The 72089-nt window shown below is 36.0% G+C and overlaps 5 protein-coding genes across 5 annotated transcripts; 2 read left to right on the top strand and 3 right to left on the bottom strand.

Moving 5' to 3' along the window:
- The first annotated feature begins 2981 nt into the window (after positions 1-2981).
- Positions 2982-8076, top strand: LOC137819637 (BAG family molecular chaperone regulator 6). Its single transcript, XM_068623539.2, has 3 exons — positions 2982-3246; positions 4095-6073; positions 6454-8076. The coding sequence occupies exons 2-3, from the start codon at positions 4172-4174 to the stop codon at positions 7918-7920; spliced, it is 3369 nt and encodes a 1122-aa protein (XP_068479640.1). The 5' UTR covers positions 2982-3246; positions 4095-4171; the 3' UTR covers positions 7921-8076.
- Positions 8077-13834: 5758 nt separating this feature from the next.
- Positions 13835-14338, bottom strand: LOC150024791 (uncharacterized). Its single transcript, XM_090296308.1, has one exon. The coding sequence runs from the start codon at positions 14336-14338 to the stop codon at positions 13835-13837; it is 504 nt and encodes a 167-aa protein (XP_090152434.1).
- A 29696-nt stretch (positions 14339-44034) lies between these two features.
- On the bottom strand, positions 44035-46124 carry LOC137818023 (uncharacterized). Its single transcript, XM_090296165.1, has 4 exons — positions 45960-46124; positions 45788-45880; positions 44207-44566; positions 44035-44109 (listed from the first exon to the last, which is right to left on the bottom strand). The coding sequence occupies exons 1-4, from the start codon at positions 46122-46124 to the stop codon at positions 44035-44037; spliced, it is 693 nt and encodes a 230-aa protein (XP_090152291.1).
- A 1100-nt stretch (positions 46125-47224) lies between these two features.
- On the bottom strand, positions 47225-51111 carry LOC137818021 (uncharacterized). The gene is made up of 4 exons (XM_090296164.1): positions 49014-51111; positions 48194-48502; positions 47996-48101; positions 47225-47917 (listed from the first exon to the last, which is right to left on the bottom strand). The coding sequence occupies exons 1-4, from the start codon at positions 51059-51061 to the stop codon at positions 47225-47227; spliced, it is 3156 nt and encodes a 1051-aa protein (XP_090152290.1). The 5' UTR covers positions 51062-51111.
- Positions 51112-51167: 56 nt separating this feature from the next.
- Positions 51168-58320, top strand: LOC150024790 (uncharacterized). The gene is made up of 5 exons (XM_090296163.1): positions 51168-51236; positions 51764-51931; positions 53728-53838; positions 54064-54130; positions 58049-58320. Exons 1-5 carry the CDS (start codon positions 51168-51170, stop codon positions 58318-58320), a joined length of 687 nt encoding a protein of 228 aa, XP_090152289.1.
- Positions 58321-72089: the final 13769 nt, after the last annotated feature.

Raw genomic sequence — 72089 nt, 5'->3', positions numbered from 1 at the left:
AAATAATACTGATCTTGGTAAGAATATAATCAATTACCTTTAAAACAAAAAATAAATAATTTAAGGTAAGTTTTTACTTTCGTAATTAATTATAAGTTGGCGCGTGTAGTTTATTATACATGATGTATAGTATAGTATGTAATTATAAGAATGTGTAACTTCTTATATGTGGTATATAATAGTTAATGTAATTATTACAAAAAATATTAAATATGTTATTTTTGTTTTGATAAATTAATTTTTATCTAAATTTTAGATATTAACAATATAAAAATGATTAAAATGTTTTTTTTATTTTTATTTTAATTTAAGATTTTATTTCATCTCCATTAGTCTTTAAACAAAATAACAACAATTTTTTAAAAAAATTAAAATTTTTAAAAAAATTAACCACCATTTTACATATAAAATATATAAATATCAATCAATACTATAAATATCTAAAACTAAAAAAAATTATATTATAATATAAGACTAAAAACATATTTAACCTTTATAAATTATCTTCATCATGATTAATTTTTTATTCAACAATTTTTTTTTCTTAAAAAAGTGAAACTAACCTAATTTATAATTAATAAAGCAGCTCTATGTTCGGAATTAATCAACTTTTTTATTGAGCAGTGTATTTTCCTATAATTTGAAACTGTAAATTCATCTCTTTATATCTCAATTGTAGATTTAACAAACATTAATTTATTCATACAATAATTTGACATCTCCAATTACCCACCTTCTTCCTTATACAGTAATCCATGAAAGCAAACAGGGTTAACAGGTTGTTTTCCATGCATTTTTTTAATAACTTTGGTTAATATTAACATAATGTGATGTTACCGTTTATTTACTATATATAAATATTTTCTCTCTTCTATTCTTCATTTGGGTTGAAGTGTCCAAAAATATTTATTTTTAAAATGGTTATTATTTTGGAGCAAGGTTTGAGGCAGAGGAACCTCGAATTCTTGCCTAGTCTAAGATTATGGCTATGGGCTATGAAATATTTAATTGGGCCTTCAGTTTGTGACAGCTACAATTGGTGTTATAAATCTTGCTATGAACACCCTGCTACAAACACTCACAGTTTGATAGAAATAAGTTCTGAGAAAATGACTCCAAATCAAGACCTTTCCATAATTCAGTGGCTCAACAATAGGTCAAGTACATTTTTTTTTTCAAACTTCACCTATGCCATTGTTAACTGTTTATGTTAGGCACAATAACCTTTACTATATAATAATAATAGTAATATAAAACTTAAATACAATATGTAGAGTGCAATTTTCCAATCAAATTTAAAGTTTCACTCCAGTGATATGTTTAAAGAGAAATTCACTAAATGTCTAAATATATATTATCTAAGTCAAACTTTATTTTTAATTGGAAATTAACATAAATAGTTTGCATGTACTGCAATTAAGTTTCTTTTTGTTGTTTATATTTTACTAAATTCTTTCTACACCCAACTCTTTTGAACCTGCACCCTACACACTTCTAAATTCTTGAAAATGTCATTTATTTCAGAAATGAAAAGCAGATTTTGAAGAGATTATTATGTTTCAAAAATAAAAATTCAGAACAGCATTCAAAAATCAGAATCACATTCTGGAAAAAATTCCACAATAAAAAAGAATTTGTTATATAAAAAATCCAAAACCATATTTAAAAAAGGAGATTTTGTCGTTTCACACTGAGATTGAGAGTGGGTGCAATAATATGGTGCAGGAAGTAATTGTCTTATATTTCACATGAGATCAGCATGTAGACTGTTTCTTCCTGCACCTCCATATCTTCTTCTGGCACCTCCATACCCAACATGAAAATACAATTTTATCCTTCTTGTGCCACCCCCATAGAATAGCTTCCGGATTATGTAATCCGGAAACGCATTTGAAAAAAGACTTCTGGATTACATAATCCGGAAGTTAAAAAAGACTTCCAGATTATGTAATCCGGAAAGTAATCATGCATATGAAAAAAGACTTCCGGATTATATAATCCGGAAGCTAATTACAAATTTGAAAAATGACTTCCGGATTATGTAATCCGGAATATTAAAGAGGGGCATTTTTGGAATTACGAAAATATATGGAGGTGAGAGAAGAAGGTATGGAGGTGCAGGAAGAAGCAGCCCAGCATGTATTAGAGTCCAAATGGTGTAACACTTAAGTCCAACTCTCCTATTGGGCTTGCATCTAGGCCCTTTTCAAGAATAGAAAAAAACAAATGGAGGAGGAAAATCAAAATGAATTGTGAAAATAGATGATAAATTAAAAAAAAAAGTTAAAGATGTTTAATTAAAGATAAATATAGATATGAGTGTAGATGTGTGAGAAATAAAAATGAGAAATATAGATGATAAACGGAAGAGGAAAATAAGAAATTTTGTAAAAATAGACGATAAATTAAAGAAAAGTTAAAGATGTTTAATTGATGAGAAAGTGTAAATAAGTAAGACATAATATAATGTAACCAAATATTTTAAAATTATTTCCACTTTATTTCCTTTTCCAAACACTTCAACTTATTTTCATCACATTCCACCAAATTTCTTACCTACCAAACAAACTTAATATTTCATGATATCGCAAATAAAAGAATATATATATTTATATATTATTTGGGCCGTTGGGCAATACAACTTCTCAATATGTAAATATTTATTTTTTATAAAAAAATAGATAATATATTATTGGAAAGAGATTGATAGTTTGACACTGAGTATAGAAAAAACATCTATTTAATAACTTAATAAAATTTTAATTATATTATATTTATTTGTTAATTTAAAATATTATTATACCAGTTTGACGCAAAAAGTCCCCGAAGGTTCTGATATAGAGGCGTGGCAGCTAATAATTGCATTTCCACGTGGCTAGAATATGTGGGCCATACTTTAACCGTTACGAAAAATCTAGAGAAGAGTGTAGTTAGCAGTAGACAACGCGCGAAACATCTGGAAGACAAAGATTTTTGAGTCTAAACATTTCTATTCTCCGACACAAGTGTCCTATATAAGAGCAACACGTTCTCTTGCACATTCCCATCAATTAACATTCTCACGGTAACAATACAACAACAGTAATCTGCTACATCTCAACACACGCACTCAGAACACCAAAATCAGTTTCCGCTTCAGGGTTGGTGGCTAGAATTTGTACCGATATCTCTCACTTGGATCGCGAGGAACCGTTTGGCTGCAACTTTATTGTCTCTTTTCTTGTTTTGTTTTCCCTGAAATTTAGTGTAAGTCATTCCTCTCCTCTTCTCTAAGTTATCATGACTTTCAACATGTTCTTACTATTTTTCATGTGGGTGTAGGAACTTTGTGGGTAAATTTTAGTTGATGATCCAATCAAAAGTTGTTTTTTCTGTTAACTTCTAGCAAATTCTATAATTATACAACTTAATTTCTACTATTGCCTTTAATTCAGAATTGGAAAATGATACATTGAGACACTTCTAATACTAAATGAGACTTAGAGAACGTATAACTGTTTTTCAGAATTATATATAGGGGTCACATTAAAGAAAAATGAAAAAAATTGCAGAAATATGGCAGTTTCCTCTGTTGATATGAGGAATATTTTTTGAATATTAGGAAAGCATAGTATGACATGACTGTGAAGCAACTGAGTTTTGTAATGCTGGTTTTTGATCGTAATACTGAGAAACATGAAGGAGAAAATTGAAGGCAATTTATGTCTGGAAGTTCGATCGAGCTCCCATATTTTGTTTGTATTTAGAAGTTTCTTAATTTGTTCCTGTTTGGCATGGTTTGATTCAGAGAAAAAGGTTTTGTGCTCTTGGTGTTATGCCATGTAGTTATAGTACTGAGAAGGTTTATATAGGTTTTCTAGATAGATAAATGACTACTCTTATTTGCAACTTCTTCTGTTCAGGTGTTTTTCTCATCTAATTTGCTAAAAATTTGTGTTCTTTCATTCATTATTGGTCCTTTATTTCTTTGTTACTATGAACGTTATTCATTTGTGATTTTTCTGGTTCTTTGTTGACATTTATTCTCCTTACTTTTCCCTCTAGTACTTGTACTGAAACATGATACTAATCCTGCACTTGATTGTGAAATGCAGAGGTTGCGCTATAGAGTTACCAAGGTCAGACACTTACCCCATAAAAATCTCTCTTCTGCCTGGTAGCTTCACGAAACATGATGCCAATCAGAAGTATGGACTCATACCCATACCAGAGAAACCAAATGCCATTCCCTCAGTATTATCATCCTGGCATTGAGGCTTTTCCTCCTCAAATGAAGGTTGATCCATCCAAACCACACCTTTCTTATGACCAACGTTGGCCCTGTGCAGGCAATTATGGGCACCCTATTCCCCCACATTTCTGCTGTGGCCACAACAACTTCCCTTGTAATTATAGCTACATGCCTTCATATCCTCACGCTCCTTCTCCAATGTACTATTCTGGAGGTTGTCCTGCATATAGTGAACCGTATTTTGTTCCTTTTTCTCCACAACCACATCATACTATGGAGCTTCCCAGATATGAGTATGACAAATATATGCCCCGTGATCATCATTGTTGTGGTTGTCCTAATCATTCATGCAACTCAAAGGAAGGTAGAAGTGTGAAGATTGAAGAGCATGAACCTGATGTTGGAAGGAAAGTCAATGATTCTTTGGTTCCTATTCAGCTCAATAACTATCCATATCCCTTTGTTTTGATTCCACAGGAGTACACAAGTAACAAACAGCTGAAAAATCCTAATACGATGGAGGTCTGTGAACAAAACAAGCCTCCTAGTGTTGAGAGTTCTAATGCTGTTGCACAGCCAGCACAAGAGCCTAGAGTATGGAATGGATGGTTACCCTTTGATATAAAGGGTGCCCCAAGCATGATTCATGATGGACATGATGGAATAAGAAACCAGAAACAGGAGTCTGGCAACAATGGAGGGGAATCTGAAGATGGAGAAATGGACCAGAAACGTCAAAGCGAACAGAAGAGGTCAGAATTCCCGTTTCCTGTCTTCTGGTTGCCTTATTACAATAAGCTGGAGAGTGGAGATACCAACAACCAGGAGAAGAACACTTCTTCAACAAAAATCATTGAGGAGGTGCCTCGTGCAACCAAATCTGTTCCAGTAAAGTCTAATGTTGATGAAGGTGGTAGGAACGGAACCAGATCAAATGAAGTTGCACACTCTGATACAAATGCTTCTGATGTTGCAGAGAAAGTGACTAAAGCCAGAAGCATACCTGTGAAGCAGATAGGAAAAAATGTTTCTCTAGATCAAAAGGAAGAGAGTGTGACAAAAAAGGACTCCCGTACTGATGATAAGAAGAGACAATCTGCATCTTCACCAAAAGCATCCAAGTTACCTCCTGTTTGTCTGAGAGTTGATCCAATACCAAGGAAGAGAAATGGCAGTGGGAGTTCGAGGTCGATGTCCCCAAGTTCACCTTCCTCAAAAGCAGAGCCCCAAGTTACATCTGGCGAAGCATTAAAGACTCCTGTTTGTGGCACAGATGATAAGAATCAGCCAAATTTGAGTCATCAGAAAGCTCCTAAGACCACTGAGAAAGTTGAACCAAAGGAGAAAACCATTCAGGCATCTGAATATCAAACGAATGAAAACAAGGGTGTTGACTGGAGATATGGATGTCAGAACCAGATAAATGTAAACATGCCCGGTGAAGGTCCAAAAGAGACAAGCGATGCCAGCACAGATGGTGATGAATGCAAGAGTGAAAATAGAAAGGCAGAGAAAGGAGCAGAAAATACGGTGGATACTACTCAATTAAGGGAAGTGAAAGACTCAAGCACACCAACTGATGTTGGTAGTAAAGAGGGAAGAATCTTGTCAGATGAAGATGCTGCTGTTTTGATACAAGCTGCATACCGCGGTTATCAAGTTAGAAAATGGGAACCATTGACGAAACTGAAGCAAATAGATGAAGTCAGAAAGGAGGTGACCAATGTTCAAGATCGTGTTCAAGCTTTTGAGAGATCTTCTGGTCTTCAAAATGATGACAAGCAAAAAATTGCAATTGGAGAGAACATAATGAGACTCCTGCTGAAGTTGGATACTATACAGGTACATCTCGGATAACCCCATTTTGCTTAAGAAGAATCACTAAAGAATATTTGATATTCTTTGATTTTTGACAGTAAGCATTACATGGTACTTGAAATTTCATGGCACCAGTAATATAGTTTTGGTTTAGCTAATCTTGGTTGGGATATCAAGCCCTTAATTCTATATAGTTTCGAGATTTCTTCATTTAAGAATATGGTAATAAATTTCGCATGCCTAATTACCTATTTTAAGCACTGTGCATGTGAACAAAGATATTTTGTTTTGCACATATGAGTGTTGGTTGTGGTTTGTCAGAGCTATTAATCAATTTTCATATTAACGCAGTTTTATTTCCTTGTTCAATGTTATGCTTACATATTGTTCAACATATATATCAGGGTTTGCATCCAAGTTTTAGGGAGATCAGAAAATCCTTGGCTAGAGAGCTCACAATCTTGCAAGAAAGGCTTGATTCTTTAATGGCTAACAAACTTCAGCAGCAGATGCAGGATATTCAGAAAGATGTTGAAGTGACTCCAACGAACATGCAGAATGAAGAACATTTGCATAAGGAGGAAGAAGAAAAAGTTGTCATACCAGGAGATTCATCTGAAGGCAATTGTGATGATGGAAATGTATCTCAGTCACCAGTTGATCCTGTACCAAATGAGGGAGCAGAATCTCTTTTTCAAGTCGTTACAGCTGATACATTGAACTCTACAAGTGATATATCCGAGACTGACAAAATGGCTGTGGAACCCGAAGACAAATCAGAAGCGAAAGACATTCCCATTGAGGTTGATAAATTGGATACGACTGTTTGGGAAGAATTGCCAGTGGGAGTTATTGATGAAGATAGCAATGATGCTAGTATTGAGAAGGAAGAACACGATAATATTGGTTCTGGAAGTCTACCAGCCATGGTGAATGATTCTGCACAAGATGGACTAGATTCGGAGAACCATGCAATGATGGAACTTCCGGTGGGACTACTTGATGAAGATGAAAGGGACAATGAAATGAATATTTCTAAAGAAGAAACACAAACTAAAACTGAGATATTTATGGAGGAGCTTCCAGTGGGACTACTTGATGAGAAAACAGAAGAATCTGAAGTTGAGAAGCATGATGAAGCTAAGCCTAAAGAGGTTCTACTAGCTCAAGCAGGGGAATGTAATGAAGATGGGGAAACAAGTTCTTCCACAGATAATACTTCAAAAGCAACTCAACTAGAGCAACAGCAGCAACCACTGAAAGATCAAGAGGTGCAGTCTTCTGGGGAATCAGATGGATGGGTAAAAATTGAGTTCAACAAAGATGAGCTTCAGTCAGGTGAGGGAGTTGGAACTGATATTGAGTCGCCACCTTTGACAACAAATGTCAATGATCGTGAACCAGGAAATGAAGATGTGTGCTTGGAAGCAAATGATGTAAACAACAGCTCACCCGAGCCAATGGAGTTCGTGGCTATAAATGACACACAAAAGGAAGAGGAACCAGAAGGAAAGATTGCAGTCAAGGAGACACAAGAGGATGGTGAAGAGATAGTTGGTGAAACTTGGGGTGAAGAGAAAACTGAACCCTTTGCAACATCAGCTGCATTAGAAGTGGTACCTGTGGCTGATGATGATGAAGGGTTAAAGGGTGAGTCGAAGTTAGTGGAGGAAAATGAGAAGCTAAGGAAGAGGATGAAGAAGTTGGTTGAGGCTGGGAATGAACAGTTAAGTGTAATATCAGATTTAACTGGCAGAGTGAAGGAGTTGGAGAAGAGATTAGCCCGGAGCAGAAGCAAGAGAGTGAAGACAAAACGGTGTAAACCAGCAACTTCCAAAATGTCTAGCATGAAACCACTGAACACGATGTAATGTCCCCTTTGTAATTTGCAGGAGTATATGCATAGGTTGCCGTTGAGGGTGTTCATTTGTCATGTTTTATTGTAAAAACTCCAACAACTCTACTTGTGTGCTATAAAGATGAAGGGAATAATATAAAGATGTTGAGAATAATCACTTATAGTGGAAGTATATGTACAAGTAAGAACATGTTCGGCATATTAAGTAAAAAGTATTATTATTTAATATATAATTATTTTAGTAAAGATGGTAAGCCCTCTTAGATGTAGATTATTTTTGCAAAGATCAACCTGTAAATCCTTTTATCACGCATAATTATCAATTTCTTTATTATTATTATTATTATTATTATAGATTTATCGAGTTATAGAAAAAAATATTCAAATTAATTCTTGATACACTTAAAGCAACTCTTCATTTTGTAATAGTTTTGTATTTTTTTCTTCATATTACCCAATTTGAAATTATGAAATTGTGGCATGATGCATCGTAGTTGGTTCGTTGAATTTCGGAATGATAGTATCTAAATATACTGATTCTATATGCGATGTGGAAAGACGTTAAAGTAGTTACAATTCTATGTAATGTATTGATTTTCTTCTCTTTTATGCCGTTATCATACAATTTTTTTTATCAGACGCATTTTAATTTTCGCTTTTCAATTAACTGTCACCAGTTTTTTTAATATTTTCATTGCAATCTGATTGTTTCACATGACTTTTTTTTTTTTCAGATGACTCGCTTTATTATTCATATTTAGTTATTCGTACAATTTTATATTTAATTTCTTTTATATCTCTTTACAAAGAGAATTCAGTTATTATAAAATCTCACCTTTTGTTTTTTATTTACCTTTTGTTTTTTATTTTTGTATGGGTCGGTATTGATGAACAATCACTCAATATTGGTGATCGATTGACCAAATTAATATACATTAAAGACGTCCAATAAATAACAACAATGATAAATATGAAAACTTCCTGTAATCATGTCTCACTAAATTTGGGGTTGAAAAATCAGTAAATACTGTTTTAGAGTAAGATATTGTTTATTAAAAATATTTTTCAGTACCAATATACCTTTCTATAAATCAGGGATCACGATAGAAATCAATTAATAGTGATATTTAATAGATTTGGTCCATTACAAGAAAGTTCCATGACTAAACACTATAAATAAGTCCTTTGCAAAGATATAAGGTACGTTTTTACCAGTTTTCACTGTAAACTTTTACCACAAAGTACTTACTTGACACAAAGTACTTACTTGATTGTTAGATTGATTGTTAGAGTATCTTTCTCAGGTCAACCCCGATCGAGAGGAGTAAGGAAGCGACCGACACATAACCAATTGTACAACCAGTTCCAGATATTATCTAGGTTCACTTGGTCTATACAAGTACATTGGTGCCCATCATGGGGTCGAGATAAATTTCAGCAAACAAAGGTTTCAACAAGGAATACAACAAACAAAGATCGAATCACTAAGGAGCAGATTGCCATGTTTCAAACACTCCAAAAGCAAATGGAGGAGATGCGTCAAAAAGACATCGAGAATCAGCGAAGAATGAAGAAGAAGTGCGCATTCTCAAGAAAATAAGGAGTTGAAACAAAAACTTGAGAAACCAATGAGGAGAGAAATCTCGTTTAGACAATCACACCCACAACCAGGAGTAGTCTGCAACTGTTCGGAGACACACTCAACAAGCTTTCTAACAAACCGAACAAACTACACAACCATTAGGATCATCAAGCAACTGTAGAGGAAAATATTTTATTCTATTACATTAATCAAATCTACTATAAATTTTTATATAACTTTTCTTACTCTTTCTTTTCATCCAAACAATTTTTTTATCTATTTTTTTAATTCAAACAATTTGACGATAATAAAATTATATATATATATATATACATATATATATACATATATATATACATATATATATATATATGATTTTATAAAAATGATATTAAAATAAAACATGTAATACTTATTTTAATAGGAAATTATTTAGTTATTTTAGATAATAGAGAAGCTGTTGAATACTTATTTTATTAAATCAAAAGTTATATTTTGTTGATTAAAGAATAAAAGTATATACTTAAAAAAACATCAAAAGAAATTAAAAAAAATATGGCGTGTATATGCGTATATAATGTGAATATTTTCTTACTTATAAACTTTATACAATTATATATAAAAATATTGGAGAAACTTTCATGATCATAAAAATCTTTGAAAAGTATGATTTTCTATTACCGAATTCGATAAATAAGTTATTGCTTTTGATGAAGTAAATTGATTATTTTTTCCTCTTTAACACGAGTAAATGGAAAATATTATAAAATTTTGTATAAAACAAATATTCTAATTTTTATCCCCATTTCCACTCTCCTCATGAATTACGTTACAAACACTCCTCAGATAACTTACCAATAATTTTAAATTTTTATTAATGATATTAAAAGACAAATATGCTCTTTTGCCACATTACTAATCCCTGCTACGTCAGGGTTGTATGGGGCGCATTCCTTTTACCGGTTATCCGCAAAAGATTCTTCGCAGAGAATTATTAGGGAAGAAGTCATGTATGTGAGTTTATCTGACCATGAAACTTAGTAATAATTATTATTATCTTGAAACTTAGGAATAATTTGAGAGCATGATTAATACTCTAAATATATATTTGCTCAAGAAAATTATGTTTTATAATTTTAGCTTTTACATGATAATTTCTCTTGACAATAACAATGTGATATTTATGAAGTTCGAACACTTCTCTTAAATGATGTGTATGTGCCAAACACATTTATCAGACACTGACACTCTAGAATATTTGTTAAATTTATGACAATTCTAGCACAAGTCTAACCTAATTAAAAAAAAAGGAACAAATTATTTTGAAACAGCATAAAATCATCTTTCTACTAAAAAAAACTGAAACATAATTGGTGTATATAAATCTTAATTATTAATTTATATAATTAATAATTATATAATATATAGATTTTTGTCTCCGTGCTCTATTATTTTAAAAATTATACATATCTCGTATAAATATTCATATTAATGTTTTTGCTACATAGAATATTCGTATCAGTCTGTGCTACAGTGGTGATATATACTCGTTCACCACATGTTAAAATCATTGGAACAATAACATATTAACAGTTTTTGGTTTAATTCCTGAACAAAATTTAGAGAGAGCTAAAGTAAAAGAATATACAAACTACAAGGCAATTAAGTCAAATTATTACATCATTTATTATTTTAGGTAAGGGTGGTTTGAATTTTGAGAAATCCAAATTCAAATATTTGAAATGGATTTTTTTATAAAACTAATTTGGATTTTTACATAATCCAAATTTAAATATTTGGATTGGATTTTAAATTCAAATCCATATTTTTCTATAAATCAATTTGGATTTTTATAAATCTAAATCCAATTCAAATCAAATCTAAATCCATATTTTTATAAAAACAATTAACTGAATTTTAAATTTATATTTAAAAAAAAAATACAATATTAATATAAAATTATGCAAAAAAATTAATATTATATAAATATAAAAAAATATCATAAAATTATAATTTAATAATATAAAAAATTATAACTATTGTTTTAGTAATTCTTCCTTCTCCTCAAAACATGAATAAATGTTTGAATATAAAATTGTCAAACTTTAATAATATCTTTCCTTCTCCTCACTTCTCCTCAGAACATGAATAGATGTTTGAATATAAAATTCTCAAACTTTAAAAAGCTTACAAATACAAAAACTGCACTCATGGATTGGATTTTGTAAAATCTAATTCATATCCAATCCAAATCCAAATATTTGATTTTAAATCTAAATCCATATTTTTATAAAAAAATAAATTAAATTGGATTTTTAAATTAAATCTATATTTTGTAAAAACTTACTATAATATTAATATAATAATATGTAAATAAATTAATATCATATAAATATTAAGAAAATATAATAAAATTATAATTTAATAATACTAAAAATTAACATTACAGTTGCAGTAATACAGAAAAAGTAATTGTATACAATTACAAACTAGACATAAAATTGGTGATTTTTTTTTAATTTTATTGTTAAAGTAATGAGTATAAAAATCAACCATTGAATTTCTATTTTACTGTATAGAATATCCTTTAAATGTAAATATATTTTTTGATAAATTTTTTTGGTATATTACTGTTTGTATATAATCCCTCTCAAGTGTATATGCATGGAGACAACTGAAAATCAATGCAATATTTAAGTGAAGAAAATAAAATAAAATAAATTTCTGTGAAAAAAAAAGAGTAAAAAATCCAAACAATTTTTTTTTAAAATTTTAATATATGATTTTGTGATCTTTAAGTTTTTTTTATAGAAAGAACTTTAGTTTTAACAAAAGAAAATAACAATAATAGAAATAAATTATTCTAAAAATTAAAAAAAGAAGATAATAAAGTATAAATAAAAAAGGAAGAAGAATGAAGAAGTATATGCACATGAAAGAGTTACTGAAGGTCATACGGTGCAGAGGAATAAAATACAGATTGAAAATCTGGATTTTCTAAATTCTAAAATCCATTTAACTAAAATGGATATCTAATCCAGAAAATTGATAAAATGTGGATCAATATAAAAATTAAGTTTAAACAAATGGATATTAAATAGATTAAATCAATGTAAAAATAGAACAGTTTTATTATATTTAGATTTTTTGTCCATCCTAATTTTAGGACAATAATTAAAAAGTACTTTTTAAAGTTAAAAAATGTAGCTTTAAATTTAGGTCATAGTTGGTCTTGACTTGCAACAGTGGAGTATGCCTTCGTAACCATTACTTAAATGCAACAGTTTTTTTTTATTTTTTTATTATTACTATAAAAAAATATTAAATTTTAACTAAATTTAAAAATAAAAATAATTAATTATTATATTAATTAAATTATATATTATTTTAAAAGTAAAAAACTTTTCAATATCTAAAATAATTTTTATTATTAATAAAAATTTATAAAATAGTTTCTAAATTGGTATTTAGATTATCTATCAGACTTTATTATTAATATTTTTTAATTTATATTAGTTCAATTAGTCTTTTAGAAATTAATTAAAAAATTTAAAATATCAGTAACTATTGGTAATTAATGTTTAAATACTAATTTAAAAATTATTTTATAATTTTTTATAAATAAAAAAATATTTTAAATACCAATAATTTTTTTAGTTTATTTCTAATTTAATTCAATATAGTGTATATTCTTTTTCAATAAAAAATAATGTGTCACATTTTTCTTTTAATGTTTGGGTTATATTTTTTTAATAACTTTAAGCAACGTATTTTAGTTAATACTTCTTAATTTTAAAGTTATTAAAATTCTCGATAGACGGTCTAGAAGGACAATTTGCTTAATTTGTTTAATCATCTATATTGTTGTTTTTAGTTCATTAGTCTCTCAATAGTTATAGTAGACAGTTGGATGAATAGGCTATACTTTGTTGAACCTTAACCAATTCATTCTTTTAAGTTTATTTATTATTTCTTTGTTGTAAGATCCATACCTAAAGAAATGAAAGTGTTTCTATATTTTTACTATTCACAATCTTCTTGTCATTGCATCCCTTATGTTTGAATATAGAAGTATCGTCCAAAACATAAAACATTTTACCAGAGATAAAAACTTAAAATATTCCCTCTAGCAACAAAAACTTAATTACGCCTTATATAATTGATATATATTGACAGTGTAAATTTGGATGACAAACTTATAGAAGTGAGGGATAATTCTCCTTCTGTCTTGTGCTTTGATAGTAAAATTTGATGTAAATTAATATCCCTATGCCAGACACATAAAAAAGGAGTAACAGCACACTCTTCCAACACTCAAACAAAGCAAGACCCAGTGATGAAGCAGTTAATTAAAATCCATTGAAGTGATTGGTAACCGTGGACGCACCACCCTCCTCATATTTCGACGTTGCACCCTTGTTTCCATGAAGTGGGTTTTGATAAAGGAGAGCACATGAGTGATGAACCATAAAATGTAAATAAGGAAACCGAAGCGTTCCCAAGTTTCGGGTAGCAACAGCACCAGCATGCAAAGCAATGAGAGTGAAGCGAAGACACGCTTGAGGGTTTGAAAGTGATTAACTCTGATACCAAAGTTGAGGTTACCAGAGAAGGTGAAGAAGCAATAAAGAAGAAAGCTAAGAATGGAAAGCCAAATGGTGTTTGGATGAAGGTGAAATGGGGTGGAATTTTCTGGATATCTGAGTTGGAGGAAAGCGAGAAGTACAAAGAAGATGAAGGCAACAAGGCCATCAACAGGGTTAGTTTCTATTGCCATGTTACATATTTGGATATTGCCTATGTTAAAAATCAGTTCATTACCTCTCATTCCAAAAACACCATCAGCCATGAAGAAGTTGAAACCTGATTTTGACGACAGCTAAAAGAAGGAGAGATTAAAGAGTGAGACAAGGGTATGCATGAGGATCAAGTTAGGACCTTTTTATAAACAGCCTTGGGTCATTTAATATCACTGCGTCAGGTGGGTCTTTGTGATTTTACTTTTTCTCGTGTTAAAGAAATCTTTTCCTATTCAAAGTTGAGCTATGCTGAGACATCCACGAAAGTTCCCTTACCTTAACATTTCTCACATAATGTGTTTTGATGGGAAAGGAAAAAGATGTGTTTCGGTAGAAAATGGAATGTATTTTTCTAACATTTGTGATAGTGAATGTTTGAGAATTTAAGAATATGAAGAAAGACTGTTTAGATTTTGCTGGTTAGAAGGGATTTAACGTGATAGAATGTTTTGAGAGAATTTTTTATTTTTTTAAAAGTGCGAAATATAAATACAAATTTATTTTTATTTCTAAAAATATTGAATAATAAAATATGAGGAATTTTTATGTATATTTAAGGTAATTAAAATTTTATAAATAATTATATTTATTTTCATTATATTATTTTTATTTATTTTATTAATAATATAATAAAATATTTGCCTTAGAACATGAGCCATGAAAAAACGTTTAGGTGGTGTTGAATACAGTTGAAAGAAGCCAAAAAGTTGAGACAGAGAAGAGATAGAGGAAAAGAACCTCAACACGACCCTACCCACGTGAAAAAGGTCGGCAGTCTGCTAAAGTAAAGGAAATGTTTGGGGTGGGGAAGGCAGACTCAAATGAAAGTGCACCACTGTTTGGATGTGGAAGATGCAGGCTTCTTCTATCAAGTGTAGAGAAATAAGTGAAACAAGAGGAAAAGCCACTATCTGCAATTACGTCATGTGCTTTCATAAAATATCTGCAATTACGTCATGTGCTTTCATAAAATCTGTTATGAATTAATCACATGTAATTTTGTATCTATTTTTTTAATTATCCCATACACATATAATAAAATAACTAAAATTATAAAAAAAAGTTTATATATTAATAAAAAAATTAACTATATTATAAATTTTAACTTTTTAATCTGTATAAGCGTTTTCAATTGATCCTGCCGGTTGACTTGAGTGCAAGAGTCTTGCCACGTCAAAGATCTTCCTCTGGATCAGCTTCGCACCACGTTAGCTTTTGCTCTTCACGTCTTAATTCCTCGCAAGAACCTGAAGAAAACAAAGTGGCGCCACTGCGGCCGATCGCGCTCCGACGCCCAAGTCAGTGGAAGAATCACCAAAAACTCAGAGAGAATATCTCAACTCAAGGAACCGGGCGTTGTGAATCTCAGTGTACTGAAAAGTGTTCTGAAAGCGTACCTCAAAAGTCTGTTAAGTTGTTAAGTGTTCCTTATATACCTAAGTTTTTTCTCTCTCCTGACGGTTACACCTCTAGACACGTGGCTCATATCCAGCTGTACACGTGTCACTATTTGGAGCTTCCACAACTTGAGCGTCACTTCTACTCTTTTCGCCATTTGACTAAGTTATCCATACAGGGAGTAACTTGGTGCACGGCTCTCCTTGGAGCGCGACCCCTTAAGTGGCGAGTACCGGGTGCCATCACATGCACCATCTTTGTGGTCTCGCCTGTTGTCATCACGATCTGCTTCACTTGCACACCGTGCATGCTCTAGGAAACTGTTCCCTCGACCCGACCTCTGCTAGGGTGTGATCATCTGATAACCTCATCCTCCGCTGCTACGTGACAAGCATATCACTCGTCTTCCATACTTGTACCTCTTGGAAACCTTAAATAAGCTTCCCTGATCGTTTGGTGATGTGCCCCTTCGGCGGTGTGTAAACCACCTGATCTCCTAGCATTCCCCGGCGATCTCTAACCACCTGATCTCCTAGTACTCACATACGGCGACTGTGATGCAACCCTGGTGACCGCCGGTTACGCACATTAGAGATCGGAGAACGCCACTTCAGCGATCGGCGACTATACTGACTTCCCGATTTACTTCCCTTCTGTCGGCCAGGTGTCCCGTTCAACACGCCTATATTGTCGCTTGCTGTCATGTCATCACACCCGATGACCTGATCGGTACATAAGCCCCCCAGTCTTAAGCTGAGACTTGACCAGCGAAAAGACTAAGAAGTCAAATCATCGTCGATCTACGTGGCCCTTGTACGGACTTCCGTACGTTCGTACTCTTTTGCCTTTCTGACGCTTCACCAACCCCTTTTTAATCAAACGACACGTGGCTTCATCAACGGTTGTTTTTAATTGTCGTTTGCGTTTCCTACAACGTTCAAAACCCTTAAACCCTTCGCGCTATTCACTGTTTCATTATCTTTCTTCATCTTCAAGCATTCTAAACGTTCTCTTTGCGAACTACGAAACCTTTCGTCTCCCACAATCTTCGACTTCCTTCAACATTTACCCGATCATCAAAAGGTAACTCCTTTACTCCTTCTACTGATATTTGTTGCATTTTAATCAGTTTGCATCATCCATTAACTGTCTGGAGCATACGTTGTGGGTTGTTTCTCTTTTTCTCGTAACTTAAGATTTCATTCCTGATAACGTCTACCCCAGTGAACTCTCACTCGTTCGTTCTATCTTCTTCGTCCTCAATCGAGTCATTCTCTCGCTATCCTCATTTCCTCCCTTTTCTTTCCTTTGCAGTTCCTACGATGGCTCAGACAAAGTCCACCACTAATCCTCCTTCCTCATCGCGAAACCCTCCTCCCAAAACTCGTAGGGTTATCACTGGGACAAACCCTCCACCAACACGCAACCCCCCACGAGCCTCTGGTGCTCCTTCCACACAGGCCGAGAGGCCTGCCTCTTCTTGTGCCAACCTTACCCAAGCAACTCCACCGCAAGCCGGGGGAGTCTCCCTTCCTCCGCGGGATTACAAAGAGCTCTACCCTTGGGCCACCCCAACTCTACTGAAGGAAACCTCGTCGATAAATACTGAGGTGGGGGTGCGTCGTCTGAAGAAAGGGGATCGACCCGACCTTTCATTTCACAAGGAGCACGACGACAATGTGACGGTGCTACCTTGCCTCCTCGGAGAACCAATTTGTGCGGACGATAAGGGGAGCAACGACGAGTTGTTTTGCTTCGTCTACGCCACGCTGTTCAAGAAAGTGAAACTTAGGTTTCCTTTCACTCGTTTCGAGAGGGAGCTATTGACCGAGCTCAACATCGCCCCTGCCCAGCTCCATCCCAACAGCTGGGCATTTGTGAGGGCGTTTCAAATCCTTTGCGCGCACTTGGGGCTGCCGGTTTCAGTTGATGTCTTCCTTTTTTTATTCGAGGCAAAGAATCCTGGAGATCGCCTCTGGGTCAGCTTGAATGGAATTGCTGGGAGGTTAATCCTCTCCATCTTCCAGCAATCCTATAAAGACTGGAAGGGGAAATTCGTCAAGGTGTGCCCGAACGATCAAGACCCTTCGTTGCTTGATGGCTTCCCTTTGTATTGGGTAAACAAGGGGACCAAGGATTCCAGGGACAACTTCAGGAGAACAAGAAGTCCTGACAACATGGGGGATTTGGACAAAGACCTTTGTCTCTTCTGGAAAAGTGTGGCTTCTGCCAACATCACCTTCCCCACTGCTCCAATAATCTCCTTCGAATTCCTCGAGGGCCAACTTGAAATGTACATAGGTTAGCCCTTACCCCAACACCAAGACTCTCATTTTGTGTTGAAACTGTCTTAGCATTTCTACCATTCTGTTTGTTCTGTACTGGTCTTGATCATTCATCCATGTGCTATTTACCTATGTTATTTCTGTATGTACATACTTGCATGTTCTGCTTCTGCTTTGGGGCATACTCATCTATTTTTTACCTTGTGCAGACGCAATGTTGGGAAAAGGAAAGCTGGCAGAATTGAGGGCGATCGCCCGATCCCACAAACTTGCGGCGGGCTCCCAAACTGTGCCCAACTCGGTTGTGGAGATCGCCATTTCCCAAGGAAAAACTCCTCCCCAAGGTCCAACTCCTTTTGGGGCCCTACCCGCCCCATAAAGGAAAAAACTGGTGTTGAAGAGACCAAAGAGGAAGACTCCTCAGGTGGTGTCGGAAGAAGAAGACGACGATGAAGACACCGAGGATGGTCTCATCACCAAGAGAAAAAGGGTAACCACCTCCACACCACCTGCACTTCCAACACCAACACCGCCATCACCTCCAGCTCCGTTAGAACCAATCCAAGCAACACCACTGGCCGTCGCGCCCATAGTGATCGAAAGTAGCAGCCCTAATTATGCAGAGAACCCTCCGAGCGCCTTTACACCATTTGTATCTGTTGGAGAGGGTCCTCCTTCCACCACATCCATTGCTGGGGCCACACTAGGAGAAGATGAAGGTGCTCAGGCTTCTCCAATGCCTATAACAGAAGTTCCAGCCTCACCACCACGCCTGGAAGCCCCAATTGCTGTACAAGCTCAAGAGGGTGGTGGTGAAAGTCAACATCAAACTCCACCAGCACCTCCAGCATCAGCCTCAAGTCTCCCAGATCCCTTTAAAGAGACCTTGGGACCCTTCGCAGTGCAACTGAAGACCATGGCGGAAGATCTCCCTTTGCTTGTAACAAGAGCTGTGAAGGATTCACTCAAGAAGCTCCAAGAGGAAAACCTCGCGCTCAAGGAGCAAATCTCATAATAAGGGCTGAAGCTGAAAAGCTCACCTGCAATCTGCTGATGACGGAGATGGAACATTCAAGGCTGGAGGATGTGCTGGAAGCGGAACTAAGGAACACACGCAAGGAAGCCTCTGATCTGCGCCAAAAGCTACACACTCAACTCCAAGAAAAGATTAACTTGGAGAGCAAACTGGTCCCATTTAGGGTCAAAGTGGCAGATTTGGAGGCTGCACAAAAAGCTGAAGCTTCCAGGGTGGAGAAGATTGAAAAAAGATCAGCAGAGAGGGAGGTCTTCTTGGGGAAGGTCGAAGCTGAGAGGGACAAGGCTGACACTGAGCTCACCGAAGCTCGTAAGGAAACTGAAAGAATTGCTGCAGAGCTAGTCCAAGCTCGGGACGAGAGTAAGAAAGTTACTGAAGAACTTGCTCGAGTTCATGAGGAGAAGGAAGAACTGAAGAACCAAATATATGAGCTCGAGTAGAGTGCTGCTCAAATCCTCACCTCTGGGTTCGAAGCTGCTCTGGAGCAAATGTCATGCCAATATCTTGAGCTCGATCTTTCCATGCTGTCGATTTGTAACGAGGTGGTGGATGGCAAGATCGTTCCTTCTGAAGATTAGCCGCCTCCATCCATCGCCTCCTTTTTTAGAACCTTCTGTTTGTAATGACTGATCTGTGTATAGACTTCAATTGGCACTGCTTATATAACTTCTATTGTTTGAACATTGTCTTTCTATTTCACGTTATACGCCTTTGCCTCTATTTGCTGTGTGGTTGACCAACACAACTGGTGAAACTTACTCAACTGAATTAACTCAGCATTACTTGAACTTTAAACCTTCACACACTGCTTTAACTCGAGCAAACTGTTAACCTCATAACAAACTTAACAAGCTGTTAATTCAAAGTAAACTCGAGCCACCATCAATTATCGGCGATGACTTATACTTATACTTAAGGTAACAAACCTTATCGCAAAATCACTTGCTAGGCAGCAGGTTTTAACTCAATCTAATATTCTAAACACAGCTTACCTGATCTGCCAAGTGAAGTTCACGTTTCTCCTGTCATCGCTGTAAATTCCTCTGATTTGGTACTCGCCATACAATACCCTCACTATCTCAACCTTCATGCCATAGGGTTCTGGCGATGCTACCCTCTTTTGCATAACTTGATCATTGTTCCCTCATCTGGGGTAGAGGCGCCTTTCGGATCCTTTTCTACCTCCCTGAGTTTTAGAACAATGATCTGGATAGTGAGGTGTTCTCTACGAACCTATCTCAGCTATCCTTTGACTTCTTCCACCCTTCACGCCATACCTGAACTCGCTCAAGACGAGAAGGATTTTATCTATCTTCACACCACCCGCAAGCGTGGAAGCTTTATCTGGTCTTACTGGGTCAACATTGATGTTTCACTTAAAGGGGAAAAGGCGTTTTCCATCAACCTTCCCTTCCCGCCGTTTAAGGTCACGAACACCCCTGACTTTTCAGTTTCATCTTGCCTGAACTCACTCTAAGGTGAGAAGGACTTTCTCTGATGCCTCAACTTGCCCAGGGTGTACATCTCCTCCCCCTTGGATGCACTGAGGACTTTTAATCTTGCCTCAATCTGCTTATGCAAAGAGGTCTTTCAATCTGTTCTTGTCTGCACTCGTTCAAAGGCGAGGAGGACTTCTCCTCTTTTTCGCCTGCACTCGCTCAAAGGCGAGGAAGACTTCTCCTCTCGCCTCAAGTCGCACGAGAGCGTTGAGGGCTTTAAACATTACTGGTGCCTCCGATCGCCGAAAGACGATGAGGTCTTTAAAACTTTTAACTATTGCCGCCGATCGCCGAAAAACGATGGGGACTTAAAACTTTACTAGAAAGCATGCAATATAACTTTACTATTGTCTTAGATCACGTACAAATGATAAGGTCTTTTTTCTAAAAACTTTCAAAACAATAAGCATGCAATCTTAGAAACTTTAAACTTGAAAACTCTTCTTTATTGGGTGGCCTCATTAAAAACCCTCCTTAGGGAAAAAAGAGTGCCCCCTTGAAACTGTTTTAACAGAAACTATTTAAATCTCTTCATGTTCGTCTTTACTTACAAGGCTTTAATTGTAATACAATTTGACATGTGTGACGTTCCAAGTGCAAGGAATCGCCCCTCCTTCTCACGTCTCTAAGCGGTAGGCGCCGTTCCCGAGCACTTCGGTTATTCTGAACGGTCCCGTCCACTTAGGCGACAACTTGTTCTCCATCTCGTACTGATGGGCCTTCCTCATCACCAGGTCGCCACTTCTAAACTGCCTTGGCATTACCTTAGAGTTATACCTTCGCTCAATCCTTCTCTTTATTGCTTCGGCCTTCACTCTCGCCTCCTCCCTGACCTCATCCAGCAAATCCAGATTCATTCTTCTTTCTTCGTTCGAGTCCTCCGCCACAAAGTTCTAGAATCTCGGAGAACTTTCCTGGATTTCGACTGGAATCATCGCATCACATCCATAAACCAGGCTAAACGGAGTCTCGTGGGTTCCTGACTGCTCAGTGGTATGGTACGCCCAAACTATGCGGGGTACCTCTTCAGCCCACGATCCCTTAGCTTTCTCTAGTCTTCTCTTTAAACCTCTCAGCAACACCCGATTGGCAGACTCCACTTGGCCATTCGTCTGTGGGTGCTCAACGGATGCAAACACCTGTTGTATTCCCACCTCTTCACACAGCTTTTTCAACAGGTGACTTGCAAACTGAGTCCCATTGTCTGACACCAGGCGTTTAGGCACACCAAACCGGCACACGATGTTCTTCCATACAAAGCTCTCGATCTTGTGTGCGGTGATCTGGGCCACTGGCTCCACTTCGATCCACTTGGTGAAGTATTCAATCGCCACTACCAAGTACTTCATCTGCCTGACCGCCAATGGGAAGGGCCCCAGAATGTCAATTCCCCAAGTATGAAACGGCCAGGGGCTATAAATTGACTTAAGCTCTTCTGGGGGTGCCTTGTGCCAATCGGTGTGCTGCTGGCATTGCTTGCAACATTGAGCATATTTCTTGCAATCTTCCCTCATCGTTGGCCAGTAATAACCTGCACGGAGAGCTCTTGCAGCCAGAGCTCGACCCCCGATGTGACTTCCACATATACTCTCAAGGAGCTCAACCATAATTCTTGTGCATTTCTCTCCGTGCACACATACTAGGAGTGGGTGTGTAAACCCAAACCTGAACAGCTCGCCATCGATCAGAGTGAACTTGCTAGAGTTCTTCTTTATTTTCCTAGGCTCCGTTGGCCACCAACACCTTAACTCCCATCTCCTTAGCCAACAAGATACCTGCAATCAACGCCTCATATTCTGCTTGATTGTTGCTGGCTTTGAAGGCAAATCTCAGGGACTGTTCTATCAGTACGCCGTTGGGCCCTTCCAGAATGACTCCAGCACCGCTGCCCTGCTGGTTAGACGATCCATCTACCGAAAGCACCCAACGAAAATCGTCCCCCTCAACTTGTGCTGCCTCTGAAGAAAGCTCGACCACAAAATCAGCGAAAATCTGCCCCTTGATCGGTCCTCGGGGTTCATACTTGATGTCGAACTCCGACAGCTCCACTGCCCACTTTACCATCCTCCCAGCTACATCAGGCTTCTTTAAAACTTTCTGGATAGGCAAGTCGGTCATCACCAGCACCGTAAAGCTTTGAAAATAGTGGCGCAACCTCCTCGCCGAGAATACAACTGCCAGCGCGGCTTTCTCCAAGGCCTGATACCTTACTTCTGGGCCTTGTAACACCTTGCTAACAAAATAAATAAGTTTCTAGATCTGATCTTGATCTTGGGCGAGCACCGCACTCACCGCCCTCTCAGTTACAACAAAATACAACCTGAGAGGCGTTCCCACCAAAGGCTTGCACAGAACCGGCGGACTCGCCAGATACTCCTTAAGCTTCACGAAAGCTTTTGCACACTCCTTCGTCCAGACAAACCTATTGTTTCGCTTTAAGCACTGGAAATACGGATGGCCTTTATCTCCACTAGCTGACACGAAACGAGATAGGGCGGCCATCCGACCTGTAAGCTGCTGCACCTCCTTCACGGTAGTCGGGCTTCTCATCGCCAAGATGACAGTACACTTATCAGGATTTGCTTCAATTCTCCTCTCAGTCAAGAGGAAACCCAGGAATTTCCCCGCCTCCACGCCAAAAATGCACTTCTCGGGATTTAACTTCAATTTATACTTGGCAATCGTGGTAAACAACTCCTCAAGATCTGAGATGTGCTTGCTCTTTTCTAGCGAAGTCACGACCATATCATCAACGTACGCTTGTACATTCCTCCCCAGCATCGGCGCAAGTACCTTATCAATCAGCCTTTGGTACGTGGCCCCCGCATTCTTCAGCCCGAAGGACATCACCTTGTAGCAGTAGCACGATCTCTCAGTCATGAAGGCGGTCTTCTCTTCATCCATAGGATGCATCTTAATCTGGTTGTACCGCGAGAAGGCGTCCAGAAAGCTCAACAACTTACACCCGACTGCACTGTCGACCAGGGCATCTATACTCGGCAAGGGGTACGAGTCCTTCGGACAAGCCTTGTTTAGATCTGTGAAGTCGACGCACATGCGCCACTTCCCGTTGATCTTCTTTACCAGAACGACATTAGCTAACCACTCAGAGTACTGGACCTCCCTGATGTGGCCTGCGGCGAGGAGCTTCTGCGTTTCGTCCCTAATTGCCTGTCTTCTCTCCTCATTGAACTTCCTTCTTCTCTGTCCCACTGGTCTGACCTGAGGGTCCATCGCTAGGCGATGACACAAGAAATCAGGGTCGATTCCAGGCATGTCTGAAGCAAACCATGCAAAAGCGTCCAGATGCCTTTCTATCACCTTGGCGATCTGGTCTTGTGTCTCACCTTTCAATGATTTCCCTAACTTGAAGACCTTACCCCCGATCTCCCTCTCAAGCCACTCCTCGACTGGTTTGGGCCTTGTTTCACTGGCGATCACCACCTTGGCAATTCCCGATTCCCTGGCCTCCTCTGGACGATTTCTCGCTTCTTCCTCCCGACCGGCATTCTCTCCCCCTGCCTCGGCGTCCATCATGACCTCGTCACTTTCGGTGATCACCTCCATCGCCATGCCAACAACCCGCCCCTCTGCTGGCCTGGGCTCCACATCGGGAGGCGGCGTTGTGGTGATGTAGCTCACCGACCTCTTAGTCTTGAGGCTATTTTCGTAACACTTCTTTACCTCCTTCTGGTCAGACCTTATGGTGATTACCACTCCCTCCATTGACGACAACTTAACTTTCATGTGCCTTGTTGAGGGCACAGCTCCTATCTTGTTGAGGGTCGGCCTTCCCAACAGAATGTTATACGCCGAGGGGGCATTCACGACGAGGTACTTGATCTTCTCCGTTCTCGAGGCCGCCTCGTCCGTGAATGTAGTTCTCAACTCAATGTACCCCCTGACCTCCACCTGGTCGCCAGCAAACCCATACAAGCATCCCCCATAGGGCCTTAGCTGGTCAAGGGGTAGTTGCAGCTTGTTGAAAGTCGGTCAGAACATGACATCTGTCGAGCTTCCTTGATCCACCAGCACCCGGTGGACCTTCCTTCCCGCCTTGACTAGCGAGATAACTATGGGATCGTTGTCATGAGGCACAACGTCCCTGAGGTCCTCCTTGGTGAACGTAATGTCCACATCCGGCGATTGATCCACGAACGTTTCTACTGTCATCACAAACCTTGCATATTTCTTCCTCTGTGATGCAGTACATCCACCCCCCGAGAAACCTCCAGCTATGGTGTGGATCTCGCTGTGAATGGGCGCCTCATACTGTTGGCCCTCACTGCTCGCCGACTGGGAGCTCGACGCTTGCCTCGTCCTGTTGTCCAGCAGGTAATCCTTCAAAAAACCGCACTTGACCAATTTGTCGAGTTTGTAACCCAGGGCCAAGCACGAATCAAGGGAGTGACCAAAACTTTTGTGGAATTCGCACCATGTATCCGGTTTTGGTCCAAACACCTTGTCTGAAACTTTCTCAGGCACTTTAAGCCTGGCAGCTATGTTGGGGATGGCGATCAGGTCTGCCAATCCCATGACGAACTCGTACCTCGGGGGACAATTGAACTCTCTAGGGCGCCCTGACCCTCTCCCGTTGTTTTTCTTTGGATCGTAAGGATGGCGAGTCCTTTGATCCTTCTTGGCCCCCGCCGTCTCCAACACCCTCTGCGGCTGAATTCTCGTTTGGGCCTGTGGCTTAGTAGAAGCCACGTTCCCTCTCTTTTCTGCAACCTCGCTCTCAGCGGCGATGTGAGCCACAGCACGTCGCCGAATTTCAGCAAACGTGGCGGGGTGGCCCCTAATCAGCGACTCGCTGAAAGGTCCAGACAACACGCCCTTTTTGAAGGCGTGCACAAACATCTCCTCGTCCTTGCCAGGCAAGCAGACTATCTGTGCTCCAAACCTATTCAGATAGTCCCTGAGGGACTTTCCCTGATGCTGCCTTACGTCGAACAAGTCACCATAGGTGGCGCCTTGTTCACGATGTACTGGTCGACAAAAAGCTTAGAGAACTGTTGGAAACTGGTTATGTGACCTGTAGGCAGGCTGACGAACCATTCCAGCGCTGTTCCATGGAGTGTGCTCATAAACATCTTACAATAAACTACGTCTGAGCCCCCTGACAACATGATCTGCGTATGAAACGCGGTGAGATGTGCTTCAGGATCCTCCACGCCGGTGAAAGAGGCTTTCACAACCACTATGCTCGCAGGGATCACCGTATCCATGATCGCCTGAGCAAACGGCATTGGAAAAACGCGCAATGGTGACGACGGTGCAACTTCTTCAACGGTTGTGCGTCCTCTCTGCTAGTGAAGAGCTTGACGCAGCTCCTCATTAACCTTGCTGAGCTCTTCGTTTCTGGCCTGAGATGCGACCAGGTCTTCGTGCATCTTCACTTGCTCAGAGCGCGACGCCTCCACATTCTCTTGCAACGTGCGCATCATCTCCATCATTTGCGCCATGGTTACGACGCTCTCTTCAACAGGTGGCACAACGGGACTTGGACGCGTACTTCTCATCTCTCTCATGAAATATCAACAGATCAAACTCCAACGACAAAGACCTTCACCACCGGAACGACTTATGCAACAATCAATCGGTTAGAACTCCTCTAATCTCGAAAAACTTCCAAGAAAACCACCGCGACAGAAAACGATCGATTCGGATATTCAAACTTCCACAGAAACTCGCGATCTCAACACGAACTTCCTACTTCTCCACTAAAACCCCTGGTTCATCGATTGAAAACTCAAACGAACAGTGAAAACCTTGATTCACCGATTGAATGCGCAAACGAACGGTGAAAGACTTCAGAAAATGGTTGCACCAGCAAACAACCACACAAGAACTGCAGAAACTTCAAGAAACTCACGCTGTGGACGGGAAACACGTTTTACACGGTCCCACGGTGGACGCCTGATGATCCTGCCGGTTGACTTGAGTGCAAGAGTCTTGCCACGTCAAAGATCTTCCTCTGGATCAGCTTTGCACCACGTTAGCTTTTGCTCTTCACGTCTTAATTCCTCGCAAGAACCTGAAGAAAACAAAGTGGCGCCACTGCGGCCGATCGCGCTCCGACGCCCAAGTCAGTGGAAGAATCACCAAAAACTCAGAGAGAATATCTCAACTCAAGGAACCGTGCGTTGTGAATCTCAGTGTACTGAAAAGTGTTCTGAAAGCGTACCTCAAAAGTCTGTTAAGTGTTCCTTATATACCTGAGCTTTTTCTCTCTCCTGACGGTTACACCTCTAGACACGTGGCTCATATCCAGCTGTACACGTGTCACTATTTGGAGCTTCCACAACTTGAGCGTCACTTCTACTCTTTTCGCCATTTGACTAAGTTATCCATACAGGGAGTAACTTGGTGCACGGCTCTCCTTGGAGCGCGACCCCTTAAGTGGCGAGTACCGGGTGCCATCACATGCACTATCTCTGTGGTCTCGCCTGCCGCCATCACGATCTGCGTCACTTGCACACCGTGCATGCTCTGGGAAACTGTTCCCTCGACCCGACCTCTGGCTAGGGTGTGATCATCTGATAACCTCATCCTCCGCTGCTATGTGACAAGCATATCACTCGTCTTCCATACTTGTACCTCTTGGAAACCTTTTATAAGCTTCCCTGATCGTTTGGCGATGTGCCCCTTTCGGCGGTGTGTAAACCACCTGATCTCCTAGCATTCCCCGGCGATCTCTAACCACCTGATCTCCTAGTACTCACATACGACGACTGTGATGCAACCCTGGTGACCGTCGGTTACGCACATTAGAGATCGGAGAACGCCACTTCAACGATCGGCGACTATACTGACTTCCCGATTTACTTCCCTTCTGTCGGCCAGGTGTCCCGTTCAACACGCCTATATTGTCGCTTGCTGCCATGTCATCACACCCGATGACCTGATCGGTACACCAATAAATAATTATAATCAAAATATTGCTAGTTAGAATCATGATAATATTCTTCACTCAAATTAATTTTAAAAGATGAATTATGTTCTATCATTTACTATGTAGATGAAATTCAGTAAAGGTTAGAAGAATATCTATTTTTTTCAATGAAGAGATTTAAATATATATATATATTTTATTTTTTTTTCCACCCTAATTTAAGTATTTAGGTGATGAATAAATTTAATATATTTTAGGTTTTAAAGTTTAAAGTTGGCACGTGTTTGTTTCTTTATGAAGCTCAGTTCTAATTCATGAGTGCATATTAAATGATGTTTCAAGCTGCTGCTTTTTTTTTTTGGTACGTAATAGGATCTGGTGCAGTTTTTATCTTGCATTTTTTGCTGGTTACATGCATGATTCATAGTGAATTTAGAGACAGAAATTGATGTTACTGTTCACGTTTGGTTTATTATATATAAAGATTGATTTTTATATTGAATTCTGATTTTCATGGATTCTGGTTTTCATAATCCACACTACTGTGCAGCAACCTTCTTATGAGTGTGATTAGCCTTTTATGACAAATGGCAGTTCTATATATGAAAAGGGAGAAAGTAAGAAAAAAGAAGAGAGGAAAAAGAATTGTATTATCTTATTTCATATAAAAAAAGGAATACAGTATATATATAAAACTGTTAAATAGAAACAAAGTAACAGAAATAACAAGAAAATGAAAACTTGATATTTTATTCTAATTTAAATAATTTATAATCTCAAAGATATTTCAATAAGTAGTATTTTGGGACACTTTAAGTACCCCTTTTAATTTTATTTTATTCTTTAAAAAAATATTTTACATCTCTCTTCATCAATCATGTCTATGTAGTTACTTTTGACTTAAATATACTCGTTTTCTCTAAAATTCAAAAGTTAACTCTCCACTATTCTTCTCTTTTATTTCTCTTTCCACTTCCATCCTCATTGGACGCACCACCCTCCTCATATCTACTAAATTTTAGATGAAATTTAGTAAAGGTTAGAAGAATATATTTTTTTCTTCAATGAAGAACTTTTTGAAAAAATATTTTTTTCACCCTAATTTAAGTATTTAGATAATGAATAAATTTAATATATTTTAGGTTTTCAGCTACTGCTTTTCAGCTTAGTTGCAATTAGTTGCGAGAGTCTATAGCAAGACGGTGCAAAGACACTGCTGCAGTCCCCGTTGTGGTTCCAGAGCGTGGGTTTCATATTTTCATTTTAACCACATTTTCAATCTTTCATCGGCGTTGTATTTGTTGCTTTTGAGTTGCAGTTGCCACCATAGATAACAAGCGGTGACAAAAAAATTAGCAACTTTTAAAGGAAATTGATATTTTATTGAAACATAACTACGGCCGTTATAAAGCCGTTATAAAGCCTTTACAAAACAGAAATCACAGAAATATCTCCTACAAAATAGCTACTTTAACAAATAGAAAACTAATCCCTATTAATCAGCTATAACGTTACTCCAACAAATTCTTCCCAGTAAACTGAAGTATGTTGAAACAGCATCAGTTTACTCAAGTCGTCGAACTCTAAGCATGCTTCTGAATTCACAAATTGATCCAGCTTAATTGGTTTAGTCATTATGTCTGCTACTTGATCTTCAGTTCCACAAAACACTAACCTCACAGTCCCATTAGTTGATAGATTACGCAAGTAATGGTACCTGACATCAATATGTAATGATTCTTGGACAATTTTATTGCTGAACTACTGTCACACATGATATCGATGCACTCGCTGCTTAGAACACCTAGCTCCTTCAGAATTCCCGTAAGCCAAACTCCATGACATGCACTTGCAGTGGCAGCCACATATTCAGCTTCTGTAGATGATAATGTTACAATTCCCTGCTTCCTTGAACTCCAACATATTGCTGCTCTATTTAGAAAGAAAACATAGCCTGAAGTGCTCTTCCTGTCTGTGTATCCCAGCAGATTTACATCCTTACTCCATTTGTAATAAACTCCAACATCTAATGTACCTTTTAAATATCTCAGTACCCTTTTAGCAATCAACATATGTTCTTCTCTGGGATCAGCCATATAACGTGAAATCAAACAAACAACAAACATTAAATCGGGACGAGTTACCGTGAGGTACATTAAACATCCTACTAGTTGTTTGTACAACGTTGCATCGACACTTTTACCGCCTGATTTTGACAAGAAGGTGTCAGGGACTATCGGATTCTTTACTGCATTACAATCCGACATATTGAACCTTTCCAAAACTTCCTTAGCATACTTCTTTTGGCACAAATGAATTCCTCCTTCGTTTTGATAAACCTCAACTCCAAGAAAGAACTTCATTTTTCCTAAGTCTGTCATCTCAAACTCCTGTTGCATTGATAACTTGAAACATTTGCACATATTCTCATCATCTCCTGTGTAAATCAAATCATCAACGTAGAGGCAGACCAACAATAATTTTCTTCCAATTCTCTTCAAGAACAAGGTGTGGTCATAATTACTTTTCTCAAATCCTTCCTTCTTGAAATAGCTCTCGATTTTGCTGAACCAAGCCCTCGGTGCTTGTTTCAGGCCGTAGAGAGCTTTCCTCAGTCGATAAACCTTGTTCTCTTCTCCTGTTTTGACAAAACCTTCAGGCTAATCAACATATACCTCCTCATTTAATTCGTCGTATAGAAAAGCACTTTTGACATCAAGTTGATAGATGCACCATCCACGTTGTGCTGCTACTGCCACCAGAATTCTGAGAATTCTGATTGTATCCCATCGAGCTATTGGTGCATAAACTTCATTGTAATCTACTCCAGCCTTCTGCGAGTATCCCTTAGCAACGAGTCTCGCTTTACATTTGTCTACTTTGCCTTCTTCATTTAGTTTCGTCTTAAAAACCCATTTGACACCGATTTTCTTTGCTTGATGCGGCAATGTCACAAGCTCCCATGTCTGATTTCTTTCAATAGCCTGTATTTCAAGCTCCATTACCTCCTGCCACTTTTTTTTCTTTTACTGCTTCTTCAAAGTTCACAGGATCATCATTGGAGATGTGAAAAGCAAACTCCTCATCGACTTCTTCTACAGATTCACCTGTTTCATAATCACGCATCCAAACTGATGAGAATCAAATAAAGGAGACTTTTATTATTGAAGGAAGAGGTCATTCACCTACACATTTGAAGTTCTTCCTTCTAGTCTTCTCAAAATTAAAAGAAGACATAAAATAAAGAGAGGATCAAGCCTAAAGGCAAAGAAGTCTACAAGCTTTCAAGAATAGGCTTCATTTAAATATCTCTCTTTATAGTTTCTTTTGTATAAAATTGTAAATAATATAGAATAGTGTTTAGGAAGGTGCTTAGAGGAAAACCATAGATACCTCTTTTGTAAAGCATCTTTAGGCTTTAGTTTAGAATTTTCTAGAAGGTGACTCTTCATAAGTCACTATAGGCGTTAGCTTAGGAGACTTTTGGGTAGCTTGTGGTACAAGCTTTGTAAGCTTCATGACCAGCCCTTGCTCCTATAAAAGGAGGGCTTAGGTCCTTCATAATGCAGATTTGGAATTCGTAGTATCAAAACTCTCCCAAATTGGTGATTGAGTGTAGTGAGAACTTGTCTTCTCCTCTTCCTAGTCTCATCTTGAATGTCTTGGTTCTCTCAAGTGGCGACATTGCACACTTATCTTGGAGCATTCACACTTCAAGTGGCGTGTTCATCAACCAAGAACTACAACCACATAAGTCCTCTTTCTTCTCCAACTTCTCATTCCATTTTCGTGCCTATTTGAATTCCTAAACATGTCTTAGGTTCCTTTCTTGCTTTCTATTCGGTGTTCTTGTTTATTTTCATGTTTCAATCGGTTCATCTTCTTTCTCCTTGGATTTGTTCGGTGCATTTCAATTTTGAAGCATTTTAATCGGTTCATTTCATTTGTTATGCAATTTAATCGATTCATTTGCATTTTTACATCTTTTAATCGGTTCAATTGGCAAGAAATGGGTCTTCCATGTGAGTTTGGTGTTTGGTGCAAGTTTTGGTGAGTTCTTGAAACATAGAACATTGATCCAATTCTATTAAAAGTGCCTAAGCTATCTCCAACTCAAGTTGATTCCATAGAATGTCAAAGAATCATCTCTTCTTTGCTAGTGGATTCATATCACAAACTGGCTTTCTCCTTTGTCTTGTTTGTTGTGGCAATGTTGGAGAAGATTCATTCATTTCTTGGATTTCTTCAAACCTGTCATATGCTTCTTCATGTGAATCTTCTTCTCCATCAGTCTCTCCTCCTTCCGACTCTTCTGCACCAATATTATCATCATCTCCCCAAGTCAACACATCCTGTTCTACATTGTTTGTACTTGAATTCCAGTCCCATTTTGCACCTTCTTCAAATATCACATCTCTGCTCACAATTACCTTGTTTGTTGCTGGATCATACAGGCGATAGGCCTTAGATTCATCACTAACTCCAAGTAAGACACTATTTAGACTTCGATCATCAAGTTTGGTTCTTTTTTGTTCAGGAATATGTGATAAGTGTCTAATTTCAGTAATATTTCATATTAAAATATAGGCACTTATGAGGATTTATTGCTAATTTACATATAAAATAATCCCTAATTTATGAATTTATACCTTTTTACATTTTTTATGATCTTTATTTGAATAAGAGTATTTTATTCCCAAATTTGGTGTTAATTGCAGATTTCTAAGGAAGATTGGAGATTTGGATTAAAGATGAATGATTTGAGCTAAAAAGATAAAGATAGAAGGTCCCAGAATGGAAAAAGATGCAAAGGAAGATTGGGCCTTTTTTTATGTTTTATCATTTAGCCCATTAGCGCGACACAATAAACAACCTAACCCTAGAAAACTAGGATAAATAGAGGGCTAGAGGCTCAACCTTAGTGTGCCAGATTGAGAGGAAAACACCATAGAGTGAGTTGTAACCCAATTGGGAGAATGGAAGGTGATAGAAGTATGCGTGGCTAATTCTACCCTTTGGGATTGAGAGTAATCTGCTCAAACTCTTATGTATTGAGGTGATATTTTATATATTAATATTCAGTTCTTGATTGATTATTGGTATTGTTGTTTTACTTTTAATTTTCCGTGACAAATTGAGAATCTTAAATCTGACCGGGAGGTATTTTTAGGGTTCGGACCTAAACAACAATACTTAACATATTTGAGTGCTAGGAATAGACTTGAAATGTTAATTGCTATTAAACGTCTGAGCTTCGTTCTAAGTTGTTCTTATAATTATGCGAGGGATCGATAGTTAGAGGACATTCTTAAGGATTTTATATGCGAGGAATCGATATAAATGATTTTTATACGGGCATCAATTTCAATCAAAGAATTTAATATTGACATGCTAATCAAAATACTTGAGAGTGAGAGAGATGAAACTAATCCTTATTTTTCCAATTGAAACAACTAATTCTTTGTTTTTTTTTCTTATTGATCATTGCCAACACAATTAATTCAAAACTCTTTTAATTGTTCTGTTTTTATATTTAGCGATTATTGTACTCGATAATTCACTGTTCCTTGTGGGATCAATATCCGTCCTTAGGGACAATTATTACTTTTGACAAACGCGGTGCACTTGCCGTAAAAAGTCATCAATATGAACATGTGCAATTGAGCCAAATTCTGGCCACAACTTCTTTGACATTTCTTTCTCAGATAAGAGACACCGTACCATGTTCATGACGGTTCGGTTCCTTCTTTCTGCAACTCCGTTTTGCTGGGGGGAGTGTAAGCAGCTGTTAGTTGTCGCTTGATCCCGTTATCTTTGCAGAAATTGTTGAATCGTTATCTTTGCAGAAATTGTTGAATTCATTTGACGTAAATTCTCCTCCTCGATCAGTTCTGAGTCCATGTATGGCTGTTTTTGCTTCATTTTCAACAAGATTTTTGAAGTTTTTGAATGTTTCAAAGGCTTCTGATTTATATGCAAGAAAATATATCCAAGTTTTGCGAGACAAATCATCTACAAGCACCAGCAAGTACCTCTTACCACTATGAGAAGTTGGAGTGATGGGTCCACAAAGATCTCCATGAATCAATTCCAGTTTGTTTGATGCTCTCCATTTTCTTTTCTTTTGGAAATTTGTGTCGTTGTTGCTTCCCAATATTGCATACTGTGCAAACTTTGACAACTTCCTTTAATTTGGGTAATCCTTCCACCATTTGTTTTTGCTGCCTGATTTGAATAGATTTACTATTCAAATGCCCATATCTCTTGTGCCATAAGGCCTCCAAGTCTTCATCTTCTATTTTCAAACATTTGTCAACCAGTGGCTTCATCTTTGCATGAATTAGGAACATGCGGTTTGCTGTCATTTGTGTGTTCATTATCAGACCCCTTTGTTGATGATAGATTTTGCAGGTTCCTTCTTTGATTAAGATCACCAAGCGCTTCTCCTGTAGAAGCCCTATGCTTAGCAAGTTGTTGGTGAGATTTGGGACATAGTAGACATTTGTCACTGTTTGCGTCATACCTTCAACTTCAAATCTGACATTGCCTCTTCCCTCAACTGCCAATTTTGAGCTATTTCCCAACCTAACAATGTGTTTGAAACTTTCGTCAAGCTCAACAAACCATGTTTTGTCTCCTGTCATATGATTTGAGCACCCGGAATCGAGAAACCAAATGCCTTCGCCTTCAACAATACCTTTCTTTGTATACGCCATCAAAAGCAGTTCTTCCTCCTTGCCAAATTCAGCATAGTTGACAGCTTCTTTTTCTAAGCCCGGACATTCAAATTGGTAATGTCCTTGCTTTCCACATCGAAAGCAGTTGATGGCTGACCGGTTCACAAAAGATCTACCTCTTCCCCGTCCTCTAAAATAACCTCTTCCTCTCTGAGATGACCATCTGCCTCTTCCTTGTCCATACTTTGGTACATTCTCCACCTGTAGGACCTGCTCTTCACTTCTCTTATCGATCACCTTTTGTTCATGTACAAGCAAAGATGCTTGTAATTCATCGACGGTTAATTTGTCAATGTCCTTGGATTCTTCAATTGAGCATACTACGAAGTTGAATTTTTCGGTGAGACTTCGAAGTATTTTCTCAACAATTTTAACATCCGACATATCCTCTCCGCAATTCCTCATGTCATTAGCAATAGACATGACTCTTGTAAAATACTCAGAGACTCCTTCTCCTGCTTTCATCTCTAAGGTTTCGAAAATTCTGCGAAGCCGTTGTAGCTGGGCTCGCTTTACTCTAGCATTTCCTTGATACTTGAGTTTCATTGAATCCCACAATTGCTTGGCAGTATCCTTTTGAATAATGGTTTTCAGAATACTCTTATCAATGGATTGAAAGAGATAATTCTTTGCTTTGAGATCTTTGAGCCTTGCTTCGTCGATTGTCTTTTGTTGGGTTGCGTTGAGTGCTTCGTTTCCCTTTGGTTCCTCGAAACCAGATTGAATAACACTCCAATATTCCTTGGAACGTAGTAGATTTTCCATGACCAAACTCTAATGGTCGTAGTCTCCATCGAATTTAGGAACACATGGTGCAGCAAAGCTTCCTGAATCACTTGCCATCTGCTCAGTGTTTTTCCTCTCAAACACTCAATGTGTTTCTTCTTTCAGCTCCTTTAATGCTCTGATACCAAATAAAGGAAACTGATATTTTATTGAAACATAACTACGACCGTTATAAAGACTTTACAAAACAGAAATCACATAAATATCTCCTACAAAATAGCTACTTTTAACAAACAGAAAACTAATCCCTATTAATCAGCTATAACGTTACTCCAACAACTTTTATTGTTGTCGCATGCTGCTGAACCTGTGCGGTTTGTTTCTTTATGAAGCTCAGTTCTAATTCATGAGTGCATATTAAAGATGTTTCAAGAGAGAGAGAAAGTGATGCTACTGTTCTCGTTTGGTTTATTATATGATAGCGGGGAGCACATGAATGATGAACCAGATCATGAACCATATCATGAATCATAAAATGTAAAGAAGGAAAGCGAAGCATGAGCCATCAGCCATGAAGAAATTGAAAGGTGACCGCTAAAAGAAAGAGAGATTAAAGATTGAGAAGGGTATGCATGAGGGTTTAAGTTATGACCATTTTTATAGGGTGATCAATAATAATAATTAAAGATTTAAAATATTATTATATTATTATAAAGAAGTGTAAACTCGAGGTCAAGAAATATTTTCCTTAGGAGCACTCTCTCGTCATTCCCATCAAACAGTGATAAAAAAAAGAACAATCAGAAAAAAATAAAATTAAAGGAAAAACAAAGTTTCAGAGTAAAGTGTAAGAGACTGAGAGTGACGGGACAGAAAAACAAATTTTTTAATGATAATAATTATTTATATTATATAATTTATTTATTTTATTTTATGAAATATGTAGCGCTTTCTACGGGTAGCATACCCGGATCAGCTCCGGGGATGGGATACCTGGTTCCAGTGCTACGGACATATATATAACAAAAATATAATATATTTAATAAAATTTTAAAATTATAAATTAAAGTTAAAATAAATTTTAAATTAAAACAAAAATTATTATAAAAACTTAATAAATAAAAAAATTAATATTTTAAAATAAAATTATATTAAAATAAATCACTAAAATTTAGTTAGTTTTATTTTATTTATTTAACATAAAACCTATATATTAATGAAATATTAAATTTATTTTATTTTATTAATTATTTAAATATTTTATTCTATTATAAATTGAATTATTATATATTTTAAAAGAAAAAATACTTATTACATTTTGTTTAATAATAATAAATTAACTTAAGTTATTAAAAATTAACTTTCTTTTCATGTGAAAACGAAAATTTGGAAGAAAGATTATTTCTCCTGTTTTTTATTTTTATCTAAAAAGAGTAAAACACATGTAATTGATAACCATTTATAACAATATTTTAAATTAAAAGTAAAAAATATAATTAAAATATTAATTTATTAGATTGTAAAGTCAGTTTTTATTACTGTCTATTGTATTTTTTTATTTTTTTTAGATTTTTATTTCATTACTTTAATATGTGTGTTTTCATTTTTTATTTTAATTCTATAATTTATTTTTAATAAAAAAAATTATGGAATTAAAATAACTCAGTAACAACTTTCTTTAATCAACTACGTGATACGATTTGAATCAATAAGTATCTACATAATAAAGATTAGAATCATGATATATTGACACCCTCTTACAGTAACACACATTTGACGCTGCAGACGTGTCAATGACGTGACAGAGTGATATTGCGCGTGAATGAGCAGCGCGAGCTTCAAAATAGGATAAAAAAGAATATATTACATCGGTTCTTAGAAACAACCGGTGTAATATATATTTTTTTACTCAGAATGACCCATATTACATCGGTTAAGTCATCTAACCGATGTAATATATGACCCATATTAAAAAGATTGATTTTTTTTTTCATAAAGAGTGGGTGGGTCATAAACTCACATAGATAACCACTTACAGAGACACGGGTAACCAGTTTTGTGTGTGCCAGTATATGTGGAGAAACCTACATCGGTTAAGTCATCTAACCGATGTAATATATGGTTTTTATTAAAAAGAAATTGATTTTTTTTCATGAAGAGTGGGTGACCATAAACGTCACATAGGTAACCACTTTCAGACACACGGATAACCAATTTTGTGTGTGTCAGTATATGTGGAGGAACCTGTGGCTGGGTAGTTCTGGTAGGGTTATTACACCGGTTAAGTCATCTAACCGATGTAATATATGGTTCTTATTAAAAAAAATGATTTTTTTTCATCAAGAGTGGGTGACCATAAACGTCACATAAATAACCACTTACACACACGGGTAACTAGTTTTGCGTGCGTCACATAAGTAACCACTTACAGACACACGGTGATGGCAAATTCATGAAGCTCTTCTTGGAATCATGTGAAAAATGGTGCGGAAGCCATGGATGTAAATGTGCAAGATCCTCCTAGGAGCTATGGTGATCTTGAAGGTGCATGATGTGTATGGAAGTAGGGAGGTTCGGCCAGCCCTATGGAAAGTGAGCAAGATGAAGATTAGGTCCTAGAAACTAGGTAGAAGCAAAGTATGGCACAATGTTGGCAGCATAACTTTACTCTCATTAATCTTGCAAATACATGAGCCAAGCATCTCCTTTTATAGCCAAGGAGGTCGTAATTCCTAAGCTAAGAGAAGATGAAATGCTTCTCAAATGAAATGCAAATGAATCCACATGGTAGCACATGGGCACATGGCCGGCCAAGTGAGCAAGCTTCTAGAATGTGCACAAAATCTAGGGTAAATCATGTGTAAGACAAGTTTATGCTTTATACACTACTCTAATTACTAAGGCACCCTTAATGGGCCTCCATGTAACAATTACAAGGTCTTCTCTTCCCAAAACCGTAGCTTGACCCATGTGTATGTGAAGGTGTTTGATCCTAGACAGTCTAGGATTCCTCCTAGACGCTCCTTATGTAGCCGCTCCTAATCATGGCCTAGACGCTTCTCATCATGGGCTAGACGCTCCTTTTGAGTCTAGACGCTCCTCATCATGGGCTAGACGGTCTAGCCTTGGAAGCTTGGCTTTCATAGTGTGGTGAGCTTGGGCCCTCCTCCATCATCCCCTCCCTCTTGTAAAGGATTTGTCCTCAAATCCAATGCTTTTGCTTCTTAGGGGGATGGTTGTGGTTGGATGGTGTCCATCATCTCCTCCTTCTGGAGAAGATCTATCCTCAGATTTGCTGACTTGATCTTGGATAGCAGCCTCTTGCTTCGTCAAGGTGTGTCCTCCCGGATCAAATATCAATCTATGAGAATCTTGAAACAAAGCAAAGGAGTTAGGGTGAGCATTTGGAGAAAAATTAATTGTGTGAAGTTGCCATTTTTGTTTTTCTCTTGTTTTGGCCAACTTCTCACAATGCTTCCCTTTTGATGGTTGTAGGTGCCCTCTAATCCTCTTATGTTTTCTAAAATTTCCAAAAGTAGTTACTTTTCCCTTAGGCATAATCCCTTTAGGAAATGGTAACAACTTTAAAAAGGCAAGAGGACTATGTTCACATACAACTTCAAATGGAGAAATATGAGTAATCTTGTGGACTACTCCATTGTATGCATGCTTAAAAGGAAAAGGATTCTTATCCCAAGAATTGTGGGTGTCCCTCATGATTTCGTGAAACATGGAAGAAAGAGCTATGTTTTCAAATTTTGGAGCTCTATCCATCATTTTTGAAAATAAATCATGGAGGCTTGTCACGTTTCTTAGGAAGAGTTTATCCACATCCATGAAGAAGGAATCAAAATCTTTTGTTGTTCTAGGAAGCTCTAATATGAAATGTGTGTCTTCCCAAGGATCTTTTACAAAAGGTGAAGGAGTATAGAGTTCTTGAGACTTTGCTTTAGGTGTAGTTTGAAAACATGAGTGGTACCTAAAGTAATGTCTTTGAATCTCTTTTCTCATGGGTGACAAAAGTTTTCCTCTCAAAAGCTCTAGAGTTTCATCAACTCTCATTTGTCCCATGAGTTCTCCTTCTTGTAGACTCTTTCTCTCATGTGTAAAGATAGTCTCGTTGGTACAACCTTTGTTTATGAAAATTTGTACACTTTGTAATGGTTGTCTCAATAAGACATGACAAGTTGTTCTAGGCACTACTTCACACAAAAATTGGTTTTTGTAGATGCTTATAGTCAACTTGACATTCCCTTGGGGATATCCTAACACATTTGAGAAATAGTTTTTATCTATGCAAGCTTCTTTTAAAGACTCTTCCTTTGTGCTCATGCTTGCAAGTGTTCCTTTACAATAGGGAAGGCTAGGTTGTTCAACAAGAAGCATGTTTGCAAAGGTATTTTCAATGTGCTTGACTTGTTGAATGACCTTGTGGGAAGGAACACTCTTCTCCCACGCCTTTTGTTTCCCAAAAGTTTTCTCTTTTTCTATTTTCTCTTCATCCCTTTTATGTTTCATTTGTATTTGGTCTTTTACCACTTGGGAATGTGGTAAAGGGCTAAGTACAAACTTTTTGTGCTTGTGGATGAAAGAAATCTCGTTAGTTAGACCATTATGCAAGGTTTTCTTATCAAATTGCCATGGTCTACCTAATAAGATGTGGCAAGCTTCCATAGGTACTACATCACATAAAATATTGTCTTTGTAGTTACCTATAGAAAACTTGATTTCCACTTGTTTGTCTACACGTAGTTCTCCATCCTCATTGATCCATTGTAAATTGTAAGGTTTTGGATGAGGAAGTACTTGTAGATTTAGTTTCTCAATCAATCTAGTGCTACAACAATTGCAGCATGATCCACCATCCACAATAAGAGAGCATATATTTTCTAAAACATTGCATCTAGTATGAAAAATGTTCTCTCGTTGTGTCTCGATGGATGCACTAGGTTGATTGTGGAGGATTCTTTGAATCATCAATAAGTCCCCCTCCAAAGGATTTATCCTCTCTCCTTCTCCCTTTTCTTGTGTACTAGGTTCATCCTCACCACTTGTGTACTCATCTTTTCCCTTTAAGAACAAAACCCTTTGGTTTGGACATTGCGCTTGCACATGCCCTCTTCCAAAACATTTAAAACACTTGGTGTCCCTAGCACGGATGTGTTGAAGCTGGAGGAAGCTTCTTCCCTACCAAGGCTTGATGTGTGTTTGATGAAGAAAATAGCTTGAGTGCTTTGAAGATTGTAATAAGTTTTTAGATTTGCTTGTAATTAGGCGTGTAATTGTATAAGTGTGCCTTTTGCTGTATGATCTATCCTAGATGCCTAACCAAGTCTAGATCAAGCACATGATGTGGTTAAATGGTCTTTGAAAAGGTTTTTGAAAAGTGTTCTTCCTCAAACCGACCGGCGATCATGCACCGCCTTTTCAAGTAGCTATGCTGACCATCGACCAGCGATCATGCAACTTCTTTTCAAGTAGCTGTGCTGACCACCGACTGGCGATCATGCACTGTCTTTTTCAAGTATCTATGGCGACTACCAACTACTCACTTATGGGGAACGGCTTTTCCTCAATCGGTGATCATACTATTCATCGCCGTTTTTTTCCGGCGATCATGCTATGGGTTGCCATCTACGATCGTCGTCTGCTTAGAGAAGCTTTTGAAAGAGCTCTTAAAAGTTTTAAAACAGTACAAAAATAAATCTGTTCTAAGGGTACCTTACGTTCTTCACTCACCCTATGGCAAGCAAAGAGTTGTTCTACTTTCATCTCCCAATCTAGGTAGGCCTCTACATCTTCCTTACCATAGAAATGGGGTAGGTCTACCCTTACTTCCCTTGGGCTCTCTTCCTCTCTTCTTCTATCTCTCATAGGGGGTGGTTGGTAGTAATCATGTATTCTAAGGCTTCCCTCCCCTAGAGACTCATCTTTTTTTGAATGAGAGGCATGAGTATGAGTTTTTATTTTTATTTTTGTGATTTCTCTTCTTGGGCTCTAGCCAACTCATTAATTTTAGTCTCATTCTCCAATTGTCTAAAAGAAATCATTTGCACAGCTTGTGAAACTTCTTTCAAAAGAGTTTTCAAAGATTTTACTTCACTTTCAATAGACTTTGGAGAGTGAGAAGAAGAAGACATGGCTAAAGCTTTGTGTATACAAGTATTTTACCTTGAGAAAATTTAGGAAAGTCAAAGAAGGTAGTTTTCCAGGTAAGGGAGGTGAGTCACAAAGGACTACTTAAATACCAAGCCTTTGCCTTGCCAAAAACTATCCCTCAATGTCTTCACACAAAGCTTTCTCTTAGTAAATCACTTAGAACACAATTAAGTTGAGAAAACAGATTTTAATGCAAGAAAACAATGCAAGCTAACTAATTAACCAAGCTAGACGAAATAACAAAGCTTAAACAAGACAACATACATCAAAAGCGTAGCTAATTATGCTAGGAAGTGCGGTTTAAACAATGAACAATTGCTAATTATAAAACTCTACACCAGTCGGCCCTAAGTGAGACTTCTTGGACACTTGGAGCCCTTGAAGACACACTCACTGTCTAATCACGTAATTAAAGAAGTAATTAACACAAGTTAAGTAGCAAAGACAAGAATTAAGAAAACTCCCTTTGTTGATCTTTTTTTTTTTTGCTAATGACACTTCCTTGGTTGTCTTTCCTTGTTGGGCCCTCCAAGTGTTTGTGGTGTTTTTAGAAGTGTTTGATTCTGCCTTTGCCTTTGTTCCCCTTAGAATTAAGGACTTAATTCTCCAATTCCAGCACCTATCAAGAAGACTAGACCTTACCCAAGTCAAATTTCCACTCAAATAAACACCAAAAGAGAATAAATTCCAGCACCAAATTTAGAGGCCAAAGAATGAGAGCAAGAAACAAATTAATTGGAAAAACAGTACCACATAAATGGAGTTAGATTATGACAACTAGAAAGAGTTCCAAGAAATATTAGACAAGCAAATAAAGGTACTCAAATAAAGGTAGGCACACAAAATGAATCCTAAGAATAGCACTAGAATAGATTTCAAAAATAAAAAACAGCACCACTGGAAAATATTGTGGGCCAAAGAAAGTGTTTTTCCCCAATTTATGCTGAGCTGTGCTTTTTAGATTTGATTATGAAAATTGATATGCAAAATATTCAAGATCTTAGCTAAAATCTGGCGTTGGAATCACTCCAAACGCATGAACCATTTTTTTTAATAAATTTTTCAATTTCAGTGTTCAGTTACGCCAACTGTAGCGCCCAGATTTGCACACTAATTTTAAAATATTTATCATTTTTTGTCTATTGATTCTTTTGAGCTGATTCTTTTTTTGTCTTTTCTGTAACACCCTAATCTTGCATATTCCAGAGAATAAAAAATTTCCTATGAGTGAAAATATTTTTCTGGAACAAAACAGCCAGCACAGAGAATGTAAAACAGGGGATTCTGGAAAAACTGGAAACAAAAACAGCAAGATACCAAAATTTAAACACAATGGAATTGATGAAAACGAATTTGTGTAAGATCTAAACACAAATATGAACTCAAGCTAAAAAATAAAAGGCACCAAAAGATCAAAATCACAGCAGATTCAAAGCAAATATTTAGACCAAAATCAAGAAACAATCAAGCCAAATAAAAGTGCAATAAAGACTCAAATACCTAAAATAAAAAAACAGCAACTCAAGGTATATGGAATCCTATCACAAATTGCACAAGGATTGTTCAAGATCAATTGAACAAAGTGCATCGGTTGGATCTTCCAAATAGCACACCAAAACAAATTAAAATTTAAAAAACAGCAAGACAATTATGGAAACAAGATGAACAACATGAAATAAAGAAGAACTCAAAATGAAAAGACCAAGAACTACTCATCTTTGAAGAACCTATGCTCATGATACCAAATGATGGCAAATTCATGAAGCTCTTCTCGGAATCATGTGAAAAATGGTGCGGAAGCCATGGATGTAAATGTGCAAGATCCTCCTAGGAGCTATGGTGATCTTGAAGGTGCATGATGTGTATGGAAGTAGGGAGGTTCGGCCAACCCTATGGAAAGTGAGGAAGATGAAGATTAGGTCCAAGAAACTAGGTAGAAGCAAAGTATGACACAATGTTGGCAGCATAACTTTACTCTCATTAATCTTGCAAATACATGAGCCAAGCATCTCCTTTTATAGCCAAGGAGGTCGTAATTCCTAAGCTAAGAGAAGATGAAATGCTTCTCAAATGAAATGCAAATGAATCCACATGGTAGCACATGGGCACATGGCCGGCCAAGTGAGCAAGCTTCTAGAATGTGCACAAAATCTAGGGTAAATCATGTGTAAGACAAGTTTATGCTTTATACACTACTCTAATTACTAAGGCACCCTTAATGGGCCTCCATGTAACAATTACAAGGTCTTCTCTTCCCAAAACCGTAGCTTGACCCATGTGTATGTGAAGGTGCTTGATCCTAGACGGTCTAGGCACTACAAAAAAACGTGTATAATGCGGCGGTTATTTTCGTAAAAACTGGCGTTTTTAACCGCCGCATTATACGTCTGTGGCGGTATTGCGTACCGCCAGAATTCTTGCCGCCACAAAGTTTAATGTGGCGGTCAAATGAGAACCGTTGTAGCAGACGCCATAGTATGCATTGTATAATGTGGCGGTTTTAAGCGTGCAATTGACGTCAGTTATAAATGTCGTAATTTTAAAATTGGGTAAACCAATTCTTACGTAAATAGTGGCAGTTTTAACCGCCACTTTATAACTGTAATAATTCGAATATTAAATATTTAATTTTATTTTTAATATTTATAATAATTTATTTAATTCTATTTTATAATTTGATTTGATAATATTATTTAATTTGATATTATAATTAAACTTTAATTTTATTTTTAATATTTATAATAATTTATTTAATTCTATTTTATAATTTGATTTTATAATATTAATTAATTTGATATTATGTTTCATAATATATATATAATTAAGTTATAACATAAACTAATTTCATAATATATTTAAAATTGAGAAATATAATAATCAAAAGATGAGTTCATTCATTCATTGAAATAACAAAGTTGATAATGTCAAACTAATCCAAACAACAAGTAAATTAAATTGTCAAAATGTAAATTGTTTCATTTTCTAAACATATTACAAGTAAATTCTCAATCCTAATTTGTCTTACTCCCTCCACTTGATCTTATATTCTGGTTTGGTGATGGAGCACCACTAGCAACATCCGGTGTCTGGAATAAGTTAAAATATGTTTAAAATTAATTGACAATTTTTAAAAAATAAATGAAAACAATATTATAATAAAATTTTAAGTATAGTAATTTATACCTCATTAATAGATGCTTGTACCAAATTTGCTGCCATTGCAGCAAAATGTTCCGGCACGTCTGGTCTAGAAGCAATGTAGGCTAGCATAGTATGCATTTGGCTCCTTACAACTGCAAGTTCTGTTGCCATCTTTTCTACCTTTTCTTCAACATTTGTTGAAGACCCACCACTAGAGGAACCATTATTCATATTGCTTACCCTTGTTGTGGATTTCTTGAAAGCAAGGGTAGGACAAGCTCCATATGAAAGTCCTCTGACCCTCCCTGGATGCTCCTTTCCAAAAATGACACCAACAGGATCATTTGGAGATATATGTGATGCAGTTTCTGGATTTTCCAGCATTAACTCATCAATTTTATCCTACATAAAAATGGAAGCAACCAACTTTAATGTTCGTCTTCCCAAAACAGTCCAAGACAGTATCCAAAATAGCCCAAAACAATCCAAAACAGTCCAAAACAATATATACCCATGGTAGAGACAATATGTTCCCAAAACAGTCTAAAACAGTCCAAGACAATATCCAAAATAGCCTAAAACAATCCAAAACAGTCCAAAACAATATATACCCATGGTAGAGACAATATGTTCCCAAAACAGTGTCCAAAACAGTCCAAGGAAGTATCCAAAATAGGCCAAAACAATCCAAAATAGTCCAAAACAATATATATCCATGATAGAGACAATATGTTCCCAAAACAATCCAAAACAGTTCAAGACAGTATCCAAAATAGCCCAAAACAATTCAAAACAGTCCAAAACAATATATACTCATGGTAGAGACAAAGTGTTCCCAAAACAATCGAAAACAATTCAAGACAGTATCCAAAATAGCTCAAAACAGTCCAAAATAGTCCAAAACAATATATAGCCATGATAGAGACAATATGTTCCCAAAACAATCCAAAATAGTTCAAGACAGTATCCAAAATAGCCTAAAACAATTCAAAACAGTCCAAAACAATATATACTCATGGTAGAGACAAAGTGTTCCCAAAACAATCGAAAACAATTCAAGACAGTATCCAAAATAGCTCAAAACAGTCCAAAATAGTATATACTCATGGCAGACAAAATATGTTCCCAAAACAGTCCAAGACAGTATCCAAAATAGCCCAAAACAATCCAAAACAGTCCAAAACAATATATACCCATGGTAGAGACAATATGTTCCTAAAACAGTCCAAGACAGTGTCCAAAATAACCCAAAACAGTCTAAGACAGTATCTAAAATAGTCCAAAATAGTCTAAAACAATATCCAAATCAGTATCCAAATCCAAAATAGTATGTCTCAAAAATAGTATATACAGAAAACAATTACTCTGTTCAACATAAAGAAGAAAATGAGAGGTTCAAAACTGATATAATTAGAAGTTACCCCAATCTCCATAGCTTCATCATTAACATACGTGTCATTCTTCCTCTTGTGTGTGATCTTCCACATCTCAGCTCGGCCAATGTTCCTACCAGTCTCAATTTTCTATACATTCCAAAAAGGATAATATAATTACAAAAATACATAATATATTATAAATCAAAATATATGCCAAATTCACAAAGCTACATATATGTAAATATACCAGATTATCCCTCCTTCTTGACAATGCCATAGCTCCACCAGTGTGAGGAATAGTTTGTTTCTTTCTTATCTCTCTATTCCTGTTACACAGTTTCTACACAATAAAATGAAATCAGTTTTTGCAAATTTAAAATCAAGTTGAGTGAGAAATATATGAAATGAAAAGTATGTACCACTGTGGAAGGCTTGAGACGATAATCCACAAATATAGCCCACTGCTCCATGTTAAGACCATCTGGAACATTCTTTATCAAGTCATTTCTGCTTAACACTGGGTCATAGAATTCATTCCAGAGCTTGCATCTATACTCCCTCCACAATTTGCCAATTTTGAACATAACATCTCTCTTAGCGAGATCTTCATTTACCATGAAGCAAAAACGACTCTTCAAATAATACAATTGTTAGTCCACATATATATTCAAAAACTGAAATAAGAATGTACATATTTAATGTTTTATTGAATGTAGGGTCAATTACCTTCAGTGCACTCTCCCATATAGTATCCTTGTAAGTATCAGACACAGATGACCAACTTTCAAAACTTATAGGCAACAATATATGATTTGCTGCTAGCTGTCCACAAACTCCAGCAAGCAAACCACATGCTTCTCCAATGGGTTGAAAGTTATCATCATAGTTGACAACCACACGTGTTCCAATGGGCAAATTATGAGCATCCCTAACCTTGAGCTTCGTTTTCTGAGTAACTCCATGCTCATCTAAAAAGTATAATACATTAAGGTATCTGCAATGAAAGTAATTAAATGAAAAAGAAAAACACAACAACAAAATTAACATATGTTTACCTATAGTATCAACAAACCAATACTGGTTTGAATGTCTGCCTTTTTTTGGTGCCACCCTTTCTGCTTCAGATTCTAATGTATGCGGTTGTGCAGATTGAGGGGTATGTGGTTGTGTAGACTCGGATGTATGTGGCAGTGTAGACTCAGATGTATGTGGTAGTGCAGAGTCAGATGTGTGTGGTTGTGCATACTCAGATGTGCCTTCAGGTTGTGCAGATTGTGAGATTGGTGGTTGAGTAGACTCAGTTTGTGGTAGCGCTGTTGATTCAAAAGTAGGTTGTAAATCTCGTGGTTGTGCAGATTTTGAGATTTGTGGTGGTGTATGTCCAGATGCTTGTGGTAATGGAGATCCAATATGTGGTTGACCAGATTTAGTTATTTGTTGACGTGTAGTTTGAGGCGTGTCATTAGGTTGAACATAGTTCCTCACAGATGTGTCTGAACTATGTCCACCAATTGCCTTAAGCAAGTTCTTAATCCTCTTAGGCTTAGGCATATCTGCACATAAAAAGGAAAGAATAAAATACAAAAACAAGATATAACAATGCATATCAAAGTACATAATCAAATAGATGTGCAACTAACAATAACCATACATGTGCAGTTTTATTAACAGACCAAGCTTATTATTACTCTGACATTGAGTCATTTTCATGAAGTTCATGATCATTGTTATCCTCGTTTAATAATTCATCATCTTCATCATCCCTAAACAATGGCAAATGTTCAGACTCGCTGAAAAAATGGTTTAAATCTTGTTGTGGACATGGTTCCAGTTCACAAACTTCATTATCTCCTTCTCCCATATCATACAAGTCTCGTGGTTTCAAGTGGACGACAATTTTCCAATCCTTGTTAACTTCATCATTAACATAATATACCATTTCAGCTTGTGAAGCTTCAATATATGGATCATGCTCCTCACGATCTCCCATGTGAATTAATCTTGAAAAATTAATAGAAGTAAAACCCCACGGATCCTTTCTAAGCCCCCTATCTCTTGTGGTGTCAGCCCATTTACATTTGAACAATGTCACTTTAAAACGACCATAGTAATTAAGCTCAATTATATCTTCTAATTTTCCATAGTATGCCAAATCCGCTTCCCTAATGTTTTGATCAGCCATACTTGCAACACATGATGTTGATGAAGTTAAGTAAACTCCACTGTTTTGGGTTTTTAACCCATGTTCTCGACTTTCGGTCCTAAACTTGAATCCATTTACATTGAAGGCAGAAAATCTTCTAGCATGTGGAGTCGGACCTTGAGATAGATACTTAAGATCATTTGACACTGTACTTGAAATGTCTGGGTTATTAATCTACAAAAATAAGGATTGAATATGTGAACATATGTTACAAACTTTAATAAAACAATTATAAAAACAGTTTCTACGTACCCTTTGAGGAAACCAATTCATGAAATCCTTATTAACAATCATTTCTATCTCTATATTTGAAATTCTTCTCCCTCTAAACCTCCTTCGCAAATGACTTTTAAATTCCCTAAGAAAATAATCATAACCAATGTGTTACTAATGATTCCATTAAGGACACATTTTGAATATAATTAAATTTATAGTTGTGTTAACACTCACTGAATGAAAGGGGTAACTTCAGGGCAATTAAATAACACATATCGATGTGCTTGAGTTCTTTGCATGGTTGACAACTCAAAAGTTGAAGAGGCACTTACTACTCTACCAATTGGTGGGAAAATGGTACTCAATTGTGGCATATTTGTATTACAAGAATCATCCACACGTGAAGGCCTGTTACTTCTTGTCTCAACCCCTTCCATATATTCAGAGGTAAAGGACAGAACCTCTTCAGCTAGGTATCCTTCGGCAATGGAACCTTTAGGTTGTGCCTTGTTTCGAACATATGATTTTAAATGTCCCAAATACCTATAAAATAATTTTTCAATTAGGATAATCAAATATGAAGCTTAAAAAAACTTCAAAATCTATGTGTGCCAAAAACATTTACCTTTCTATGGGATACATCCAACGATAATGAACCGGGCCTCCAAGTTTGGCCTCACCAACTAAGTGACAAGTTAAGTGCACCATAACTGTAAAAAAGGTAGGAGGGAACAACATTTCCATGTGGCAAAGAGTTTCAATGATGCGGGACTGAAGTTTATCAAGTTCGGTTTGGCTTAAACTTTTGCCACATAATTGTCGAAAAAATGAACATAGTTCTACTATCACTGCAGTCACATTGTTTGGTAAAACATTACGTATGGCAATGGGTAGCAAATGTTCCATAAGAATATGACAATCATGACTCTTAAGGCCAAAAATCTTTCCAGCTTTCAAATCAATACACCTTGAAATATTACTCGAGTATCCATCTGGCATTTTCACATCTTTCAGTGTTTTCAGAGTATCCATCTGGCAATGGGTAGAATATTACCTTTCTATGGGATACATCCAACGATAATGAACCGGGCCTCCAAGTTTGGCCTCACCAACTAAGTGACAAGTTAAGTGCACCATAACTGTAAAAAAGGTAGGAGGGAACAACATTTCCATGTGGCAAAGAGTTTCAATGATGCGGGACTGAAGTTTATCAAGTTCGGTTTGGCTTAAACTTTTGCCACATAATTGTCGAAAAAATGAACATAGTTCTACTATCACTGCAGTCACATTGTTTGGTAAAACATTACGTATGGCAATGGGTAGCAAATGTTCCATAAGAATATGACAATCATGACTCTTAAGGCCAAAAATCTTTCCAGCTTTCAAATCAATACACCTTGAAATATTACTCGAGTATCCATCTGGCATTTTCACATCTTTCAGTGTTTGTAAAAACGTTTTTTTCTTTGGTTTTGACAATGAAAACACACTTGGCCGAAATCTTCCTCTTTCATCTGGCCAAAGTTCATTCCTTATACCCATTTCTTTAAGTACCTTTTGGGCTTTTAAATTATCTTTTGATTTCTTAGGGTCATTGAGTAATGTATACAAAACATTGTCACAAACATTTTTTTCAATATGCATGACATCTAGACAATGGTGTAACAAGTTCGTCTCCCAATAAGGAAGATCAAAAAATATACTTCTCTTTTTCCATTGTTCTGCTCCAACAACTTCAAGAACATTCTTTCCCCGACCCCTTTTACTTGTATCCGTAGGTTCTAATGGTTTTCCAAATGTAACATTGATACCCTCAACTTGTTTAAATATGTCTGACCCTGACAAATGTTCTGGTGCTTCCCTTAGTTCAGTTCTTCCGTCAAAAAGAGAACGACTCAATCTGAATCTATGTTCTTTATGTAAAAATCGACGGTGTCCCATAAAGCTGTATTTGCCCCTATACAACAAAGAAGACTCAGTGTCAAAGTTACAAGTTGGGCAAGCAAGACCAGTGTGCGTGTTCCATCCAGATAAATTGCCTAGGCCAGGGAAGTCACTAATTGTCCACAACAAAGCCGCTCGCAATGTAAACATTTCTTTTTTCGAATAATCAAAAGTTTGCACTCCATCGAACCAGAGCTCCTTTAATTCTTTTATGAGTGGTTGTAAGTATACATCAATGTCGTTTCCTGTCATTTGTTTTCCAGGAATTATCATGGATAGGATAAAAGAGGTTTGCTTCATACACTCCCAAGGAGGACGATTGTATGGGATGAGGACTACTGGCCATATACTATAGCTTGTACTCATGGTTCCGAAAGGGTTGAAGCCATCACTAGCTAAGCCCAGTCGTACATTTCGAGGATCATTTGCAAATTCTGGATGTAATACATCAAATGCTTTCCAAGCCTCAGAATCTCTAGGATGCCTCATCAACCCATCCTGGATATCCTCTGATGCATGCCATGTCATAGATTCAGTTGTCTTAGAACTCATAAACAATCGTTGCAATCTTGACTTCAATGGAAAGTAACGCAAGATCTTTGCATATTGTTTCTTATCTTTATCTTTCCACTTAGACATTTTGCACCGTTTACATTCTTCTAAGCTTTCATTATCTTCACCCCAATATAGCATGCAATCTTTTGGACAAGCTGGTATTTTGACATAATTAAGACCAAGTTTGTTAATCACATTCTTGGCCTCATAAAATGAGTTAGGAAACTTAGCATGTTCAAATGCATCCTTTAGCAAGTTTAGAATCATGGTCATTGCTTTATCACTCATTCTACACATGCATTTTATATGATACAACTTCAACATGAATGATAACTTTGAATACTTGGTACAACCTTCATATAGTGGTTCATTATTGTCCTTCAACAACGCATCAAAGTTTGTATTTCCTTCACCATGCAACATATCATCTTGTACACCATCATCTTGAGTACCCTCATCAATGTGATCATCGTGGTGCCCCACAAACCCAAATGCATCGTTCAACATGTCTTCCATTGGATTATGAGATTCTATGACATCTTCAATGACATGCGCACTTGGAACAACCACAAACTCATTTCCACTTAGTCCTTCACCGTGCATATACCAAGTTTGGTAGTTTTGAGGAAAAGTGCTACATGTTAAGTGTTCTTGAACTACATCCCTTGTTTGCCACTTATTGAAACCACACTTTGAACACGGACACTTTATGACAAGACCATTAGCATGTCCAAATGCAAATTCCAAAAATTCATTCAAACCATTTGCATATTCAATGGTGTTTCGTGGTTTAGAAATCCAACTTTTATCAATTGGCATGACTACAAAACAAAACACCATAACAAAAAATTACTTACATAAATGTGTTAACTACATAAAATAGTTAATCATAACCTACATTTACCAAACTAGCTTTTGGTAAATTTTATGGGTCACACAAACAAAATTTTAATTATACAACCAATCTATACGCTTCAAAACAGATCTGGATGGTTGAATATAAAGTTAGATCCAAACCAATTTGCAAGTTGGTTTGGATCAATTGTTGTCTCTATGAATTTCTTAATCATTCTATAAATAATCATTATCAAATAACCATTATAAATAACCATTATCATTCTATAAGCTAACACAATGCAATCAAAATTTAAGTACGTGCAGGTCATCTTCAAATTAATGAAACTAAGTCTGTAAAGACTAATATATAATAAAAGTTGAAGTAAGACATGAACCCTTGCTTTTTGTAGTTAACCCTCTTCTTAACTTCATCTTTTTTATTTTATTACTTGATTATTTCCGTTTCAGGGAATTTCAAGCACTACTCCATTACTGGCAAATTCATCTGAGGAAACACCTGTTTTGTCACCTTTAGTCCCAGTTTCATCTTTGGGTAGTTCAAAAGGTGAAGATCAGAAGCAGAAAGCTGTTACTAAGCCAGAAAAAGTTCAAGCAATATTAAAGGGAATAAAGCAGGTTTGAGATGCATATCAGTGTTCATGATTGTTTGCTTTTGGTTTTCTTGTATGCAGTAGTTGGTATTCCTTCATTAAGAGCATGTTTGGTAGACCTGAACAAGTATATATTGAACGAATTTTGAATGAAATGATTCCAATTTTAAGTGCCGAAAAGTACAAATGAAAACTTTTAACATTTAATATACCAGACATGGCAACATCGAAGGAAAAGTATTTTAATTACTTAAATAGTGAAACAGATCCTACTTTATTCATTCAGTATAATGCATGTGATGAATGTATTTAGAAATTTTCAATTTGTAGCATTCTCTAGCCGCTCCACAATGCTGTTCTGTGATTGCACTACTCCACGGGGTGCTATTGACAAGCCAAAAAATATTTTTAAAAAGGAAATAAATTTTATTTTATGAATTAAACTAATTCAACTGCATGCTATTATGGAAACTGTTTTTTTTTCCTTTAAAATCATTTCGAGAGTGGAGAAAGTAAAAGAATTTGCTGTACTCTGTTGGACTGGACTAGTTTCATCTTTCCAAGTGCAACTGCCACTGCCAAACTCAAGAATTGCACCATCTTTGATATCATTTCAGAACTGCTATATATATATATAAATATGGCATAATACTGATGAAAAAGAGGTGAATATGTAAACCCAAATGACATACTTTTAAACAATGCTTGTACTTCTACAACCAAGCTAATACAATACACATAATGTTGATCGAACAATCCACAGTTGAGTGTTTTTGACAAAATCAAGTGCATGTGTAACTCCTAAACTTTGGGTATAACTCTAACCTAATCTTATAAAACTGGCTTGTAAATCAAGGTTTGGATTCACCCCACTTGTGTACTGTACTTTAGTCATATCACTAAACAATGTGAGACTAAGCCATCATCATTTAGGTAGCAAAACAAAGCCAATAAAGTGTAGTTATAACTGTTGATTGAACCATCAACAGTTGAGTGTTGTGACAAAATCAAGTACATGTCTAATTTCTAATCTTTGGGTATAAGTTTAACTCAAACTCATAAAAATGACTTATAAATCAAGGTTTGCACCCGAGTATATACTCTACTTTAGTCATATCTCCTTTGAGAACAATTTAGGCAATCCCCAATGAGGTTGTAACTTAGGTAAGTTAGGAGTGATTCCAACAGTAACAAATTCTGAAGTTAATTACAATCTCAACTTTCAATATTTTAATCAGCAATTACTTAATTGCATTCCTCTCACTTTAGAGAAGCTAAATCTATGGACATTTGCCCCCATGGGTGTTCAAATGATCCTAATCTGTTAGATAAATAAAAATATTAAAATGTGTCTCTATATAACATTCAAATAATTATATTCCATCTTGCCCCCCAGTTTCATAGTTCCCCATCCTACTTCTACTTACCACTCTTTCTTTGACTGTATCTACTATATTTTTTTATCTCTCCATTTCTAACCTTCAATGTTCCCACACATCTGTGCGTTTGGTTTTCAAGTAAGCACTAATGCAAGCTAAAGAAAACCATTGATTTGATTTGGCAATATAAACAAGTATCAGAGTATCATCACAAGTATATTCAGCATAGCTATAATAGGAGTATTAAAAAGTTGTAATGCTTTATTTCATAATGCTATATTCAGTATCTGTTATCAACTTTTGCAGACAAGTTAGAACATATTTTTTAAGCTATTGGAATACCTTCCTTGGTTTGATGTGTAAACTAATTGATTGTTTAAGGGTCTGGTTCATATCTGACTGATTACACTTTTTATATACCCTGTCTTCTGTGGCATTTTAGAGTCCAAAGAAGGTCAACTTAGTTGCTGCTCTGGTTCGTGGCATGCTTGTTAAAGATGCATTGATGCAGTTGGAATTGACAATAAAACGAGCAGCAAAAACTGTCTATCAGGTAGCAACACTAGTTGTCTTTTAACTTTCCCAATTATAAGACCAATATAAAATTCTAAAGTATCCTCACTCGTACTTCAATTTTGTCTGCATTTAACACAACAATTTATGATTATTTAGATTCAAGTTATATTCATTTTCAGTGGAGAGAAAGGTTATATTCTATTACCTTCTATATGGTAAAGCAAAATTGGTAGCATTTGTTTTAAAATCCTACACATTGTAGGTCATTCATTCAGCCCGAGCAAATGCCTCTCACAATCACGGGTTAGATCCAGAACGTCTCCTAGTAGGTAATATTTTGAAGTTCATAATTATTAGAAGTGAAGTTGTTTTGTTACATGAATTAGAATAGAACATGGCAACATTGTTTAATCTATATAGAATCCCAAATCTGCTAACGATTTTAACCTATAACAATTTCAAAAAATACACTCCCAAGACAGAGGTTTAGGGTTTCGTGAGCACAGACCTGAAAAACCTGGCGCGAAGGCGACAATGGCGGACTCAGGGTTTCTTGAAGGTCAGAGGAACAACCTTGAGCGGAGCAGCAATGACGGACAGAGGGTTTCGTGAAGCTCGCCTGAGGGTTTCGTGGGTCGTGAAGGTTGCGTTAGCGGAGAAGGAGAACAGAAGGTGCTGGTTTCATGAAGACACTACAAGACGGTTTCCAAAGTGGGAGACAATGTTGGTTTCCAAAGAAGAGGAAGACAAAATGCTGCTGGTTTCATGAAGACACGAGGGAGAAGAAGTTGGTTTCCAAAGTGGGAGACAAGGTTGGTCCAAAGAGTGGGAGACAAGGCTGGTCCAAAGGCTGGTCAAAAACAAAATTAATTTTTAACAAATTTTTAATTTTTTTTTAAATGAAAATAAAGAGGAATGGTATAGGAGGGAAAGCAAAAGCGGGAATTTTATTTTGGAGGATAATTATGGCGGTTAAAAATGCCATATTCTAAAGGATCATTGTGGCGGTTACTAAAATGTCGTATTATACGGCAGATTGTGACGGTTATTAATAACCGCCATATTAAAACCGCCGCATTATACAAGTTTTTTTGTAGTGAGGAGTCCTCCTAGACGCTCCTTATGTAGCCGCTCCTCATCATGGCCTAGACGCTTCTCAGCATGGGCTAGACACTCCTTTTGAGTCTAGACGCTCCTCATCATGGGCTAGACGGTCTAGCCTTGGAAGCTTGGCTTTCATAGTGTGGTGAGCTTGGGCCCTCCCCCATCACACGGGTAACCAATTTTGCGTGCGTCACATAAGTAACCACTTACAGACACACGGGTAACCAATTTTACGTGTACTACGGGTCATATATTATAATATAGAATCAGTGTCACATTTTCACCAAATATCACGTCTGCAACGTCAATTAATGTCACGCAAACGGTGTCAAGTCTGTGTTAGTGACAAATGGTGTTAATAAAAGATTTTTGTAATAAAATATTTTTGTAAAGATTAATCTGCTTGTAATATTGCCCACTTACATATTTGGATATTGGCTGTGTTAAAAATGATTGCATTACCTCCCATTCCAAATGCACGATCAGCCATGAAGAAATTGAAAGGTGATTTTAACGACAGCTAAAAGAAATAGATGCATGAGGATGTAAGTGATGACCTTTTTTTATAGCATTGTCTTAACATCAATAATGAAAGCATACCCCTTACATAGTAATAAATTAATATTTTAATACTTTTTATATTATTTTTTAATTAAAATATTATTATATTATTATAGTAATAGTGAGGTGTGAACTCAATAAGCACTTCATCCAGTCCCCAGTCCCCGTTGCATCCATCATCGGTCACTTATATTCTCTTTGGATAAGAAAAAAGTAAATTCAAAGAAAATGATACTTGTTGGGATTAAAATAAAGTGGATTCAGAGGGTGGATTCAGAGGATAGTGTGACAGAAAATTATATTTTTTATTATTTATAATTATTTTAACTGTATTATTATTATTATTTTATAAATTTATTATTAATATTTTTATTTATTTTATATATTATTATTGTTTATTTTAATAATAATAATTTAATTATAAAATCATTTATTTTATTTTATTAAATATAAATATAAATATTAATAAAATAATGATAACATAAAAATATAATATATTTAATATAATAATTATAAGCATATATTATAAAAAAAAAAAATTTAATAGATTTTAAAAAATATAAATTAAAGTTAAAATAAATTTTAAATTAAAACAAAAAATTATTATAAAAACTTAATAAATAAAAAAGTAATAACAGGATTGACTCTTGACTGAACGAAGGATACTGTTACGTATTGACACCCTAGAAAATGACCCTTTGTAATAACGGTGTCAATGGAAATAGCATTAAGAAAGGAAAGTAGGAAGAAAGAGTGTATTTGGATTTTTTTTATTTTTTAAATGATATAAAATATAAATTAATAAATTTATTTTTATTTTAAAAAATATTTGAATAATAAAATATGAAAAACTTGTGTGTATATTTAAATTAATTCAAATTTTGTAAATGACTATATTTTTTTATTATTATAAATTTTTATTTATTCATTTTATTAATAATATAATAAAATATTTGATACAAATTATTATATAATAAATTTATTTAATTATTTTAATTTATATTTATTACCATTATTTTAAAATTATTAGTTTTCTAACTAGTAATTCTGGTAATCTTATGTGTAATGAAATCAAATTTCTATTATAAAATGAGACAATGATATTTAACACTAATACCAAAACGTAGTAACTTGGTCAAAAAAAAGGCAAAACTTGATTCCAATTTAAGAATTAAACATATATAAAAGGTGAAAACAGTTATTTAATAGGAATCTTGTGTTTGCTTATTGTGTGTGTGTAAAAACTGAATTATAATTATTTTTATTTAATATACAAAAATAAATTTTATTAAATTTTCTCTCACATTGTACCAAACCAAATAACGACTCTTTTTTACTTAATCAATTTCCTCTCGCGTGACTAATGTGTCTCACCTATGGGGAAAAATACATTTTTCTTAAATTTGAAGTTCAAAATGTTTTTTATTTGGTTTATTTTAAAAAAAATATATATTTTCAAGAGAAATGCTTTTTTGAAAATGTACTTTTTGTATGTTTTACAGAAAACTATTTTTATAGAGAGACGTGTATGTCTAACATTCTTTTTTGTTTTTAAAAAATGAAAATATGTGTTATTGTATAAGTAATAAAGTGAGAAAATAAGTAAATAGTTTTCACCAATATTGTGGTTTCATGACTAGGCATATGATAGATTACTCTTATGATTAAAAATAAAGAATTGATTTGAGGACTTAATTGTAAGAATGAAGAGCAGATTAGATAGTTTAAGAAAATTTATGAATTCTAAGGGTAACTTCCTACATGAGTTATTTAGTAAACTCCATTTTTGTTATGCCATGTTAGAATTCATAGGCCATTGCCTCTGCAAAAGAAGATCTCATTCCGCAACAATTGAGTTATTTCCAGACATCTAAAGAGTCTTTTCCCTGCTTCTGCTCTGGGCACAATCAACACACTCTTAGTTCTCGAAAACGATGATAAAGTAAAATTTGTTACTTTTCTCCTCTAAGCTTGTAGTTGAGCTAGACTACTAATTTCTTAGACATCCACCTTCATTTCTTTAAAAATCATTTCATTCTTTGGTTCTAAATGCTCCATATGACAGTTATCCTTACCCATTTCCAAACTCGATTCCGTTTAACATTGAAATGAAACAACACAAACTAGTGTAAATGAAACAACATTGTGATATAATAGCTATATTCTAAGCAATCTTACATTCTACAAAAAGATGATGAACTGTCTCCTTCTGTCTTGTGCTTTGATACTAAAATTTTATGTAAATTATTATCCCTATGCCATACACATAAGAAAAGGAGTAACAGGACGCACTTCCAACACTCTAACAAAGCAAGACCTAGTGATGAAGCAGTAAATTAAAATCCATTGAAGTGATTGGTAACAGTGGACGCACCACCCTCCTCATATTTCGAAGTTGCACCCTTGTTTCCATGAAGTAGGTTTTGATAGCGAGGAGCACATGAATGATGAACCATAAAATGTAAATAACGAAGTGGAAGCATTCCCAAGTGTCGGGTAGCAACAACACCAGCAAGCAAAGCAATGAGAGTGAAGCGAAGACACGCTTGAGGGTTTGAAAGTGATTAACTCTGATACCAAAGTTGAGGTTACCCGAGAAGATGAAGAAGCAATAAAGAAGAAAACTAAGAATGGAAAGCCAAATGGTGTTTGGATGAAGGTGAAATGGGGTGGAATTATCTGGATATCTGAGTTGGAGGAAAGCGAGAAGTACAAAGAAGATGAAGGGAACAAGGGCATCAACAGGATTGGTTTCTATTGCCATGTTACATATTTGGATATTGCCTGTGTTAAAAATTACTGCACTACCTCTCATTCCAAAAACACCATCAGCCATGAAGAAGTTGAAACGTGATTTTGACGACTGCTAAAAGAAGAAGAGATTAAAGATTGAGACAAAGGTATGCATGAGGATCAATCAAGGACCCTTTTTATAATCCAGTTGTCATGTGGACATTTAACATCAGTGTCGCTGTGTGTCGTGGTTTACCTTTCAAGGTCGTCTAGTGGTATATTGATGTTTAGGGTTTAGGGTGTGTTAATTATAGTCTTTAAGTGCCGGTTAGTGGTTGCGGGGGATTGTCTAGAAGAAGTGCAGAGACTAATGTGTAGCAAATGTCAGGTAATATGTGTATCAAATGTCATGATCAGCGTTACATTTATAAAAATCTAACATTATTTTGCTGATAAAAACATGTGAAAACAAACAATTTAATTTAAATTATCAGGCTAAGAATTAGGATTACAAAATTGTATAAGCCAAGTTGAAATGAAATATGTTTATTATAAATAATTAATTTCTCTCCAAAATATTCAGCACAATAATATATATTTGAAGTTTATTGTCCACAGCATTAGGTGAATAAATATTTTTCCTTTATCAACAACTTATCTAGGTGTCTAAAATCTTGTATTCAAATCATGCATACACATTGAAGGAGAAGAAAAATAAAAAAACAAATACTTAATGAAGGAGAAGAAAAAATAATTTTGATTTAACACATTGAAACCTATTCTCTTTGACTTTTTTTTAATAAGAAAATAATAAGTGTATAGAATAACACATGTAAAAAAAAGAAGAAAGAAAGTTGAAGCTGGATCCTCAGTGAATAGTGTTTCTCTTCCCAACCACTTTGATGACTTTTAATTAGTTTCATGATGTGATTGCGTAGCTGCAATGGGAAATAGGTAGAAAAGTTATATATGGAGAATTGCTATGTGATGCAACAACACTGGATTGCAAAATTATTTTTTTATTCTAATATAGGATCCACATGTTCAGTTGGACAAATTTGTAAATATGGATTGAATTTTAGATAGGTTTTCACACTGGTTTTTAAATTGGAACTTTCTTGCATTACAACAAATAAACATAACACTATTACATTTTGTAAATAAATATTACAATAAATAAAATTAAAGTAATGTATAATATTTTATTTTTAAAGGTCACTAAAAGAACTCTTCTAAATTAAATAAAATAAAATAAAAGAATAAAACTGGTTTGTATTTTCAAGACTTACTTATTTCACTAAAAACATTAATAAATATAGATTAATTTAAAAACAAAAAAATAATTAATTAGTACATCTATTAAACACAGATTCAAATTTATGGATAATGTTTTGAAAAAATCGACATCTTTGATAGAAAAACGTGGGAGTATTCGTTGTTTAAGAAAAGAATTTTGATCATTTTATAGAGATGCAATAGAGTTGACTTCTTGACTGGGTGGGCAGGCAACACAATTGACATATAATTTCCAGCTTTAAAAAAATATTAGAAGTGATCGTGTTGGATTTTTTAAAATCAATATAAATCCAATCTAAATCCAAATAAATAATTCATATCCACTTTAATTAGATGAAAATTATTTGATTTTTTTAATTTTTTTTAAAGTTTTTAAATGAATTAAAATTAGATTAAATTTATTTTGTCAATTAGATTAAATTCATTTTAATTTGAACATGGACCCAAACCAAATCGGGTTGACCTGGATCTGGGTCGACTTGCATCGACTTGGTACCAGCAAGGTCTAACACGACATGGACCCGAATTAACTCGACTCGATATGGGCCCGGACCTTGACTTAACATGGGCTCGAATTGACTCAACTCAACATGGGTCTGGATTGACACAACTTTACTTGGGCCCAAGTCAATATGGGTTTGGGCCCACTCGGTCTTACTTGAGCTTGAGCCGACTTGACTTGACCTTGGCTTGAGACCATTCGGCTCAACATGGACCCGGACCGACTCGATTCGACTTGGGCCTAGACAAACCCGACTCGACATGGGAACAGGTTGACTCGGCTCTTTATGGGCCCAAACAGACTTGGCTTGACATCGACTGGGTCGACTCATCTCCACATTGATCGGGTTGACTCAGCTCGACATTGGCATAGACCAACTCGGCTCGAGATGAGCTTGGGATGACTCAGCTCGAGATGGGTTTGAGCCAACTCGGCTCGACTTCGGCCTGGACCGACTTGGCTTAACATCGTCCAGGACTGACTTGGCTCAACATCAGCCTGGGCCAACTCGGATTGACATCGGCCTAGGCCGACCTAGCTTGAAATGGGCCTGGGCTGACTCGACTCGATAGAGACGCGGGTCGACTTGGTTTGACATGGATTTGGCTCAAGATGGGCCTTGGCTGACTCTGCTCGACATTGGCCCAAGCCGACTCGGCTCGACATGGGCCCAAGTTGACTTGGCGTTACATGGGTCTGTTGCCGACTTGACTTGCGCTCTGGCCCACTCAACTCAATTTGGGCTAGGATTTACTCGGCTCGACTTTGGTTTGGGCATACTTTGCTCGACATTCTCCTAGGCCGACTCGAATTGAGTTTGGCATGGACTCACTCGACTCGACTTTGGCCCAAACTAACTTGACTCGACTTTGACCCGAGCGGATTCGGCTCGACATGGACTCAAGCTGACTTTGCTTAACCTGAGCCCAGACTGAATTGGCTCAACCTAGGCCAGAGTCAAGTCAAAATCCAACCCAAAATTCATTTTGGATAATCAAAAAATGTATCCTATCTATATCTAATCCATATCCAATTAAATGGATTGAACTTAAAATTCAAAATTATGAATTTAGATGTGAGATAAATCCATATAAATTGATTAAAAGTAATATGGATTTAAATAATTATGGATTAAATTTTACAATTTAAATTTTTTGTCTACCCTTAGTGAACATTATTAGAAAAATATATATTTTACTAATTTGTTTTAAAAAAAATCCTAATGAAATATTTATAAATTTTGCTATCAATAATAATTTACAAAAAAATATTACCAAATTTACTTTATTTAAATTTGTATATTAAAAGAATTTAGGAAGTTACAGGATTTTTAAAGCTTATCATATATAGTTTTTTGAAAAAAAAAGTAAAAGATAAATTTTCTAATATTCTAAGTGAATTGGTTGGGATTGAAGATTATGATTTTGTTGAAACAACTTATTGAAACCAAGATCATTTTAGTTATTCTCTGGTAGATTTTTTTATTGAATTTTTTTGTCTCTCACAGGTTTATGTCTATGATCTCTTTTTCCAGGTTTAAATAACATTTTGTTTGATTTAGTAAAAACTTTTTTTAGTTACTAATTCTCATGTATTTTATTTTGTTGTTGTTTTGAATGTGTTTTTGGTGTGTGCTGTTGAATGAGAATGAATGAAGTCCTTCCCATCTTCTGTCATCACCTTCTGAAAAAGACACTGTACGTTGGCGAAGCTGGCACCAACATCGTGACGATAAATGTGAATGAAGGCAGTGTTTCTGAATTTGTTGGATTTTTGCACAAACAAAATTTAAAGTATTTTGTTATAGTGTTTGACGGACTGAATGAGTTGTTAGGTAGGACTGTGTTGAAAAATATCTTAGATTTGTGTGATATGTTGTTGGTGTGAGAATATTTGATTGACTTTACCTTAGTCATGTGTGAGTTTTTTTTATAGTACATGAGAGTTGTCAAAGTTCAATGCATGAAACTTAAACTTAAAAGCTAATAATATTAGGATCATCAAGAAACTGTAGAGGAAAATATTTTATTAACACTAAAAAGTAAAATATATTTACTTCAAAAACCATTATAATAATATAATAATATTTTTAATTAAAAAATAAATTAAATATAATTAAAATATTAATTTATTTGTTTCTCAAGTACAGTGTGTATAATGTTTATTAGTGTGTAATAAAATAATTTTTTTTTATTTTAAAATATGATATAATAAAAAACTAAATTTTAAAATTTTATAAAATAACATATTTTTATATTTAATAATTAGTTAAATTTTAAATTAGTTTTTAATATATATTTTAATATTAATATGTAAGATATAATAATTAAATATTTATAAATATATTTATTACTATATTAAAATCAATAATTAAAATAAAAATATTAAAATAATTATTCAATTAAATTTTGATAATTTTTTTATTATATTTTTAGTATAAAATATCATTTTTTATTTATCAAAAAATTTATAATAATTTTAACTTTAATTTAAAATTTTATCTTTTACTCTAAATTATTTTTAAAATTTAATTTTATAAATTATTCTCAAAATATATTAATATGCAACCAATTTTTTTCTATTACATTAATAAAATCTACTATAAATTTTTATATAACTTTTCTTACTCTTTCTTTTCATCCAAACAATTTTTTTTATCTATTTTTTTAATTCAAACAATTTGACGGTAATAAAATTAAATATATATATATATATAATTTTATAAAAATGATATTAAAATAAAACATGTAATACTTATTTTAATAGGAAATTATTTAGTTATTTTAGATAATAGAGAAGCTGTTGAATACTTATTTTATTAAATCAAAAGTTATATTTTGTAGATTAAAGAATAAAAAGTATATACTTAAAAAACATCAAAAGAAATTACAAAAAAAATATGGCGTGTATATGCGTATAAAATGTGAATATTTTCTTACTTATAAACTTTATACAATTATATATAAAAATATTGGAGAAACTTTTATGATCATAAAAATCTTTGAAAAGTATGATTTTTTATTACCGAATTCGATAAATAAGTTATTGTCTTATAAAGTAAATTGATTATTTTTTCTTCTTTCACATGAGTAAATGGAAAATATTATAAAATTTTGTATAAAACAAATATTCTATCCCCATTTCCACTCTCGTGATGAATTACGTTACAAACACTCCTCAGATAACTTACCAATAATTTTAAATTTTTATTAATGAAATTAAAAGATAAATATGCCCTTTTGCCACATTACCAATCCCTGCTACGTCAGGGTTGTATGGGCCGCATTTGTTTTACCGGTTGTCCACAAAAGACTTTTCGTAGAGAATTATTAGGAAAGCAGTCATGTATGTGAGTTTATTATTAGGAAAGCAGTCATGTATGTGAGTTTATCTGACCATGAAACTTGGTAATAATTGTTATTATTATTATCTTGAAACTTAGGAATAATTTGAGACCATGAAACTTATTAACAATTAATACTCTAAATATATATTTGCTCAAGAAAATTATGTTTTATATTTTTAGCTTTTACATGATAATTTTTTTTTAAATAAAAGCTTTCATGTTAGGTATCACTATGCCACTTAAGATCTCAGCTAGGCTGACACCTCAAGTAACAACAATCATTTACCATCACATGAAAAAAAAAAATTATTAAATAAAAGAAAAAAGAAAAGAAAAAAAAATACAATAATACGGGGGGACTAGACCAAAACCCATATGTTAACAAAAACGATACATAGGTAGACTATACCTATTCATAAAGAATTCTAAGAACAGACAAGGTGGAAGCCTATTATACCAAAGAAAAGGTTCTCTATGAAAAAAATCCTAAATTAGCCAACTTATCAGCACACGCATTTCCTTCACGAAAAATATGAGTAACTGTAAACCTAATTTTCCCACAGTAATTAAGACAAGCATTCCATCGATTACGAAGCATCCAAGGAACATTTGTCCTAGCAGTAAACGCAGCACAAACCAAAGCAGAATCACATTCCAGCCAGACATTAGTAAGCCCCATCTTTTGAGCTTCCTCCATAGCATGTATAACCCCATAAAACTCAGCAACCAGAGCAGTCTGAACTTCAAGAAACGCAGAAAAAGCTCCAATAAATTCCCCCATACTCCCACGAAAAATACCTCCGCAAGTAGCAAGACCAGGATATCCCCTAACAGCCCCATCAGTGTTAATTTTTACCCAGCCTGGTGAAGAAAACTCCCATCTAACAGGAAGAGGACGTAGAACTTTACCAGTACGAGTGTTAATACCAAAAAACTTTAGCACATTGAAATCAAACATATCATTCTTCATTGAAGCTTTAGACGAATTACCCACTAGACAAGTTAAGTCTTTAATAACCAAAATAGCCCTAGAAACCTCAATCTTATCCTGAAAACGAGCATAATTCCTCATACGCCATATCATCCAAATAGAAAAAGTTATCACAGCTAGCTTAATTAATTTAACCAACGGACTACCATCACTCTTAATAAAAGAAAGAAGATCATCCTTATTAGAGAAATGATAAGTAGGAAAAATGTGTTGAACCCAACTCCAAATACGCAAAGCATTAGCACATTCAAAAAATAAATGTTGAATAGATTCCTCGTGCTTTTCACAAAGCGTACACATAGAACAAATATGCAAACCTTTATTTTGAATATGCTGATCTGTAGGAAGCCGCCCATGAAAAACTTTCCAAAGGACAAGAGTTTTGGAAGGCGGAATATATGAAGACCAAATAAATTTACCCCAACCACAAGAAACCCCTGGATCCAAGAAAAAAGTCCTAGCTGATTTAAGAGTGAGACGACCAGACTCATCTAGAATCCAATTAGGAATATCCTGTACCGCCCTAACCATGATATGACTAAAAAGATGAGGCATCTGCTGTAAAGACAATGGAATACTCCAATCACTACCTGTCCAAAACTGAGAGACTGTATCCGGAATACTAGCACCATCAGATAATCCTGCAATATTTGCTAAAGAAGAAGTAGCACACCATTTATCATTCCAAAAATTAATAAGAGAACCTGTATCAACAGTCCAAGAAGTATAATCAAGTATAGTAGAATAAAACTGCTTAATTCCAGGCCAAAGAGATGACGATCTATAAACCATTCGAAACTCATATTTTGATTTAAGGACCTTAGCTTTCAAGAGCAGAGACCAAGGCTTGTTGCTATAAGCAAAGTTCCAAGCAAGCTTAAGAAGATAAGCATTATTTTCATGGTGAAGGTTAATAATTTTCAAACCTCCATTCTCAAGGGGAGAACAAATCGTATCCCATTTAACAGTAGCTATACCTTTTTTCAGAATATCACCAGTCCAGATAAAATTTCGACACCACTGTTCAACTTGCTTAAGAAGAGAAACAGGCCATTTATACAAATTAAAACTATAAGCTAGAAGACCCGTAATCACCGTATTGACCAACTGAACTCGACCCATCATGCTAAGAGATTTACCTTTCCAAGAAGCTAGCTTCAATTTGACTTTATCAGCCAAAGGTTGAAGAAAACGACCCCTTGGAGCACCAACAAAGATAGGCACTCCTAAATAAGTGAAAGGCAAACAACCATGACTACAAGAAAGAATACGCTGAATTTCGGTGACAAATCTTGTAGAATTATCCATGGTGAAAAAACTACTCTTAGAATTATTAACATATTGACCAGAGAAATCACCATATGTTTTAAGAAAATTTCTCAAATTTCTAAGAGACTTAGTATCCGCCTTACAGAAAATAAAAATGTCATCCGCATATAAAATATGAGAGGGAGTGAGAAAACCTTGTGGACTAGCCATATGTAGAATCTTCTTATCATTCACAAGCTTTGAGAGACCTCTACTAAGAACTTCCTCTGCAAGACAAAAAAGTATAGGAGACAAAGGATCACCTTGTCTAACACCTCTACTACAAGGAAAAAAACCCACCAAACTACCATTTATTCTGATAGAAAGCATAGCTGAACGGAGAATAGTATTAATCCAACCGACAAACGAGGGGTGAAAACCAAAGCGTGACAAAACTGATAGTAAAAATTTCCAACTTAGAGTGTCAAAAGCTTTGTGAATATCAACTTTGTAAGCCACATTGCCTCCGTGAACCTTTTTAGAAAGCAAGTTAATAGCTTCAGAAGCAATACTAATACAATCTTGAATCTGTCTGCCCTGCACAAACCCATACTGATTAGGAGAAATAATTCTGGCAGCCACAAGAGCAAGCCGATATGCCAAAATCTTGGAAATAATCTTAAATTTAAAATTAGCAATAGCAATCGGCCTGTAATCTTTAATAGATTCAGCACCCTGAATCTTAGGAATAAGAGATACCAAATAACTGTTCATTCCAGGGAGAACCCAGTTTTGTTTAAAAAACTGTTGGACTGCATTACAAACATCTGTCCCAATAATATCCCAACAAGAATGATAAAAAACACCACCAAAGCCATCAGGACCTGGAGCACTATTACCATTAAGGTTAAAAACAGCATTCTTGATCTCCAAAAAATCAGGACATTTAAGCAACATCATATTCTCCTCAGAGGAAACCAGCTCAGGAATATAAGTACCAATAAAATCTTCCATATTGTTTGCATCCTGATCATGAGAAATAGACTCGGCATAAAGAGTTTTATAAAAGTTCAAAATATGTTCCTCAATGAGTGTAGGATCCTCAGTAACAACATTATCAATTCGTAGACGATGAATCCCACTAAAATTATTCCTCCTCTTGACCACAGCATGGAAAAAAGCAGTATTTCTATCCCCATCTTTAAACCAAAGCATTTTAGCCCTTTCTTTCCAAAACAAATATTGACAGTGAAGAGCCTGATCAAGCTCCTCTTTAGCGATCCTTTCTTGACAGAGAAGTCCATCAATATCAGACATACTAGCAGTCTCTAAATTTTGTTGAATACCAAGCAGAAGACCCTGTTTAAGAAGAACTGCATTGTGAACATTACCAAAAGAATTTTTATTCCAGTCACGTAGCTCAACTTTCAACCTTTTTAACTTATGATGTAAAATAAACATAGGACAACCAACAACCTTATTAGCCCAAGAATCATGAATAAGCTTCATACATGAAGCGTCTTGAAGCCACATAGAAAAGAAACGAAAATTGCTAACCTTCTTCAAAGAATTACTAGCAAGACTAGTAAGAATAGGGGAATGATCAGAACAATTTTTAACAAGAACCTGATAAGTACAAGAATCCCATTCATCCAAACACACTTCGTTACATAACGCCCTATCCAATTTTCTATGAATTCTATGGAGCCCTCTCCTTCCATTACACCAAGTATAGCAAGTACCGGTAAAAGGCATACAAGAAAGATCATTAGTATTAATCCAATCAAGGAATTCATTGCAAGAAACTTGATTAGGAGCCACCCATCCTTTACAGTCATCGGCTGAGAGCACAACATTAAAATCACCCATAATACACCAAGACCCTATGAAGGAACTAAGATCCCTCCACAAAACCCGTCTAGCCATGTATGTGGTAGCACCATAAACACCTGCAAAACTAAAACATTTATCATGCAAATGACAAGTTACAGAAATAAATTGTTCATTTACCAAGAAATTTCGAACCAAATTAGGAACCGACAAACACCAAAGCTTAGCAGCTTTATTAACAATAGGAGACGTAGCCACCAAATGCATATTAACAGATTTGAAAATGACTTCAAAAACATCAGTGTACGGCACCATAGGTTCAGCAAGAAAAACCAGAAGAGGTTTGTGTAGTTTGAGTAAACTAATCAACATCTCCACATTTTTGTGGTTTCCCAATCCTCTAACATTCCAGAAAAATGAAGAGACTTCCATTGCGACGGTGTGGAGAGAACTGCCTTAGCAGTTTTTTTGGACTTACCACTCTTCTTAGGTGGTCTCCCTGGGTTTCTTTTAGTGCAAACTATTTCCTCCCCAGTATCACTGTCATCCTCCTTCATCTCGTTGGGATCAGCCCAAAATTTTGAAAGAACATTTGTATTTTCCAAACCATCAAGAGAGGAAAAGTGATTTTGTAGGACCAACGATAGTGCTTTAACATCCGCAGAAGATTTAGCCTTATGAGGTTCAACAATGGCACTAGACGTACCAATATAAGGATCACCTCCCACATCAGTAGTGTCTAAACCATCAAGAGAGGAGAAGTGATTTTTTAGCACCAACGACGGGGATGGTACAGTCACAATAGCAGAGACCTCCGCATGATGACCATCAATTGGAGTATTGGATAGGGTTGTAGTATGAACAGGCGATTTAACCCGCTGAGGAGAGATGGGACGTAATTGAGGTGATACCACCACAGGAGTCAAGACCTCCACATGATCGGAGCCCTTGGCTTGCATAAGGGCAGGTGAATTCCTTAGCGTCCTCGTTTCTGGGAAATTCGAAGTGTGAGTGGGCAATCCCTGCCTGGATTCATGATCCGAGGCATCTTCAAGAGAAGGCATATCAGCAAAATCGTCCTCCACTCCACCTGGTTTATCAAGAGCAGTATAATCCAAGAGTGACCCTGCTTTAGCTCCGGCAGAAGCATTAATGTTCAATTTATCAGTGTAACCTTCCACGTGCTTCGGCTGCGGATCTTTTTTACGATACTCTTTACGTTGTTTGGGGACCTCAGTCCTCCCCTGATCTCGTTCAATTATCTTATGAGAAGATTTATGTTGAGACCCAGGAGCACGACCCTGATCATGAATCACTCGGCACTGAGCAAGCTCATGGCCTATCACCTTACAGTGAGAACAAAACGGAGGGAGCCATTCATATTCCACACCAGCTACAAAGGTAAAGTCTGAGCGTTCAACCCAGAGATGATCAGGAAGAGGGGACAACATATCAATATCCACCAGTACTCTAGCAAACATACCCCTTTTCTTTCTCATAGTATTCTCATCCAAAACCAAAGGAGTACCAACATTAATTTTTCTTTCTCATAGTTATTGATACATCATATTTAAGAGGAATGTCTAAGCTTTATAGGTAACACAACATTATAGTTTAATGTTTAAAATATCAATAACTATTGGTAACTAATGTTTAAATAGTAATTTAAAAATTATTTTATAATTTTTTATAAATAAAAAAATCCTTTAAATACTAATAATGTTTTTAGTATCTAAAATGATCTCTATTTTAATTCAATAGTAACTAATTATTTGGTCTTTAAAATTAGTTGATTTAATAATTTTTTTTAGTGTATATTCTTTGTCAATAAAAAATAATGTGCCACATTTTTCTTTTAATGTTTGGGTAATATTTTTTTAATAACTTTAAGCAACGTATTTTAGTTAATACTTCTTAATTTTAAAGTTATTAAAATTCTCGTTAGACGGTCTAGAAGGACAATTTGCTTAATTTGTTTAATCATCTATATTGTTGTTTTTAGTTCATTAGTCTCTCAATAGTTATAGTAGACAGTTGGATGAATAGGCTATACTTTGTTGAACCTTAACCAATTCCTTCTTTTAAGTTTATTTATTATTTCTTTGTTGTAAGATCCATACCTAAAGAAATGAAAGTGTTTCTATATTTTTACTGTTCACAATCTTCTTGTCATTGTATCCTGTTAGACTGGGTCCATACACAAGCACAAGACCAAAAAGATAGCCCAATTGGATGAAGGACTTTGTAATAGGATAAACTCATGTGTCTTTAGTAAATGTCTGTCATTTTATTATTATTATGTTGTTATTATTGAAAGGGTTTTTTTGTAAGGCCCATGGCCCCTTTTTTACCCTTATAGGGTTCTAAGCAATATCAAAGAAGGCTGAGAAGTTTTTGGTAACCCTAGTTTTAGAATAACAGTAGCAAAAGCCTAACAATTTGGTGCTTTCATTGTTCCTACCATGGCTCCCCAACCTCCATCAAAAGATCTGAACGAGGCCTTAGCCAACATCCAAACAAATCTCACCAACATCCAAAGCCAACTGGCCGAAAACACTAGCAGACAATCTACCTTAGAGGCTCAGAATGACCACTTTCACTCTACCTTCACGTCCATCCTGGATCAGGTTGCTCTCTTGACTCAAACGGAGACTAAAATTCCATACATGAACCAACAAAGTAGCCCTCATTCCAATCACTCAAACCAGCAACCTCCCACCACCCCTTCCATACGACCACCCACACTCAACCTATCTTTCTTTGATGGTACAAATCCACTAGATTGGCTTTTTCAAGCGGACCAATATTTCTCCTTCTATCAAATACCGTTGGACCAACACATTCCTATGGTGGGATTTCATATGCAGGGAGACGCTCTCTCATGGTTTAAATGGCTGCACAATAACCACCTACTCACAGATTGGCACTCCTTCACAAGGGCTTTAGAGCTTCGTTTTGGCCCCTCCACATATATCAATCATCAAGTGGAGTTGTTCAAACTCCAGCAAACCACATCGGTCATTGAATACCAAGGCAGGTTTGAACGCTTATGCAATTGTGTGGTGGGTCTCACTCTTGAAACTATACTTAATTGTTTCATTTCTGGTCTGAATGTTGAAATCTGCAGAGAACTTACCATATTGAACCCATATTCTATAGCCCAAGGCATAGATCTAGCTAAGCTTATTGAGGACAAACTCAGGGATTCTAAACCTAAACAAATCCGATTTCCAGCACCTACCTATCACCACCCTAACCCCACTCCCTCATTCACTAACAGAACCAGCACACCCACTCCACCCCCAGCCCATATGCCCATCAAATGTTTATCCTCCTCACAAATGCAAGAGAGACGAGCCCTAGGGTTATGCTACAACTATGACGAAAAATTCTTCCCTGGCCATAAATGCACTTCCTCTCGATTTTTGCTCCTTTTAGATGACCCATAACTCCTAGCTGAAGCCAACGAGGAGATTTCCCCCACACATGACCACACCAACACTATTCACTTCCACCTTTCACCTCAAGCCCTATCTGGTACTATTTCCCCAAAAACCCTCAAATTCACAGGTCTAATTCATCACCTCCCTGTTACCGTCCTCATTAACTCGGGAAGCTCCCACAACATTCTTCAACCACGTATTGCCCACCATTTAAACCTAGCCATATCCCCTAGCCCACCCCTCTCGGTAATGGTTGGAAATGGGGCGTTCATTAAGTGCTAGGGTGTTTGTCCATTGGTGGACATATCTCTCCATAACTCTACCTTTACTATTCCCTTTTACCTTCTTCCGATTGAAGGTGCGGATGTTGTTTTGGGCGTGGAATGGTTGAGCACGCTAGGGTCCATCCAAGCAGATTTCTCAATTCCCAGCATAGAATTTACCCACAACAACCAACATATTACGTTGCAAGCCGCCCACTCACCCAACCCATCAGCTACCACTTATCACCAATTTTGCCAGTATCTATCCAATAACTCTATTGCCTCTTTACACCTTCTATCGGTGGACACCCAACCCCGCTCCCATACAACCTTAACCACTACCATTGATAATCCTGCATCCCCATTATCTCACCTACCCTAACCCATCAAATCCCTTCTTCAGGAATACCAAGGTATTTTTCAAAAACCAAGAGGGTTACCTCCACAGAGACCACATGACCACCATATTCCCCTGTTACCTCATACCCCACCAATCAAAGTGAAACCATACCGCTACCCACATCACCACAAGGAAGTTATTACAACACTGATCGCAGAAATGCTGCAAGAGGGCATTATTCAACCTAGTACAAGCCCATTCTCTTCACCGGTGCTCTTAATAAAAAAAAGATGGAACATGGCGTTTCTGTGTGGATTACAAAGCCTTAAATGCAGCCACCATTCGTGACCACTTCCCCATTCCAACAATTGATGAACTGCTCGATGAGTTAGGCTCAGCTACTATTTTTACTAAAATAGACCTACACTTAGGATACCACCAAATACTGCTTCTCCCAGAAGACACTCACAAAACAGCGTTTCGCACTATAGATGGCCACTATGAATTCTTGGTCATGCCATTTGGTTTAACTAACGCTCTTTCTACTTTTCAGGCAGCCATGAATGATCTTCTCAGACCATACCTCCGCCGGTTTGTCTTAGTCTTTTTTATGATATTTTGATTTATAGTC

The sequence above is a fragment of the Phaseolus vulgaris genome, chromosome 10 (genome assembly GCF_051622355.1).
Source record: "Phaseolus vulgaris cultivar YP4 chromosome 10, ASM5162235v1, whole genome shotgun sequence".
Classification (NCBI taxonomy): domain Eukaryota; kingdom Viridiplantae; phylum Streptophyta; class Magnoliopsida; order Fabales; family Fabaceae; genus Phaseolus; species Phaseolus vulgaris.
The sequence above is the reverse complement of the archived record's forward strand: the minus strand, read 5'-3'. Positions and strand labels throughout refer to the sequence as shown.

Coding starts and splice junctions, on each gene's coding strand:
- LOC137819637 (XM_068623539.2), top strand. CDS start 4,172: ATGATGCCAATCAGAAGTATGGACTCATACCCATACCAGAGAAACCAA. Junction 6,074..6,453: donor TGAAGTTGGATACTATACAG/GTACATCTCGGA, acceptor CATATATATCAG/GGTTTGCATCCAAGTTTTAG.
- LOC150024791 (XM_090296308.1), bottom strand. CDS start 14,338: ATGGCTGATGGTGTTTTTGGAATGAGAGGTAATGAACTGATTTTTAAC.
- LOC137818023 (XM_090296165.1), bottom strand. CDS start 46,124: ATGTTCAAAATTGGCAAATTGTGGAGGGAGTATAGATGCAAGCTCTGG. Junction 45,881..45,959: donor GTCTCAAGCCTTCCACAGTG/GTACATACTTTT, acceptor TTTATTGTGTAG/AAACTGTGTAACAGGAATAG. Junction 44,567..45,787: donor CAAGAAGGAGGGATAATCTG/GTATATTTACAT, acceptor ATTTTTATGTAG/GATAAAATTGATGAGTTAAT.
- LOC137818021 (XM_090296164.1), bottom strand. CDS start 51,061: ATGCACGGTGAAGGACTAAGTGGAAATGAGTTTGTGGTTGTTCCAAGT. Junction 48,503..49,013: donor TGGATGTATCCCATAGAAAG/GTAATATTCTAC, acceptor ATTATTTTATAG/GTATTTGGGACATTTAAAAT. Junction 48,102..48,193: donor GAAGTTACCCCTTTCATTCA/GTGAGTGTTAAC, acceptor TTATTTTCTTAG/GGAATTTAAAAGTCATTTGC.
- LOC150024790 (XM_090296163.1), top strand. CDS start 51,168: ATGACAAGACCATTAGCATGTCCAAATGCAAATTCCAAAAATTCATTC. Junction 51,237..51,763: donor AACCATTTGCATATTCAATG/GTGTTTCGTGGT, acceptor TTTCCGTTTCAG/GGAATTTCAAGCACTACTCC. Junction 51,932..53,727: donor TATTAAAGGGAATAAAGCAG/GTTTGAGATGCA, acceptor GTGGCATTTTAG/AGTCCAAAGAAGGTCAACTT.